The 72,089-nt window shown below is 36.2% G+C and overlaps 1 protein-coding gene across 1 annotated transcript; it reads left to right on the top strand.

Annotated features, from left to right (window-relative positions):
- The first annotated feature begins 37,644 nt into the window (after positions 1-37,644).
- Positions 37,645-48,496, top strand: LOC134529068 (uncharacterized). The gene is made up of 7 exons (XM_063362779.1): positions 37,645-37,761; positions 39,179-39,239; positions 45,877-45,938; positions 46,318-46,353; positions 46,470-46,590; positions 47,762-47,826; positions 47,926-48,496. The coding sequence occupies exons 1-7, from the start codon at positions 37,696-37,698 to the stop codon at positions 47,947-47,949; spliced, it is 435 nt and encodes a 144-aa protein (XP_063218849.1). The 5' UTR covers positions 37,645-37,695; the 3' UTR covers positions 47,950-48,496.
- Positions 48,497-72,089: the final 23,593 nt, after the last annotated feature.

Raw genomic sequence — 72,089 nt, 5'->3', positions numbered from 1 at the left:
CACACTACGTAAAGATATCATGAACCATCGTCCACAAGAACAAAGAGTTTCCTTGTAGTTTTCAGACTCAGGGATATATATATATATATATATATATATATATATATATATATATATATGCCGTGCGCAAAAGGTAAAGCTTCTTGCACCTATTGTAATAGGAAGAGCTTCTTGCACCTATTGTAATAAATAGCTTCTTGCACCTATTGTAATAAAGAGCTTCTTGAACCTATAGTAATAGGAAGAGCTTCTTGCACCTATTGTAATAAAGAGCTTCTTGAACCTATAGTAATAGGAAGAGATTCTTAAACCAGAAAGGGTGGGAGGGGGAGACGGGGCGCTTGATTCACGATCTTCTCACTACTCGCCTGCCTATCTCGGGAGTTAGTCATAGTGTCCTTCAATCAATACACTGACAGGTAATAAATAACAAGAACATTCCTATTTATTTGTCGTCTCTGCGCGATCGGCCTTGTACAAGAAGTGTAGTCGCTGCAGGTCATTGTTCACGAGCAACCGCCGCACTGTGTGACCGCGGTAAGGCTCCGGATTACACCGGCTCTCTCTCTCTCTCTAACACAACCATCTCCCGTCCTCGCGTAACGCACTCTCTGGACTGGACTGAACTCCTCCGCGCCGCCAAGCGACGTGTCTGCGATCTCCACTAGGCGGAGTCTCGGCGCGCGGTCAAAGAACGGAGACTGCTGACTCGACAACCGCACTACGCTGGTGCCTGCACACAGTTGAAACCAAGCAAATAATATAAAAATTACATTTCCTTGCACGGGGATGATATTTATCTTAATAAAGCTGACACCATTGTCATATTAAATTTACAATTCGATCTGGAGAACACTTGGACTAGAGTCAACATGAAGCGATTGTGCAGTGAGTACAGACGTTATTAGTACTTGAAAGTAAAACAAGCAAGTTGGACTCGAGTGCAAACAAATGAAAACCCAGCGTGAAGCATGCGTTGATAAACAAACCTATGGTTGTTGTCCAAACCATAAAATAAATAATTCTCGTTTCACCTTTAATTTAGACACCCATAGTGTACTGAATATAATGCCATCTAGGCCAAATACCTATCTGCTCCTTTTCATCTGACGTTATTAATCACGTCTTCTTAAGTATTAACAGAAATAATTTGTACGTTTCAAGTGGAGACTTTTGTTTTCCTTTCCTCCAGTAAAATCCTCTATAGCGTAAACTACAACATTTTTGATACGATTTATAAAATCCAGTACACTTCTACAAATAAACTGGACTATCCCCGTGGTTAAAATAGATTAAATCTGGATTTCAAACTTCAATTAGAATATATAGTTTACTCGAAGCGTGAGCTAAAACTTTGCTCAGACCATTCAATATTTCAGATACCTGCCCAATCCGCGATATCAAACCACCTCATTTTATTTGTCACTAATATTAAAACTTTATTATAAACTCTCAGATTTTAGTTCTTGCTAGTAACAGAATTTGTATGAAAAAATGTTTTGATAGTGGGAGTATAGAAAAAAATTCGTAGGCATTACGTAGCTGAATTAACTAAGAAAATAACTTCAATAGGGGCACTACAGCTAGGGTCGAATATATTCGAAATGAAACAACCTAAGTTCACAAGAATTTAATTCGTCTCCATTGTTTACAGAACGTAACTGCTCGCTTAGCTCAACTGTTACTTTGCAGGATAGAAGTATAAATTTGCCAGTCCTGTGGCAGGGCCCAGAGAGTGGTGTTGGTGATGTCGGCCGCCATCTTGGATTATGAGGTCACGGGGGCCTATTAGTATCAAATTTCCTCAAAATTCCTAAAAAATTGCTTTTTTCAATGGAAAATATCCAGTTTTTAGGTGAAATATCTCGGTTTATTACCCAAAAATTCAAAAATTCGAAATTAAAAATACCTCAAAACATATTTGCCTTAAAAAAAGAAACTTCCTAAAAGTGGCTTAAATTCCTCATCGACAAGCCTCCCTAGGCCATCGATGTCATAATCGTTTACCTTGACCACAAACTTGAAATTATTTAATTTTTAACCAAAAATTTCGAAAAATTTCCAAAAAATGTGTTTACTTAAATTGTTTAAGTTACTTAATCCATTTCATTCCTCATTTTGATTCCTGGCAACAGTAAACATGTAATTAATTAATAAAAATAAAAAAAAATGCTTTACTACAAATTAAATAAAATTTCAATAAAAAAATCTTGCTAACGTCACATCCTCCGTCTTGGATTCAAAATACTTCGGTCATTTTAAATAGTGACGTCACGTACGCCATTTAAAAATTCCATAGTTTTCATCGAAAAAAATTACGAAAAGTTAAAAAATACATAAAAAATTAATTTAATAAAATTCTAATAAAAACGCACAAGATGTAGTCCTTTGTTCGAACCTGGTGAGGTCATTCGATTAAAAATGGCGATGGCTCCTTCCTCCACGGAAGTCCCCGACAGACTGACCTCCTACCACTAATGTCAAGGCAGATATTAAGTAAGCAATTATAACGTCATGACAACCACCGTGTTTTCATCTGCTAGAGAGCGCTGCTGCAATCTTGGATCCAACATCTTGTTTTCGTCTGCTATAGGGCGCTGTCGCCATATAAGTTTAATTTTTACCCGCTAGATTCCAATATTATTTATAACCTTAACATCTACCATCTTGGCCGCCATCTTAAAAATCTGTAACTATTAGCTATAAATCCGGAAAAAAAATTAAAAAATCATGAAAAAATTACTTAATTATTTTCTGATTGGTTTTATCTATTACTGTCCTTGGTTCGATCTTTGCACGATGAAAACTATATAATCAAAGGTTTAAAGTATTTTAAATCAAATATCACATAAAATCAACCAATAATGGGACAGGTTCAAGAAAAAAATACTATTTTTTACAAATAAAATTTATTACATAAATTCTACTCTACTAGGAAAACTTGCGAAAGTTAGTAATATAATAAAAATTTAGTTTTACATTGGCCTGAACTGACTAATTCTCAGCTATAACATGGTTTACTGAAGACAGAGACCGGCCTGATCCTTTACTGACATGTCTTCCCGTTTTTGACAGTTTTTCTCGATAATATGTTTAACAGACTGCTTCACATCGTCAGAACGGTAAATGTGACTTTTCATAGTCTTGAAAGCGCACTTCTTGACATGGTCCTCGAATGGATATGGTTTACCTTTTACTATATACGCAGACCAGCCACGAGTTATATTTTAAAGATCTATGCGTTGCTACATCATCCGTAAGCTGATTGTTAATGTTCTGCTTGATATCGTCAAGAAAAGTACAGATGTCTTTTGACTCACTAAATGTATTTTGATAATAGTAGTCTTTCAACATTCCACGAAATGCAAATTTCGTCAAGTGGAAACAATTATCATTTACCTGTAAAGCACCGAGCACAGTATTGGATTTAATTACACGTCCAGGCTTCATCGCAATCGATTGCTGAACACCTGATTGTTTGCTTGTACGCATACGAGACTCCAAACTAAACCGAGGAGTTGAAATGTCTGCAGTTAGTTCCACAGTAGGCACACGGACTTCACCTTCACAGTTTATTGCATGAAGTCTCAAACTGTCAATACGTGTGAACCAAACATGACACTTATCGCAGCAAAACTTCATACAAGAAGGATTATTCGTACATTTACTTCTTCCGTGTCTTCAGGCATCGTGGACAAATGCAAATGACGTATTGCAGTAGCCGCAAGGATATCTAGGCAATAAAGACGAACCTTTCAGCACCAAACGAGATACTGATGTTACTGCAGTTGTACCAATTCTCGATGTACTCTTATGCACATCTATGCGACGTTGCTGCAGCAAAACCTTTACCTTCATCTGCCGTGCAGCACGACCTTTGCATGTCTTCAAGTGTGTGTTCCATGTTATATTTTCTAGCAACCTGCTTATGGCATTTCTCGTAGTTAAATTTTGTGCGACGAGGATTATCAGCACATTCTCTCTTCTCGTGTGGACGAGCATTACTGTCGTTCGAGAAAATCTTGTCACAATAACGTCATCGATGCTGGGAAGACGCCGATGCATCTTCAGTGGACATCGTTGTTGCTAGTGGTATTGCAGCCATTGAAGTATCCTTCGCAGTCAGCACTACAGAAATTAAAGTCTCTTCTGCTGGTGGAATCGCGCCTGCTGAAGTCTCATATAGTGTTACTGGTGAGATGGTACACATTCCATCGGGATATGCGTCGTCTTTGAAGAGTTCTCCCCTGTCGATGATACAACTTCCATCAAAGTCTGCGTTGTTTTCGTTGAGGATGAACAGGCTCTGCGTTGCTGCCATGAAGGTCCCTGATGTCGATGGTACAATTTATATCGAGTTCGGCGTTAAAGATGCTATCAATTTCTCAAGAATAGTATCAGACGAGTAAAACTAAATGATCTTTACACCGCCATAGCCAGTAACAAAATTATATTCGTTTCGTCCAGTCGCCACTTATATATATATATATATATATATATATATATATATATATATATATATATATACGGCTGCTGAAATAATATGGGAGTAAAATCAAGAACCATTTAATTAAATCCACAAGTCAAAAAAATATATTAAAAAAATTAAACACTTTGGAAGCGCATTTTAACGAAAAGGATGCAAATTTAGACGAAAATTCAACTTGATAGGATTCAATCCCATCATCAGGGATTCGATGACATTGGTAGAATACGATCCCTTCAGTAGTTTATGATACTACAGACTTGACTACATGCATTTAACGAAAAGGGCGTACATTAACACGAATATTTAACTTAGCAGGATGCAATCCCAGCAGTAGGATATGAAGCCAATATACGGTAGGCTCCGACTGCTCCAACTGTCTTTGGCTCCATAAGTCTTTGGCCCCAACAGCTCCAACGACATTTGGCTACAAGACTACAAGGCTACATGACCACTAACTGCTCCAAGTGCTCAAATGCTCCAACTGCTCAAATTGCTCCAATGGCCCAACTGCCCAAATGCTCCAATGCTGCAACTGCTCCAACAGCTCAAAGTGCTCTAAAGCTCCAATGCTCCAATCATCCAATCAGTCCAATGCTTCAATTAGCTCCAACGCTCTAACTGCTCCAATTCTCCAATTGCTCCAACATATCTAATTGCTCAAACTGCCCAAGTGCTCCAATTGCTCTAACATCTCTCAATGCTCCAAGTGTTCCAACTGATCCAAATGCTCCAATTGCTACAACGACATTTTTCTAAAAATACTACAAGGCTACAAGAGCTACGAGGCTACAATATTACGAGGCTACGAGGCTACGAGGCTATGAGGCTAGGATGCTACAAGTCTACTAGGCTCCAACTGGCTACAAGAGCTCCATTCAGTAGAGAAAGTTAATTTATTTCATACAAGAATATTGTTGCAAATAGTTCCTATTCTTGCCAACAGATGTTGTTACGTGTTGTGTACAGGTAAATATTATTTATTTTTTTATGTGGATGCAGGATGCTCACTCACGATCGCAAGAGACGGACGGCTTTGCTAGACTTCAAGGAGAAGAAAGTTCATCTTGTATGATAGTGTTTCTCAGATGCTTTAAGACATAGTATTCGACTATGTAATTAATATTTTGTTTGAATTCCACCTCATAAAAATATTGTAACTTCTGATTTAGTAACAGGAATTTAAGCAATCTAAACGAAACTCTGAATACAATTACATATTTCATTACGAAAAAAATACATGAAGAGATTTTTCTCTCTAAAATAACCTGGAGCAGCACATGGATAAATCCAACAAAATATTACCACGAATAATCAGGAGCATACTTAGAAAACCAATAGGATTGTTTGTATGGTTTTCCATCATTTGTTTGGACATTTTTCCGTTTGATGCGCTCATTTACGAATATAAATAGTTACATATTATCCAGAGATCTTCGTTAATTTACGGATTACTTCATGAATTTACAAACCATTAGCTAACTTTCTTTCAACGTGAAATCATAAGAATCATCTTGAATAATTAAAACAAATTTAATAAACGTTTTAGGCTTCAGTATAAACAACTCCTCTTTCTTCCAAGTAAGTACCTGCTTGCTATATTAACAACAGGACGCATAACTCGCAAATCGTGATCCAGTGAATTTTCTACGAAGATCCAAATGTCTGGAACCACGAAGAACCTTTTCGTTCAATTGAGTTGCATTATTCATTAAAACGGATGTAAATTTAATGTAATTTGTAACACAGGGATTAAGGGAGTTCAGGAACAGTTCCTATTAAAACCTAACGTAGCCTTAACTCCGAGACGTAGTGGATGCCGGCTGGCAGCCCGTGCGAGTCCCGAGTATGGCGAGGGTGAACATTGTATTTGTATCAATAGTCACAAATTTGTCAAAAATTAAATAAATTATCAATGGAGATATTATATGTCAACCTGCCAATAATAAGTCAATTATATCGAGCCGAAACAAAAATACTTCCCTACAGAGATGTGTAACATCTAACCTCAGTAACGAGCAAATTCATGTGTTCTCATGTTGCAAATATACTTATAATACGCAACTCGGACACGTAATTTAAAGTATAATTCTTTTAAATAATGGCGAGCGTGATAAATACATACGCAAATTGTGTTTTAAAAGACCTTTCTGAACGCGAATCACGCGTAGTTTCCGCAACCGCCGCTAGAATTCGCTGCCTAAGCAGCCACGTAGACAATTGAATCATTTGATTTGCAAAGCGAAATTTTAAACTATATATGAAACGGCTCCTATAAGAGCCTACAAAAGAAAAAAAAAGTCTTGACAGAGCATTAAACCCCGACTTTGCACCTGATATTCGACAAGGAATTTCATTATAACACTCCTCGTGTTGTTAAAATTCATTAAACAGTTAATACTATAAAGTTTCCCTTTGGCTTTGCGAACTTTGGTTCGCGCCATCCGCCGCAGTTGGCAGCACCGTGGTTGTTAAACATTTCCGTTCCTTGACTTCCGTCGCATTCGCGAAATTACTCCCACCAAATGCCGTATACCTAGTGTTAAAAAATTCAACATAAAAAAAAAATTTCGACGGACTGCTACAACGAAGATGACGACGACAATGTCGACGGAAGGGTGGGTGATCGTCTCGCCTTCGACGCTGCTCCCTCAAGCCAGGCAACCTCAGACTCTTCAACTCGCGCGGCAAGTAGACATGTACATTAGGTTCACACCTCAAATTTGCATCAATACTCCCCCAGGCAGGTAATCCCGTTAGGGCATAGTCCTGGTTATGAGAAATATGGGTCTTTTACATGCCAGACACTGTTACCAGAGCCTGACATGGGTTCCTTGAACCGGGAAATAGATTCGCCATTTCCAATCGCGGCATGTTACTGGAGAGCGCCCGGCTAGGTCGAGAGGTTGAGGAGTCACGGCAAGTAGACAGCCGACCTCGCAACCGGAAGGGGTTAGCTCGCGGTGTGTCGCTTGTAGTCGAAGGCGACGGGAGTCCTCAGACCGTGCGACAGCCGCCGCTGAAGAGCGCTGACGACCGACGGGGGGGAAGCGTGCCGCTTGCTAAGTGTAAAGGGCGCCCATCCATTACGACCCGGCGGCACGACGAGGCCTCGCGCTCCACCGCCAGCCGCTTGCTTGCTTTCTTCCGTTTTCACGGGCGCTTTCTCCGTCGGTGGTCCGGACCGCCGGGGGAAGAGGGCATTCATTGCTCAAACACTCGTCGCACCCGTTATGTCACCGCGCGCGACGGTTTCGAGATTACACCCGCCTCCGTTGCGCAACGCCGGAACCGAGGAAGATGCGCTGCGCTGTACCGTCCGCCGAAAGGCGTAATTAGCGTGTTTGCGTCACGCGGTCTCGCGCTGAAGACGAGGGAACATCTAAAGGTTAAGGGCTCCGCCTACCTGGGCAAGCATACGGTGTGCAGAGCTTCAGTAAAAAAAAAAGTGGGAAAAAATGGGTAACGTGTAACCTCGGTAACGAGCAAATTCATGTGATATCATGTTGAAAATACTCTTATAATACGACACTCGGACACGAAATAATGTAGAAATCTTTAATATAATGCCAAGCATGCTAAATATGACAATTGTGTTTTCAACTACATATATTTATTGACGCAAATCACACGTAGTTTCCGCACCCGCCGCTAGATTCGTTGCCGGAGCAGTTACGCCACCTATTGAATCATTCGATTTGCCTAGTAAAAAAGGTATATATTGAAACTGATCTGATAAAAGCGAAAAACACTTGAAAAAATATTAATCCCCCACTTTAGTCCTGATTTTTGACAAGATTTTTTTTTAAATATCATCATGTTCAATTATTCAAACAGCTAATAATATAACATTTCCCTTTGTCTTTGTGTACTTTAGTTCATGACATCCGCCACAGATGACAGCACCATGATAACACAATTCCGTTCCATGCGACTTCCGTTCCATTCACTAAATTACCCGTACCAAATGCCGTACACTGAGAGCTGAGATGTAACACATCAAAACTGCTCAAAACTTTCAAGTGGGGCCTGTTTACGAAAAGCATATACGAATACCCTGAGGGCCAATGAGTAGTTTAGCTTTTGTATTTGGTTTTTGAACTGTATTTTTTAGAAAAGTGAAAATGGGTAAAATGTTTTTTCGGAATAATATTTAGACGTAAAACCCCCGGTACGTATATTGAAAGCACTCAAGAGACTTGTATCACACCTTTATCTTTTATTCGCCATCTAATGTTATGAATACCACTTTAGTTCCCCTATGTACGACGAGTAGCCTAGTCGGATCAGAATTTAACGCTGCAACAATTCTAGGCCAAAATTTTATTCCACCACACTTTAAAAGGGGGTCAGTGTTAATCTAAATTCAAAATGGCGACAAAATTCGGCGGGTGCGTTAGCCGCCGTTTTTAATTTAAGAAGGAATTGTTTTTGCTTAATATCTTGGCAATTTTCAATTTTTCAACGAAAATGGCAAGGAGTTAAATCGTCGTTAATTCGTTTCTCTACATTTCATTCTTTGACATTTTTATGATGCGATCAATATTTTTCGAACTAAGCGATAAAAAAGTGGCAATGTGTAGTTATCGAATTATCTCGTTTATTATTAACTTTAGGGCTAAATGTACATAAACAAAGTTGTATGGGATTAGAATTCCTACAATTTTTATCTCTACGATTTTTTTTCCTAGTACCGATGTTTAAGTTCCTACGCTTGCGGTAAAGACACAGAGCGACGTAAAAATTGTATTTTGCGAACTCCTTTCCGCATCACAGGGGTAGAGTTCCAGGCGCGAATCCTCAGTAGGCCTAATCCACGTTTCATAGCGCAATAGCATACATTATTATAACAGCTGTGATGATACTGCACTTCAACAGCCTTCAGATCAAAGCTCTTGATGCGTGCTATTATTGCTTGTGTCAATTCGTCGTTGTGCTGTTTCAAATAGTTCATAAATCATCCTGTAACTCACGGTTTAGAACCACAGAAATGCAACGCCACACTTTTATGGAACGCCTTTTTTTTTCATCACTGGATCGCAACTCTCTTTACATTCGAAGCAAAAGTTTTTAAAATCGAACGTTGGCAGTGCCTGCAATTTAACTGATGGTGGCGTTATTGATGATGATGGCGATGATAATCGTGATGCGTCGGTGTTTCGTCTACGTATTTCCGCTAGCTTTTTGTTCGCGTAACTCTTTTAGCACGCTGGGTGCATGACAAAATGTCAACAGCTCCAAGCAAAAGCTCGTGTTCTTCATGACCGCGAATAATACTTGTTGATAAAAGTGACTGAACACTATGTCATTTCACCGTTACAACATTATTTTCACTTTTAGCTTCTTCACACACAAAACAAATCTCCGTTTTGCTTGCAATACGTCTACTCCGTAGAGCATCGGTCGACAAACTGAACTTTTTTGGGTCGAAGGGTTTCTGCAGGATATTCTTGTTCGTTGTACACTTGCAGGTTATGTCAACATCTAGGGTACGAGGGTCGTTTAAGTCCTGTAAGGGCTGCCATAAGTGTAGGAGCTTACCTACTGATTTTAAGGAAAAAATCGTAGAGACCAAAATTGTAGGAATTCTAATCCCATTCAACTTTGTTTATGTAAAATTAAGGCCGTAAAGTTAATAATAAACTAGATAATTCGATAACTACACTTTGACACTTTTCCCCCGCTAAATTCCATAATAATTGCAAGGAATAAAACGAATCGAATCGAATAAACAGCAATTTAAGTTCTTACAGTTTTTATTGAAAAGTTGAAATTAGCCGAGATATTAAGCAAAAACAATTACCCCATATATTCAAAATGGCGGCTAACGCAACTACCGAATTTAATCGCCATTTTGAATTTAGACTACCACTGACTCCCCTAAAGAATGGTGCAAAAAAAATTTGGCCTAGAATTTTTGCAAGGTAAAGCCCTTTTTTTTTTGGAATAACGCGACTGGGCTAGAGAAGACTGCGCGTCAGTTCAGAGATATAAACATAGAGGAGACACCCCTCTAGAAGCACCAGAGAGCGTCGCACCTTTCATTACGCCTCACCAACACAAATACTCTTCGACCAGACGGATCCCTTAAAATAAACGCCGACTCACTGCTCGAACATTTAATTCATTTCGGAATGCTGGGATAAATCCCGCGACTTCGCCACATCAGCGTCCGCAACCCTATGCCATCGCGTGAAAGACACTGTGATACGATGGTACTATGGTCGTTTAACAACCCGTTTTCGGGGAATTAATTTCTAAAATATTCAAGATATCTCTTTAAAAAACTATAGGGAGTTAATTCAAAGGCTCCCATTAAATATTAACTGAATAGCCTAGTGTGGAGTCCAAACTATGGGTTAATACCCACTTAAATACTTCTAGGCGGGTTTCAGTCACCTAACACAAATTCACTTTAAAATAAAAACTATAATATGCAATAATAGTAAAAAAACAATTATATATGAGAAAGAATTATAGAAATGATAGAGCGCTTTTGGGTATTAGAATGCTTACAATTCTGAAGAAAAAAAAACCCTGAAACAGTAAGGTAATTTTCGCTATGCATGTGAGAAGTTAGCTGGATCGCCCATCGGGCTCTGGTAGGATCATTTTGGCTTGGCTCGGCTCGGCTTTGAAAAGAAGGAAACGTACGCGCTTCTCTTCTCCAGTTCTAGGTGCTGACTGGCAGAGGAGTGAGTGGCCAGTGCAGCCACTCACCACCAGGGGCGCGAACACTCCTGGTCAAAAATCCAGCAATGGGAACAAAATTTGAAAGCGGACTACGCGTCAAAGTGCTCCAAACCCCGCATGGTAGACTCTTTTCTGCTCTACCCAACTCTTCAAACATACCACCCTCTGCATACTGTATAATCCTACGCTATTAATACATGCCCTTGCATTCCGCATGTCTGTGCCCAGGTTTTATCCTGTTTCTTTTCAGGTATTACCTTGGCCCAACTTAGGATTGTTTTAAGCTAATTTAAATATAGGAGAGTAAGTAATGGCGCAAATTGTTGCCAAGTACACAACGTACCAGAACCCTATCCAGATACGACTTTTGTCGATTAACGCTACACCCAAAACCCTTGGGTAATAGATTCCGCGGGTCCCCACTGCGAATCCTACAGATTTTCACCCCTGCTGAACAAGACTGCGAAAAATCATTTTCCGCACTTTTCAATAATAAAAAAACAATGGGGTGTATATGTGTCATGGACACGACCGTGTGCTGATCGTGAATACGTGTACGTAACTGGTAATATTTTCTATACAAAATATAAAATACGCTATTTTATGTATGTTATAATCATGTTTGAACACTAAGAAGTCCTTCTTGTTTCCTTGTTTTGTTTATGATTTCAACTATTTCCGTTCGTCGGGTTCAGGAAATAAATCAAGTAAACAAATAATTACCGTGTTATAACTTTTTTTTATTTTACATCATATATAGTCACTGTAACTACACTAATGTTTTATATATAAAATCAATAGATTTTGACGAGAGCTGACGATTGAAACACAAACGAACTTCGTAGCTTGTCCTAGTCACAATTTATACTAATGGAAATACCTAAACGCAGCAAAATTACCACAAAATGGCGGCGCTTCCCCCTCCACCGCACGCGATGCGTCACAGTTCTCACTTAGCGTAACGAATTTTTTGATCCTAAGCTATCCAGTGGTGTAATTAAATTTTGGATGGAGATGATAAATATATGTAGCTGCAACACCAAACTGTATCCCCATAGTTTGTTATCATTCGTTTTTTGTATTGGTTCCCCATATAGAAGCAATTATAAAGACGTATTCACTTAAAAATTCACGTGAGTTCTGTGAACACAGAGGCTATGTTGTGAAAATGTCTGTGTTTCCCTTGAAGACGGGTGCAAAAACGCGCACTAAAACGTCCGGCACAACATTTACGGATGTGTTCACACCCCAGAAGCCAAGAGTTAGTTATTGCATCTGGCCACGAAAGCATATTACCTAAAATTATTCACTACAACCTAGGCAAAACACTGTAACTTTACAGATTTAGGCAAGTGTAATGGCTCTCATGCACTGTTAGTAATCAGGTGCGGCTAAAATAAAACTTGAACGTTTTTTTTGACTTGCCGCGTGAACAACTGGAAAGGAACGAGGTGTCGCAGTGGCAATACGCTGGACTCCCACACTAGGACTCCGTTGGTTCGACTCCCGGCACGGTATTTCTGATAAGATAACGGCATCCAAGAGTTTCTCGAAACAACTCCAGGTAAATGCTGGCTCATGCTTCCTTTCAATCGGCCGTGGCCTATGACTCCCACACCATCACTCACTGTCTCGTATCGTCGTGTGTTTCCGTCTCTAATCGTTGTCAATGATGCGTTCATCTCAAATTATATACATGTACTAGCAGACCCGACATACGTTGTCCTGTACACACGTCGTTAATTCGAAAATTTCAAACATTCTTCAATAAGCTGTAACAATCTGGACTGTTTTGATGAAAATTATTATTCAAGAGTTATTTTAATATCTAACGTCATTACATGTACACTTATACAAATTAGACCGATCGGTAGCATGTGAGTATATACTGTGTGTGTAAGTATGCATATACTGTATGAGTGAAGTGAAATGTAGAAGCTGTGTTAACTAAAAAGATGCATCTATTACCACACTCCACGGATGAAATTTGTAGACTGGATAATAGCAGCCACTGTCTATGATTATTGACACGGATATTTCTAGGCGTCACCGAAAATTTTAAGTGAATGATATGACTGATTACAGGTTGGGATATTATCCGTGGAGTGTGGCAATAACAGCATCGTAAATACAAACTTTAACTTGTTTTAAGTAAAGGTAAAAAATCTTATACTGAAACTATTTTATAACATTTATTTATTAATTTACAAAAACTTAATTTATCTTAATGCTATTGGATGTACAATATTTTTAGTTAATCCTTGAGGCGTACAAACAAACAAATTCGATGGTTTTCCAACTCTGGAACACGCAACATAAAATTGACCGTGAGAAAAACACGGATTTTCTAAATCTAAGCCACAAATTGTCATTGTTGGCCTTGTGACTTATTTATAATCATAGCATATGCCAAGCGGATTGGAAATTGTAAACGTTTGAATGGTATAGGCGAATCTGAAGGAATCATTGGGATCCGTGGTAGAAGTACAACCTCACCTTGAAATTTTCCACTCAAAATAGTAGCTTCAAGAATGTTGCCCATGATTTTTTTATAGCTAATCGCGTCCCATTACATAATTTCGGAGCATTCAAATTTCGAAGCAAAAATATAGTTGAACCAACCTTCAGTCGCAAATTATGTGGTGGCATTCCAGGTAAATCTAATGAATTTAAAAATTCTACAGGATAGTTAACAACTTCATCAGGATCAACAACAGTATCGATCGATTTAAATGTAGTTTCATTACCAGGCAGTAATTGCTGTATTTTGAAATTGATGGCATCAACATCTAAATTTTTCGCAGATAAAATTGCTCGCTCTCGTAGCCATCCATGATTAGTACAATTATGTCTCAAATCTGGAAAGATACTGTTTATTAACTCATCTTTGGTAGCCACCATGTTGAAAAAATTCTCTGGAAGTCGAATATATTGTGTATCTTCATACAATTCAATTTTACCATTGCCAATATCCAACAATTGTTCAGAGAATCTTGACGCTAATGGATCATTTTGAAGTTGAACGCGCATATTAATAGTAAGGCATAATTTGCTGACACTTCGCCATAGATATGATTCTTTTAAACATGCGTTTATTTCGTCTGCATATGTCGCGCGTGGAATGACTGGTAATGTTTGTCTGAAATCACCAGACAGCAACAATAGAGCACCACAGAAAAGCCTAGTATTATCCTTGATATCTTTCAGGGACCTGTCGAGAGCTTCATACGAATGCTTGTGGGCCATGGTACATTCATCCCAGATAATAATTTTGCATTTTCTCAAAACTTGAGCCATGCCTGAATGCTTCTTTATGTTACACATTGCTTCGGGATTTGTGTGAACATTCAAAGGTAATTTAAGCGCTGAATGCGCCGTCCGTCCACCATCAAGTAACGTTGCTGCGATTCCTGATGAAGCAATAGCCAATGCAATATTATTTTGTGATCGGATGCGCGCAAGTATCAATGAAATGAGGAATGTTTTACCAGTACCACCTGGTGCATCCAAAAAAAAGAATCCACCTTGTTGCGCTGCAATTGATACATTAATTTGATCATATACATTTCGTTGCTCAGCAGTGAGCAATTGTTCATTATTGGCAACAAAAGTAGCCAAAGAAGTTCTATCGAAGTGGTGTTCCCATTGAACATCGCTGTTGATGGTATCTACTGCTGGGCGGTTCGGCGCTGGCATGCCGAAATGGATGAGCGGCATATTCGAAATAAGAATACAAATATCCTCAATAATTATTAATGACTCATTATATATTTCTGCGGAGAATTCAATATTTTGATTTTGATTAGTAATTCTAATCCGATGTAAAATATCCTCACTCATTGAGTCTTTATATTTGTCCCACAAAGCAGATGCTTCAGACGGAAAACACATTGTCAATATTATTGAAAATAATTGACGAATTCGTTGTGGAGATGAGCTCAGTGCTGCATCTGCAAGTGTGAGATCCCAATGGTTATCATCCTCCAATAAATGTAACTCACGACACGCATCAAAGAAAGTATCGTATAAAGTACCATTGACTTTTCGCAAATATCGGAAAGATGTTGGTCCAGGAACGTTAACCAATAACAAACGCAAAAAAATCATTCGCGTTGCTTAGGATGAACTGTATATATTCGACCTAAAGTATTTGTCATATATATGTCGGTGAATCCTGGGACTGGAATGCCTCGTTTCCGTGGTTCCCAATTTTTTGATTGTTTATTCCACGTAAAAATTTAGGAACATCAGTATACATTAATGTCCTTGCGAATTGACCAACAACATCTTGTCGGCAGCAAAGGTTGAAAAATTCAGTAAGAGTTGTTTTTGGAGCCGTTAAAGCTTGTTGTAGTGCAGTCTGTTCTGTAAAGTAAACACGCTGTCCGTTTTCAATATGCACAGCCAAATGTATAACAGCAGGATCCCTTTCATGTATAGGAAACGTAAAAATGCGCCAAATAGCTTCGTTACTGCTTATGTATCGACCCATTTGATAACGTGTAATTTCGTCATTGTCATTTACATTTTGAACAGCGAATACAGCTTTATCACTGCCCTTGTGAACATACTTACAAATGTATTTTATAGATTTCACTGAACTGCATAGTTCAACGTTTATGTGCGCTTTATAGGTTTTGCACAGCAATGGTGAATATGAAACTACCCAGTGATTATCAATATCTACTGTCACACCGTTTGACAGACGCAATTCATATGATTGACCGCCATTGTCTACGTCTCTACGCCGGTAAGATGGATAACCGTCAATATTGGTGATAGTATCAGATTGGCATGGTTTTGGAAAACGTTTCGTACATTTTCCATTGTCCATACATGGTGACATCATGTTTAGAGTATCACATGGACCATGGATCATATTAGTAGTTACAATGTCAAACAATTCTTGATCAACATTCGGATCTGGAATTTCGGCTGAAATAATTCTGTCGATTTCTTCTGGGCGTACTTTATCCACCAACCAAATAAAAATATGCGCATGAGGTAAACCTCGTTTTTGCCATTCAAAAGAGTAAAGCCAACAACATGTTTTACCAAATACCGAGTGATGTGTAATAAAATTCATCAAAGATTTTAATTTTTTTTTAAAAACACGTGCAGTGATATCATGGCGATGCATCGATGTTTGACCTGGCAACAACAAACTTTGAATTTCATCCCAGTTTGGATTACACGTAAATGTGATAAAAAGATCTGGTCGGCCATATGCACGTACGTAAGTCATGGCGTCTTGAATATACTCTTGCATATGACGCGGACTACCAATGTATGATGATGGGAGAATATATGCGCTACCGATGTTGTTGATGTCATTAGATGCATCTACGTTACCAATAACGGCGTCACGCAAATGAATGTACTCCTCAGCACGAAGTTTTGTTTGATTAAATTTTATATATCGTAATCTCGATTTTTACGTACATATCGACAATATACTGATGAAATAGCTGTCTGCATCGGAGAATGGTATTGTCTTCATTAGCACGAATCATCAATCGATATGCGTAGAAGTTCATAGCACTAACTTTCTTGATCAGTTCTTCACCTGCAAATAAATATATATGAGAGATACAGAAATTATTTGAAAAAAAAAAATCTGTAAGATAGTCTATAAGTTGTACCTGTAGTTGGATTACTTTGTTTAATATTTAAATGGTATCCATCTTCTCCTTCCCAAAATATCAACGGATACTGCAATGCATCGTAAGAACGATGACTGTCTTGAATTATTTGCATCGTATTATCTCTGCGTTGAATGCAAATGTCCCGACGTTCACATGGGTCACCAGCCATGACAACTGCAACTTCATTAATAGTTGGAACATTATATGTGCCTGCGTGCTCTCCGTAGGGCACTTTGTCTGCTTTAATAATAATGGCGTAGTTGTCGTTTTGCAGTCTGCTAGAAAAAGTCTTGAACAATTGCAACAACTGGTTATGGTTTTGCAAAAAACGTTTCCAAAATGTCCACAATTTCTCGTTCCTCCATCTGCTCTATATAGTTGTAAGCGCAGCGTGTGTGTGATTGTTGCTCCTCATTGCCCATAAAATAAATTTGTAAAAATTTTGGATCGGCATCAGGCATTGGGAGCAATGAACCAATTTGGTGGTACACTTGACCTTGAATTTTGAATGTAGATTAGAAATTACGACCATCTTCATTATGAACAATTTTTGTTGCTCCAAATGATGTCATTTGGAAGCATGAATCGAATTTACGAATTTTTCGCAAAAACAATTTCGATTGAGATGTGGTGCCAGCTAGAAGTGTTTTTAAAGGTTCCGGCGGTGGATTTAGCGATGGCAGTGAAATTTTTCCAGATGCGCAACATAAACCAGCTGATTCACCTTTGTACTTGAAAGCATGACAATGTTGACACTTTTTGTCCATACTACCAATCGAGATTAATGCATGTGACGAATAGTTGATTTCAGGATCATATTCAAACGCAAGGCGATTGAGTGATGCTCTTGTCAATGCTCGAACATTTTGCATCCGGCGTTGGTTACGTTCTCTATGTGCATCCGTCGCATGTTGACGTGCCTCTCGTTGTCTTACTGCATTAGCACGAAGACGTCGAGTGCGCTGTACTGAATTTTCATTCGCACGTGTAGATGCAACTTGATATCTCAGATTTGCATTATCCGCCGAGTGTTCTTCATCTGTTCTATTTATTCGACGATCATGGACCAATTGCGCGTTCGGAGTACGTCGACCAATATTTCTGGCTCTTCCTCGAAGACGTGGCATTTTTCTGCAAAAAAAAATTTCTGTAATATAATACGCAACGAATGTAAGTTTTTTTAATGAGAATGAAATTTTAATTAATTAACAAAAAATATTTATTGTAACAAATTTTAGATAAAAAACGTGTAATTTTATTTAAAACATGAATGATAAAAACAATTTAAAAAATTTATTATGAAATTAATGAGCTACACAAATAAATTTTTAGGTTAGGTTGGTTGTTATAAAACTCACGTGTAAATTTGATAAATTAGATAAAAAACGTGTAATTTTATTTAAAACATGAATAATAAAAACAATTTAAATATTTATTATGAAATTAATGAGCTACACAAATAAATTTTTAGGTTAGGTTGGTTGTTATAAAAATCACGTGTAAATTTGATAAAAAATTATACAAAATATACTTACTTCGATTCCACCCTAAATTCGCAAAAAGCTTTTAAAATGAATATTAATTTTTTGATAGTTTTCTTTTAAATAATTATTTTTATTTACAAAATAACAATTGAAAAAAATGTTATGAAGTCAATAAGCTACCAAATAAGTTTGAGATTAGGATGGTTGTTAACAAACACACGTGTAAATTTGATGAAAAATTTATACGAAATATACTTAAATAATCCACAACGAATATGAGTTATTTATTGAAAATAAAATTTTAAATTATCACCGAAAACGATTTATTGTAACAAATTTTAGATGAAAAACGTGTACTTTTATTTTCTTGCTTCTTAATTTTGAAAATGAATAATTTTTTTAAAGTATGTAATTTTTAATAGAATTTTTTTCTAATTTATTAATATTTTTTTAAAATTTAAAACATTAATAATAATAACAATTTAAAAAAATTATTATGAAATTAATGAGCTACACAAATAAATTTTTAGGTTAGGTTGGTTGTTATAAAACTCGCGTGTAAATTTGATAAAAAATTTATACAAAATATACTTACTTCGATTCCACCCTAAATTCGCAAAAAGTATCGTTTTTTAAGAACACTTCAAAACTCTTCAAACATCAATTTCTATTCATAGTTGATATTTTAATTAGCACACGACTTATACGAACACAATAATAACACAAAATTTCAAATATTTTTCTCAATTTGATCGCAGCACCAACTGTCGGGTCAAACTGAAATTAAAATAGAATTATATTTAATATTTGATGCTGCGATGGTAGCGCAGTCTACCGGATCGAATGTAAAACATTCCAAAATTAACAACTACTTATAAATGAAAAATTAGTTAAATAAACATTTTCCAGTGGACTAAATTGAAATAAACTCAAGTAATCCACAACGAATATGAGTTATTTATTGAAAATAAAATTTTTAATTATCACCGAAAACGATTTATTGTAACATATTTTAGATGAAAAACGTGTACTTTTATTTTCTTGCTTCTTAATTTTGAAAAAGCCCGTTGCCATGGAGGCTAATTATCAACAATGCTTAGTTTTTTTTCTTTTAAAGCGTGTTTTTTTAGTTTTTTCTTAACTCAGAATCGAGATAAAATACATAATTGATAAATATTTCTGGTCTTCGGTCTCAGCAGCCCTAAGACTCTTGACGCTCAGCAGATAAATTATAAACACTAAACCAAACTCCTTGCAAATAAGTAGGTAATGTAAAAAAAAAATAACAATATTGACAAAATATTAGTAGGCCCTACCTACCTATGAATAAATTTCGAAGAAATTTATAAGTTTAAGAATTTATGTACCTACATAATATTAAACTTGAAACTATCCACACAATAAAAACCTAAGAATGTTAGTGAAACTAATTTTTTTTATTTGTCATAATACCTAAAATTCGTATGTTTCCAAAATGAAACAAAGTATAAATAATGACCAATTCGACAAAAAAAAAATTGTACAACTCGAATGACATTGAAAACATACACGTGAAATTTAAAAGAATTATGAGTGCCCTAGGTAGGGAGGAAAAAAATATATAGAAGAAATTAAATTAAAAAAATGGGTGCGTGTACTTAGGTACGCGCATGTGAAGTGATACTTCTTTGGCATCATTAAAAAATAGTTTTTAATTGCATTCAAAAATATTGCGTGGAGTCCCTCCGCGTGGAAGAAGTGAAACTTCGTAATGTGGAAATGAAAATAGGAAGGGGTAGAAATTGATTTTTAGTGAAATCATATTGTATCAAATCAAACTAAAAAAATAAAGGAAATAAATTTGTAACGATTCATAGATTGATCTTCAGAGAGAGAGAGAGAGAGAGAGAGAGAGAGACCTATTGAATGTCTATAAAACTAACTTTTTTATGAGAGCAGATTTTCATGAAATATATCATGAAATCATTCAACGATAAAACCTGTTTATTTAATTAAGCGGACGGGTTCGCCCCAAGGAGAAAATAACGCGGCGAGACCTCGTGGACATAGAGAAATGACACACTCACTATTTATGTGTCTATGAAACATGATTTTTTTCTGCAATTTAAATTGTAATATACAAAAACGGTATTGAAAATTGAAACAAATATGGCGACACTACAAACTGTCAAGAGCTTTTTCTTTCTTACTCTCTACTTAGTTCCTTACAATAGCAAAACGTAACGTAATGGCTTGAAAGCTATTGCTCGGCAGACATAGAGGAATGACACTAACAGTTTGTATATCTATGACACACATTACATTTTTTAGTTTTTTCTTAACTCAGAATCAAGATAAAATATCCAATTGTGAATCTAAACCATCCTCGAATCCCCGTGAACTCACACAAAAAATTTCATCAAAATCGGTTCAGCCATCTAGGAGGAGTTCAGTGACATACACACGCACACAAGAAATATATATCTATAAAGATACTAGATAATGCCCGGCATGCGTTGCAATGCCTCAATCAATTTTTTTTGTAATTTTTTAAACGTATACTAAGCATCTCTCTTTATCTCTCTAATTCTCTATCTCTCTATGTATATCTTTATAACTCTCTCTATCTTTTTATTTATATCTCTATCTCTCTATATATCTTTCTAGCGGACCCGACAGACATTGTCCTGCCCAAATGTACTTTTTGTGAGATATGGATATGGCGGTAAGTATTTCTACGCTGGACATTTTGTATCTTCTCATTATACATACCCCTCCTCTTGGGCACGCCACTGCCGTTACCAAAAACCTTTCAAATGGTTACGCAGAAGGCAACAACAATGCAAAAGCCCGTTGCCATGGAGGCTAATTATCAACAATGCTTAGTTTTTTTTGCTTTTAAAGCGTGTATTTTTAGTTTTTCTTAACTCAGAATCGAGATAAAATATCCAATTGTGAATCTAAACCATCCTCGAATCCCCGTGAACTCACACACAAAATTTCATCAAAATCGCGTACAAACAGACAGAAAAAGTACTGTTTTATTATAGTAAGATAGATAGATTATTCTTACATGTTCGCATCCATGCAGTATATGAAATATCAGCATGCATAGCCCCACACCTATAACTATACGTATCTGCTGCCCACGACTTTTTCCGCATGGAATTTTGTATTATCTTGCACCATTTAGAAATTTAAACATTATAACATAACAGTTGATACAGTTTTAGTAGTTTTCTTATGTTCACAAATGATAATTTTTCTCACCTCTATTTCAGTCTTTGCAATAAAAATATGTTACTACCTAAATTTTGAGTAAATATGTTTCTACTTTCAAATGTAATGACGGGAAGACACTTCATAAAATGTCTTTGTAAACCACATTTACTGTTTTTTCCGTATTGAGCTAGAATGTAAAGATTGTCTGCATTACTGACCCGCGAGCAAGCTACATACATTTCAGAGAGAGAGAGAGAGAGAGAGTGAGAGAAAGACACCTATTGAATGTCTATCTAACTAATTTTTTTGAGAGCATATTTTCATTAAATAAATCATGAAATCATTCAACGATAAAAGCTGTTTATTTAATTAAGCGGACGGGTTCGCTCCAAGGAGAAAATTGACGCGGCGAGAACTCGTGGACATAGAGAAATGACTCACACTCACTATTTGTGTGGCTATGAAACATGATTTTTTTCTGCAATTTAAATTGTAATATACAAAAAGGGTATTGAAAATTGAAACAAATATGGCGACACTATAAACTGTTAGGATCTTTATTTTTTTCTTACTCTCTACTTAGTTCCTTACAATAGCAAAACTTAATGGATTCTAATAATGCGTTGCAATTTTTGCTTTTAAAGCGTGTTTTTTTAGTTTTTATTAACTCAGAATCGAGATAAAATATCCAATTGTGAATCTAAACCATCCTCACCTTTTGTGTGGCTATGAAACATGATTTTTTTTCTGCAATTTAAATTGTAATATACAAAAAGGTTATTGAAAGTTGAAACAAATATGGCGACGCTATAAACTGTCAGGATCTTTATTTTTTTCCTACTCTCTACTTAGTTCCTTACAATAGCAAAACCTAATGGCTTCTAATAATGCGTTGCAATTTTTGCTTTTAAAGCGTGTTTTTTTTAGTTTTTCTTAACTCAGAATCGAGATAAAATATCCAATTGTGAATCTAAACCATCCTCGAATCCCCGTGAACTCACACACAAAATTTCATCAAAATCGGTCCAGCCGTCTAGGAGGAGTTCAGTGACATACACACGCACACAAGAAATATATATATAAAGATATACTAGCTGAAGTAACCGTCGTTGCCCGGGCTCAACACATCATGATATTAGGAACATCTCTACCGAGTTTCAAGTCTGTAGGATATAGACTTGAAAAACGGGAAAATTTTATTTTAAAGTCACATTGATTGCATAATCTCGGTGCATCAAGGCTATGCGAATGAAAAACTGGGATGCCGATATCCAGCTTCATTTTGTGGGAAGGCAGGTAGACCCTAGGCAAGACGTGACGGACGCACCAAAATACAGCACGTTACAAGATCAAGGCAACGTCATATATTGACGAAATTTTAAACTATTCTGTTAGTAACACCTTAAGTTCACTAGCAGCCGCGAGCTTCACCAAGTGGATTGGTTTCGCGAAGGAGAAGGATAGGAAGTTGCCAGACCTTACTGTATGACCGTGTTGCGGACATAGATAACTGACTCAAACCCACTGTTTTGGTAAGACCTACCGCCTATGATTTTCAATTATAAAAGCTGAATTTGTCCATTTCACTCCTTTAGGGATAGAATTTCATAATTATATGTAGTCTATGTCTCTCTACGGCCCATAAGCTGGCTATATGCAAAAAAAAAAAATAATGTCGATCCGTTGCTTCGGTGCTGCATGAAAGGACAAATAGAGAAAAACAATTTTCCAATTATAATATGATTATTTTATACTTATTATATAATATATAGTACAGATAAGTAAAGGGTTATTTGTGTAAAGTCTCAATTTTTCTCCACAACCACTCACCACCTTTTACTCGCAGTTGTGGTGGTAGACCGTCCTTGGTCTACCATCAATCCTAAGAGGACTTGGTGGAAGTTGTTGTGCGTATTTGCTTTAATTTATGTTTTTTTAAATTTAATTTTGTTCACGTTTTTCCCGATAAACTTCATGGCAACGGCTGTTTTATTGTTGATGTTTTCTTCGTCTCCATGACGACTTATGCAATGTTGACGCATTAGTCGTCTCCATGGCAACGTCTTTTGCATTGTTTGATGCCTCCTAGCGAATTTTTGAATTCGTTAAATGTGCCAGTTATGCAGGTACACTGACGGAATTCTCGTAACGCTGCTTGTGTTTGTCTTCTCCTCAGTTTTCGTAAAGGCTAACGATTGACGCTACCATGTTTCTTTTATTTAATTTAAAGTACCTACAATTTATTTATTGGCGTGGAAAATATTTATTGATTTGTAAAATATACTTCATAAGTAAAATTCATTTTTATGTGAATGGTGTGATTGAAAATTTAAAAAAGACATACAGACTTAACATGTTAGCTTTATAAGTGTAATATTTTTTTGGTATGTGAACACTGTGATTTTAAAATTCACAGAATTTATAGATGTAATTTATGTTCCATTAGAGTGTTCTTTTGTTCTTTGATTTTACTCAGCTAGAGATCGTGATTCAACATCATACCTAATAATAATAATAAAAAGGCAGAAACAGATAAGAGGTTTTATCAAATGCAACGTGGAAATAAAACGCCAAATGTGGCGCCGCCGAAAAGTGCCAGTGAACGGATGCGAGAGTACAGGTCGCAGAAAAAAGAATTTTCTCATTTGAAATCATACCCGCATCCTTACTATTCTCAATTATTATCTCTTTTTAATAAAAAGATACTAATAATTTATCTTTACCTATACCTAATAAGCAAGGAGTCTCAACTTCTGTCGCACGTGGACTCCACGCATACATTATTTTGTTTTTGGCCGAGGTGAGGCAGTGGCGTACCCACGAGGAGGGGCTTGTATATCGAGCAGTGCTAGAGTGTTCTGCCTGCGGACTCCCGTAGCGAACCACGGGTGCATCAGGCTGTACCTAATAAATATTTAACACAAGGAATGCTAACTGTTTCACAAAGGTGCAAGTCTTGTTATAAACAATTGCAAAACGGGCTCTTGTATTCTCGAGTAGGCGTTTCATACACACACAACAGTTGTCATCATCAAGAAAAAGTTTCAGTTGTGTGCGAATAATGTAGTTGGTACTACTTGTAAATAGCAAGATTTGGCAACATTACCACAATTGCAACTAACAAAATATTGCAAAATAAACTCATTTAATTGCCGTATCGGTGGAAGTCATTGTTGTTTATTTGCAGCAAGATAATAATCCCACTGTTGTATGTTGTTTAAAATTTACCTTATAATAGGAAGAACTTGATCACAAATCTTTTTTTTGTCTAGAATAAGTATCATTATCATGTAAATTTAACGTACCATTAGTTGTGAACTAGGAAGAAAATAAGTAGTAAACAGGAAAGTGTCAGCTACAAGTTTCTAAGCTAAAATAATAATATTTTTAAAAGTTGTCTACGGAAAATAACTTGTGTCATTACATTTTTTTCGTGATATAACTGAATAAATTTCACAAACTTGTAAAAAAACTATTTTTTATTTTACAAACTTGTGGAATGGGCCCCAGGAGTTCTGAAATCCGAGGCAGTCAGCAAACCGAAAGTCATTTAAATGAAATATCAAAGAAAGGACTGTCAGTCAAATGACTTTCCAAAAAAAAAAAAATCCCTTCGGTCTAGTCGGTGCTTGTCCGTCGATTTCCAGAGTTGAGATATTTTTCCCTGCGCGAAAAAATTTCGGGTTTTCGGTTCCAATTTTTTTTATATTTTTTTTTTAGTTATATGAGTGTCAGCAAAATTACTTTTGAGATGCTGCGTGTCGATGAAAATCGATTTTCGGTGTCGAGGAATCGACGTCGTGCGACCTGGTCGGGCGCCGAGGTGACACTTGGCATATTGCGCCACGCCCTGCAGGTGAGTCGCTGTGTTGGGAAGGGGTTTAGGGTGAGGGGGGGGGGAGCATATATATTAATGGCTTTCTTCTAGGCGAGGCGATGCTTTCTTTCGGCGCGCAACGCAGGAGGAAAGAGATGTGGCGGACGGGACGCGGCGAGACGTGGGACGAAAGAAAGGCGCGGCCCAACACTTTCCCCCAGCCGGCTCATTACGCAAAGCCGTCCCGGCCCGCGATATGTCCGGGCAAACACCCGCGGGCCCTCGCCCTGTCCCTACGGGCTTAAGGCGAGCTCTCGCGCGCCATCTCAGTTTCCTGACGTGCAACTCTGAGCTCTCGGCGTGCGCCAATTGGGTGGGAATGATTTCGTGTATGCGATGGAAGTCAAGGAACGGAAATTGTGTAACAACCACGGTTCTGCCGTCTGTGGCGGATGGCTTGAGTCGAAGTTCACAAAGCCAAAGGGAAAATTTATGGTATTAACTGCTCAATGAATTTCAACAAAATGGGCAGTATTTTAATTAATCGGGTGCAAAACCGGGGTTTGGTTTTTTTTTCCAATCTTTTTATCCTCGATTTTATTGGCGCCGTTTTATTATGTAGTATAAAATTTTGTTTTGCAAATTAAATGATTCCATTGTCTACGTACCTACTCCGGCAGCGATTTCTAGCGGCAGGTGCGAAAACTTCGTATGATTTGCGTCCAGAAATGTAGTTGAAAACACACTGTGCGTATAATGATCACGCTCGGCATTATTTAAAAAAAAAAAAGTCTACTTTAAATTTAGATTCCGAGTTTCGTACAAGTGTATTTGCAACATGAGGACACATGCATTTGCTTGTTACCGAGGTTAGATGCTAACATCATTGGCGAGTACTAAAAGACTAGCTCAATTTTTTTTCACACGTTATTGTCATTATTTATATTAGGTACGGGCTCTTTTTTGTAAATTCAACACATCATATCTCTTGCATTTTCGTTATGTAGAAAATGTTTAAAATTTATATTTACTAAGCGTTACATGATGGGTGTAAATTTCACGTAAGTTTTTGTCGGATTGTTATCAGTTGCGAGAAATTTTTACATCAATTATATCACACTTACTAAATATCTCTTTAAAATATTTGCAACATAACAAAAATACAAGAGAGGTAAAGTGTTCAATTTATAGGAATTGCACTTAACTAACAGTAATGACTAGAAAACAAAGGAAAAAATCGACATGGCGTTTGAAACCCCTCCTTACAGGGTGGTTTACACTGTGCTGTGCTGTTTTTGTTCCCGCGGGCCAGATTTTGGGCCTAAAGACGCGGCTTTTTATTTTTATTATATTCTCAGAGGTAGAGTTGAACACGTCTAACTTTACCGCCATTGTCAAACGATTAGTTGGCCGATACCATCAGTGGTTACAGTAGAAGTGCTGTGTCAGAATGGTAGCTGATTAAGCAGAAGGTTAGTTATTACGCTTGCCCCAACACCAAAGGAAAGCCCCGTAAGCAATAGCGGAAACGAAAAAAAAAAAAAAAAAAAAACATTTTTTCGAGGTCGTCGCCGATTTCCGCAAGAAAGAAAAAATCGCGGACTTTTGACGCGGACCTTCGAAGAATGCAAGGTTTTTGTCGCCGCAATTTCCTGTCCGCAGCGACCCAATGACAGCGTCGAAGCTCTGTGTGTCCCCGGCCATTATTTTAACGATGCCGACTGCCGACCCTGATGTCGGTTGGGGGGGGGGGGGGGGGGGGAGGGGTGCAGCAAGGCCGTCCGGAGGTGAACGGCTCGCGCGTAAACTGGGGCGCCAGATCACCGCCGTCGTTGTCACCCTTGCGTGCATGCGTGCGCGTGACATTTCAGGCGACGCACCCCGCCACTCCCTCCTTGCACCACGTTGGCCCTCACCTCACTCTCTCCCCTCTCCCACTGCGTGATTCGTGGGCTAGGTCACTACCACTGACCAAGGAGGGAGATACAGAAATGCGACACTTACACTGGGAATTGAAACCATGTTTTGCGCGATGATGTAGGTCGAACCCTAAGTGTTAGGTTTATAAAATATATTTATTTAACTAATTGATGACTAATTGCTTGATAACAGAGATTTAAATAGTGCGAGAAATAGTAACTGTTTTCTAATTAAAAAAAGTATGTGCGTTGAGACCACGAGCGACAGACGTGAAACTTCTTGCTAACTAGTTCTCTTTGGCTGAGGTCGCAGATAAAAAAATTTATATATAAATAGGCGAGCGCTAAATTAATTCTAGTAAACAAGTGTGCAATTATACAAAAATCTCATGTATTCAAATGTGCAATTGTGCAAGTATTCAAGTATGCGAGTATGTGATTGTGAAAGTATGCGTAATGCTAAACAATTGTAGCTCCCTTAGCTAAGAATTTTCACTTCAAAAATGTTCGATATAAATTAGTAGGAGCTGCAAAATTTCTGGTATGAGACACCAAATGGACAAACCCACTGTTTTTATGTGACCTGCCTCCTATGATTTGCTATTATAAAATTGAATCCACCAATTTTTTCACTTCATTATAGATGGAATTGCATAATTATTTGTAGTCTGTGTCACACTCCGGCCCAAAAACTATCTACAAAATATCATTTCTATCAGTTGTTCCGTTGCTGCGTGAAACAAGGACAAACAGACAAAATCACTTTTACATTCATATGGGGTGTGATGTTTTAGAGTTCATCAACACGGACATTTTTTATTTTTTTATTTTAAGGAAACGTCATATTGATGTCAACATTTAAATCGACGCATTTAATTTAATTCAAAGACAAGTTCAAGGGTTTGTCAAGAACAGCCCATATTTTAGTTATGAGAGCTCATGGAACATATATTAGATCAAAGTCAAGCTGTACATTCATGATAAATACCGGTTTAGAAAGATACTGTACGTTTCCAATCACTTGGCTTAAACGGATTTAGTGGTCATATGTTAAGATTTACCAGTAAATTTGATGCAGTTATCATTCAACGCTTCGCTACATAAGCGTGAACCATAGTGTCATCAAAAAAAACAAATAAAGCATCATAGAAAGGTATCCGATGTGACAGGTAACTTGTGTTGGCAAAACTGTGTTTGCTTTTATTCAGTGGCGGTCCTAAAGGACTAAAGAAATAAAGAAAAAAAAAGAAAAACGTAACTGTAGGGTTAAAATAAATTATTACAGACTGCAACTGATCGTTGAAGATTTTTGTAAAAAAGTGTTATTTTATATTTTTAGTACTATTACACTTTTTTAATTTAATTACCTACCCTAAAACTTAGACAAAGCCATAGATTTTATAAACAAATTTCAAGACATCAAAAATGTGTTAAAATAGCATTAACATGTCCAGTTTTTAAATTCTGACTTCTAATTAACTGGAATGCATTATATATACCACCCAAAACTTACCCGTTTTCGGCTTTTCTTTACCTTCTTTCTTGCGCTAAATTTGAAGCTAGGTCCGCTGGTGCTTTTATCACACTTTAGAAGTGAGGAGTCCTTAATAACTATTATATTATACATTTATCCACTGTTGCGGTCGAAGTAGTGATAAAAAATACATATAATGTTAGTGTTATGGTAGAGGTAATTTCGTGTAACATTGTTTGGAAGGTGGATGGGTTTAATAAAAAACAGACGAAAATGTAGGTTATACCCTAATCGTGATCCAACCAGTTTCAAGGAAGCGATGAAGCAACGACGAAGGCGGGAGGGTCTATTTCCATACCATCGAAACCGTGGGCGGGAAAAAGTCTTCTGAAAAACAGGGTTGGCGCTCGAAATATGTTTTCGTGAACACCACCTTCCCACGACCCTGACAGCGCCTTTCTTGTCTTCAGACGGTCGCTGTGACGAAACAAGGGCATCTTCGCTCTGGAAATGTGTGTTATTACTCGGACATCTGCTCGTGATTGGCGGCTTCTCGTTTCAAGCGCTAACATCGTGGAACAACAACGCAAGGGCCATAATAATAACCTTTGTTGTTTAGTTGTTGGTCCCCCCTCCTTTTTCTAAAAGGAACCAGAAGGTAGTAGGCGAAAGTCTCACACGCCACGTTGAGTTTTAAGATTTTTCGTCGTTAATTTTATTTAAAGACGATTGCTAATTTTTAACAGGATACCTCTCTTGCATTTGTTGTTCTGAAACAAATATTTTCAACAGATATTGGTTTAGCGTAATATCATGGGTGTAAAAAGGCGCGCAAGTCTTCGTAGTTATAATCACTTGAATGACGTTTTTACACCCATTATATTTCACCAAGTGAATTTCTGTTGAAGATATTTGTGGCAGAACACAAAATATAAGAGAAGCATCAAATCAAAATTTTATAAATGCCCTTTAAATAAAAGTAATGAAAAAAAATCAGACTCAAAGGAGACGTATAGGAATCGAAAGATGTCATCTTTGATTCAACAGTGTTCAATCAATCACTACGAGGGAAAGTCATTCAAAGAGTTGCAAAGTTTTATCATATGTCTCAAAGATGTAGCAAGTAACTGCCAAAATGTAAATAGATGTCAGCATTATCCAGCTTCAAAGTATTAATTTCATATCGAACGGTATCATTTGAAAACATGCGTCATTCAGTTTCAAAATGCCGATAATGCTCCATGATTGTAGCCTACGATAGAGAATCGACTTGAATTCCTAATGTGTGTTTAGACAAAAACCCAAATAATTTCATGCAAATGGTATTAGAGCACTGATAAAACGATGGGATAGGTGCGTAAATATTGTAAATATTGTTGGAGACAGTGTTTGAGGAATAAGAATAGTTTTATAGTGATCTGTAAATTACTTTCGAAACTTATTTTTTTAGAATTTTAAATAATTTTTCTGATATGTATTTTTGACAAATTTTAATTCGTTAAAGCATAGAATATGATTTTATGAGACATTTAAAGTCAATAGTCACTGGCTGCCACAAAAAGTCTCCGTTGTGAAGTCATTTGAGTTTGGCATTTAATAAATTATTTTCGAAATGAATGAAGCTGTAATAATACTGTCGATGGACACCTTGTGTTGTTTTTGAAAATACATTGATGGGTGATCTCTGCCTTTACAAATGAAACATTTCAATACTAAACAGTAAATATAATTGGTACGGGTTAAAAATTGTTGAAATCCAATATGGCCTATTTCTGTTCCTATCCCACCCCAAGAAGGCCCGTTCTACAATGAAACGGAAACGTAAAAATGGAAACGGATTCGGTCCCTCAAGATATTTACGTTTCACTATCCGTCTGTTGCGTATAAAATCTACGGAACCGTAACAAAGTGGCAACCAATGAGATTGAACTTCACGTTTAAGAAAAATGAGTTTTTTTAATGTCTAAAAACAAAACATGGTCAGGATTTACATATTTAATAAAAATTAAAAACAAAGTAGTTATAGAACATTAAGTATTCTTGTGGTAGAAACAATTTTTCGGTATTTAAATTGTAAACAAACATGGCTAACGCCGCGGTCAAATACTCGGCTTTCTTGATCGCACGGAGTAACGTGAACGAAGGAGCATAGCACTGCCGAGGTAATCCGTACCGATCCGTGTCCCCATGCAAGCCATTGCAGGTGCTTCGTTCCGTAAGATCTGTCTTCGTTTACGTGATCCATCTCAGTTTCCGAGTCATTGTACAGTATGTCCATAGAAGAATGTCCCCGTTATAAATGTTAATAGTGTCAACTGTAAGCGTTGTAGAGCGTTGGTTCAAGGTCACAATTAATGAGTTACTCAAAAAATTGGTTGTCTGTAAAGTCGGTTTACGGACGATAGTTTAACGTGACATAGTCATAACAAAACATTGATGACATAATTGCATACTTTTATGAATAAAATTGAACCATTTTTATTGAATTATCACTATTTTGTATGGATACAAAGAAGGAGTGAAATGAAATCTACAATTTAATTGATAAATTTACTTTTATTTGCACTCATTAGTTCAAATATGTTTATTTCTTTAACGAAGAGATTATTTTAACTATAAATTTTATACATGTTTGCTATTTAACTTCTTCCAATCTGTGTTATTCTGTTATGGATAGGACGATGATAGGAAAAGTAGGAAACGAATGGGAGTGTTTCAAGGATGATGTGAAGGAAAATCGCTTACCCAACACCAAAATGCAGTCAAAAATAATATATTTCCGCCACGGACTCTGCAGCAATGCTAGGAGGAACGGGTTAGCAAAGAGCAATGAAAATGTTACATTGAAATGCATGAAAACAGAATTACACCACGGACTCGGTCGCAATGCTAGGAGGTTCAGGTTAGCAAAGAGCAATATAAAATTAGCGTAACGGGACACAGCGAAACGGGAAAATGTGCGTAACGGGACACTTTTTCGTGCGTGCAGCCGGCGTTCATCGATTTATTAGACGTTGTCACGTCAAAAATGTTAGATAAGCGCATGCACGAGTACTGTAGTGTTGTTTTCTCTCTTGCAGCGCGAAATAATGGTTCCTTCCCCAATTAGTAAAGGTGAACCTGTAAAATGTACATGGCAACAGGGTGGAATTACCCATTGGAATCTCTTTGTACGCGAGTGGTTGAACGTCGAAGTCCCTGACCGTTGGATTGGTAATAATGGTCGAGTCGACATAGCTCTATTTTCTCTGGCCTCCACGTTCACCTGAAGTAACGCCATGAGACATTTTTTTCCCCCCTTTGGGGCTTTATAAAAGATCGCCTCTACGTTCCGCCGCTACGCTAACGATTCGCCAGAGTTGAGACCACACAGAACTGAAGGCTATTTGCTTTCATTACTGCGGGCTCGTTAACCAAAGTGTGGGAAGAATTGGACTTTTGGTCGGATGTGTGCCGTATAACTGAACATTATGTAAGGAAAACTAGGTTGGTTTACCTTAAATTTGATTTATGATTTGTGGTGAACAGTCTAGATCAAACTGTTGTGATATCTAAACTGGGACATCCTTGTATGGACACCCTGTAGAACGCCAGGGCACGGACAGGGTGGTCACCGCGGCGCGACAGCCACGCGACCCCGCGTCGCGCGGCTGATCCCGGCGGTCCGGAGCGACACCTGGGGCTCGCGCGACCACTCGGCGGGAGTCCGGCTTGGGCCCTCGCGTCGACTGCTGCTCCGGTGTGTCGACCACGCGAGAAGGGGACTGGGAAACATTCATCGCAGACGGGAGCCCGCATGGATTCCAAGGAGTGGCTTCAGAAAACACACCCAAGGAAATAAATTTCAGTCGAAGTGCTTCCGGTAACATCATCAATATAGTTGTCCCCCCCCCCCCTTCTTCAGAGGAATTTGATACCATGTAAACAGTCTGGAAGTTTTAATTTAGATTTTAATTCTTCCAATAAATCTTATGAACCACAGTTAGCTAGTCGAAAAGATAAATAATAAATATACATATATATACACACACGCGCTAGCTAATAACCCGTAGCTTTTCTCGCGCAATTTCAGGGCATTGCTGAATTGTAACTTTATTAGCATTGAAAGAGAAATATGAAATTAACTCAAAATTTGTTCCGGTTGCCGGATAAAATAGACACAATAAATTATTACGTCTATAAACTATTTATTTCATTATATAAACGTTTAAAAATGCAATTTTATAAAGTAGCTATACGTAAGCATTTTTTAAAAATTTCCATATAGATGATGAGATTTTGATATTCTCTTTTTAGTGTGTTCGAGGATATATCTCGCTTACCTGCTTTCCATTTGATTAAGTAGCCAATTAAAAAAATTAAGAATCAACCACCTATATCATTTTATTTAAGAATATGTTATCGCTTACACTTACACTTTCATTTTTTTAGGTAATAGCTATGCTTAGAATACTGAAATAATTTCATTTTAACACATAAATATTATTTTAAGATTTTTGAAACAATTTCATATTGAATTTAAATGTCGAGAAGACTTATTAAATTTCGTATCTAGAATATTAGTTGATTGTTATTTATGTAAGTATTATTTAAATATTTCTAAATATTCCAACCCTATCCTCTGTCCTCACAGAGATAACTACCTACGTGAAAAGACAGAACTAAAGATTTAGTACATATGGTAATATTCGTCAACAAAACAAAAATAAACTCATCCCGTTATTAATCCGCAGACGTAAAAATTAAAATATTATACCTAAATTATTCGCAATGTATCCCTAAAATAACATAGCATGCATGGAAGATTAAAAAATTAATATATATCTAAACAATATTAAGTTTATTGTCGTGTGTATGTCATTTATTGGCACAAGAAATAGAATAATTATTATACGTCCAACATTTACTGAAAGAATTAAAAAAAATAACAAGGGTTAAATGTCAACACATTATTCTAACATACATCTGGGAGAAGACAACCTCAGCATAGACATAATGAAGCTCACATAACACTGTGTTTCTTCCACTTTCTTCTCGTTCAAGGGGGAAGATCTAAAAGCAACAGGAAGCCACCACAATGGGCTCACTTCTCTCTCCATTCTTAGCCAAAATTTTCATGGTAGAATTCGAAGAGAAGGCAATAAATACCAGTCAGCTCAAACCCAAGTGCTGGTACAGGTACATCGATGACACCTTTGTGATATGGAGTCATGGCAAAGATAAGCTGCAAGACTTTCTTAAACACGTAAAACGCATCCATCCGAGCATACAATTCAGCATGGAGGTGGAAGTAGAAGAAAAGTGGTATTTTCTGGATGTCTTTGTCACAAGAGGAGCAGTTGATAGATGTTTCCACCTTGGTCAACAGAGCTAGAGCTATTTGCGCAGAAAATATTAAGGAAGAGCTGAAACATCTATCAACTGCTCTTCAAGCAAATTGCTACTCAAAATTAGAAATTAAGAAGCCATGAAGCCACCTCAAGAGCTTCCTAACAAAGCTTTCATTACTTACATAAAAGGAATTTCAGATCAAGTGGCTAGAATTCTCAGGAAGCACGAAATACACGCAATGCTCTAACCTATAAACAAGATGGAGGGGTCCCTGACATCAGTGAAAAATAAAACTACAGCCGAAACTCTAGTTCGTGTGTACGATGTTCCATGTTCACGTGGAAAAGGATAGGCTATAGCACAAACTGGCAGGTGAATAATCACAAGAGTTAAAGAACACATAAACACGAAAACCTACGATAAGCTATATAAGAATAATCTTTGTAAACCAGGTACAGCATTGAACTCGACCAATTCCACACCATAGTCAACATTCCACAATACAAGAAAAGATAAATGCGAGAATCGGTTGAAATATTAAAATATCCATTGAACATAAATAGACAGGATGGATTCAAACTAAGCAAAATATGGGACCCAGACTTCAGAAATCCTCAAAACCTAACTCTGCATCCAACAGACAAATCGCATCTTGTTGGCCAAACAGCCCAGCCAACCAGAAGAGAAGAGGCCACTGATTGGACGGCACTCCCAGCCAGTCACAGAAGCCCAGCTCTGATTGGCTAAATCATCAGGCCAACCAGAAGAAAGGAAGACTCTGATTGGCCCACAGCTTCAGAAAAAAAAAACACTTCCCTCTCAGACGAGAGTATTAAAAGGCAGAAGAACTTGTAATAATATCAGTAGGTAACTGCTCCCTGATGATGGCAACTGTAACGTCGACCGAAACGTCTGTGATATCTTCACCTTCGACCCGGTTACAACCCAGAAGCCAAGCCACTCTAGAAAATGGCCGCGAAAGCCTGCGATCTTTTTTAAGTTACCAGATTTTTGCTCATTATTTGTTAAATAATTTTTAAAAGTTGTTTTCTGTGAGTCATTCTTAGAAGGTAGACTACGCTATAGCTAACTTTTCGGTAGGACATTTTAAGACCTACAATTCCATAATTTGATGTATCAGTCATGTTTGTGCCAGCGTAAGCCACGTAAGCGCCCTAAAAGCGTCTTTATATGACTTGATTACAAAAATCGGGATTTCTCTACTATCTTTAAATATATGATTTTATTATTCACACAAACCTTTCAGAAGAAGAAATTATTCTCTAAATGATGTTGGAACCCACATCACAATCCACTTTGCAGTTCAAAAGAAATAAGCGAACAGACAGACAGACGCGGTTAGGAATAAAGTACAGAGTGAAAGTTCACAATTGTAACAAGCAAGGATGCGAAAATTTTGCAGAGTTTTTAAATTTGGCTTATTCTCCACTGCATTTCTTCCACTCCGTTACCTCAGTTATTACCACAGTTAACCTATGCTCACTTTCGTTAGCCTTAAATAACTTAGGAAGCTGAACTTATCATAGTACTGACACTTCGTAGATATAGTATGATTATTTCTTTATATCTCAATTTAATGATGAGGTAATTATTTACTTAATGTATAAGTATATTCAATTCACAATTTTAAAAAGTCTGAAATAAATCAGAGTAAATAATAAATTCAGCAATCACAGTAGTAATAATAGCATTTTTAATTACAAATATAATAATATAATTACAAACATAATATTATAATAATATAGTTACAAAAATAATTATATTATAATAATATAATATAATCACTTCCCAAAGGCGGGCGGGTCCAAGAACCATTCTTCAAATCTGACGATCCGCAAGCGAGTAGAATGACGGCGGTGCCGGCGGAGCAGATCACGCACGTCCCGAGCTGAACTCCAGTTTAGCGGAACGTGGTTTGGCGACGTGCATGCCTGCCGTTCGGCGCGGTGCTAACCGAGCGCAGCCCACGGCGCATTAGCACACAAAGCGTTGGTTCACACCTCACACTTTTCCCATTGTCTCGTCGGCAGAACCTGTCACCCCGACGCTCGTAGCGACACGTGGAAAATACACCTTCCGGCCCACAATCATGCCGTTATAAACATTTCGGATACCACGTCGGGTGGCGATGTTGCGAAATATGTGTAGGTGTGAAGTTTGGTCTACGTTTGAAGCGAAACCTCTGTACAGCCCATGGGGTAAGTTAAAAAATTACGAAAAAAAAACAAAAAAAAAACGCACAATTACCGCTCAGAGAATATACCGTATACTCTTTGCAGGCACACGTTACAATGTTTGTTACAATACTGTGAATCTCCAGTGTGAACGTCCATTGTGTCCATTTATTAGCTAGGGCAGCAGCAGTGCTCGATGACATGTTTGTATTTGAGCTCACTTGAATAATTAAGCACAAGCTTACTCGCTCAATCGCATACTTCCACAACCGGATACTTGCATGCTATATTTTACAATCGCATAGGTACCTGTATTTTGTCATAACTTATTCTCTATGCTGGTAACTATACCAGCGCCTACTAACATTTTAGCAACCTTTAAATAAAATCCGTTTCAGCGCAGCCTACAGGGATAGATTGATCTCGAAGTACCTATTTATTCTGGAACATTCTGGAAACTTGTAGAATGTTCTGGATCTATTAGTTCTCCAAAATTTCAAAAATATATCTTTTTATTCCATGCATTGAAAATTATTAGAATGTTTTTAATTCAATGCATTCAACATTGAAAACTTAGAATTTCATACTATTCCTACTAAGGTAAATATGAATTTTTTTACCTTTAAATTCTTTATTTCATCCCTTACTCTAAATTGCAGTCGTTTAAAAATTTGTTTTAGACAGAGGTTTAAAATAACATTTAAAAGTCTTAAAAGAAGTTTGAAAGAATTTGATAGTGCATGTATTAAGGATTTTTTTTATTTATGCATGGCTAACACCCTGCATGATTTGGGCGTATATGCTTTGGCTGAGTCTCATTTAGTCTCCCTCCCTAACCCGGACCCCTCCCAAAAACACTTAGTGTTAGCTGTGTTAGGAAAAATTAATCAATGTTTCACGAAAACTGTGCAATAAAATTCGGCCTTGAAATTTTACACCCATAGCACCCATAGAGGTTTCACTTCAAACAGCACCTGGGCGAGAGCCTTGGTAAGCGGTGAGATGATAGGAAGAGAGCGCAGGTTGAGGACATGCGTGGTGATTGTGCTAATTGGTTAAATTGGTATTTTCTTTTTGTTTCGTGGCAGCACAGTGAGCTGTAGAGCCGTGAAATCCTATGGAAAGAGGCGCATGCGGCTCGCGAGCCGCGGTTTGCCGACCCTGACCTGGGCGAAGGACATGGCTGCAAGCCCTCTCAGGTTGACGGCAGGAAGCACTCACTTATTCCTTCACACTTAACGTGTCGCACTGACGAGTCCTGCTTTATGCTCCCGTCGCACCACAACAGCATTCGTCCCTGCACGCATCGCTGGCGATTAATCGTCGAAGACCTTGCGTATGACGGCGGAAATTGTTTTTCACGAGCGCCTATATAGGTTCCACGAGTCCACGCGACTTTCACAGTCGTATGTGGGAACCATCATTGCCATAACGAATTTTTCATTTCGCAATGTCAGCTATACACAGCCTCATAGTCTGCTGTGCCTTGGTAGTGGCATTCGTATCAGCGGCTCCGGTAAGCAAGCTATTATTCAAAATGTAATAAATTTATTGACCATTTTTGTGATGGCTTAGTGGTTACATGCGAATGATGATTGGATTCCAGGTACCAATTAGCAGTCAGTAGACCAGAAGAAATTTTACCGAAATGTTGGAGATACCACTGACGGTCAAATGACTTCTCGGTTAAGGGGGATTAGAGCCCGCCATCTTGGATTTTTCCATATTTTTGCTATAATTCTAATTAAGAACTATTTATCCCAATTTTTGTTTTAGTATCAGTTCATAAACCATATCTCCCAAACTTCTATACCTTGTCTCAACCACATATTAGTGTCAGGATCTAGTCTGTAAGTGCCGCTAAGTAATAACTTATTATTTAACGCGGCTTTTACAACTGCCATGATAATTACACTAGTTCACAAGTGTTAACTTCGAAAATTACTAGCCAAAGCTAAGTCCTTAGCCATGTAAAACCGAAAAAAATTGACACAGAAGCTTTATTCAAAGCGGTACCAAAATATGTATTTGGAATTGCAAGATGGCGAGGCCTTATCCCTCTTAAATGACTTCCGGCGTTATGACTTTCGTCTGGTGCCTGTCGGTCAACTGACTGTTGCCAGAGTTATGAGTTCTTTATTCCAGAAAGATAAATTTTTCGGTTTTCGGTCAATTGACTGCCCTTCAAACGTTTGTCGGCCAAATTACTTTTCAGATAAATTAATGTCGGCAAAATTACTGTAGGTCTACCTCCATTACCCCTCATGTGCTATGTCACATGTGCTGGGTGTGAAAAGTGATGAAATCCTACCTGTTCTATCAGCCATTCGCATATAAAAGTCTGAATTTTTTCTAATACTTCACTGGTTCATTCATGGCACGTCTGTTCTATCACATCATTTACGTTAACAATGGTGGACGTATCTCTCTACAAATTTCTTCTAGTTGAGGGGTATTTTGGCATCGCTTGTTTTGAATTTTTCGATAGGAAAAAAATTGCCATCTTCAATTTCTAATTATTTTTATGAGAAAAATAATTATCTGCTTTAAAACTAAAACAAAATAAGCTTTATAAATGTTAAACAAAAACTTCCGTATATCTATTATAAAAATTAGAACACTTTCCCAAAAAAAATTACTGAAGGTCTTGTGAATGCTATATTTAATTTTGTGTATAAATTAGATCACAGTGAAGTGTTCGTAAGTTACCGACGAAAACAGGGTGTCAACAAAACTGTTAAATAAAAAAACTGTTGACCATATATATTGAAACTAGTAAAATATTAATGGGTTTGTGTACAAATTTAATTGTATTACAACATTACCACAGAAACCATACAAAAATTATTGCTAACATATTTACTTAGCTTGTGAACTGACTCGTCGCACTATTCTTGTAATCGGTTTTATAACTTCAAGTGTTTTGTTTCCAGGAGAGAGTATTTGATGGGTCTGTCCTGACGAAGTGCGCCGAAACCTTCCAGATGCCTGTCCGTAAGTTGCTTTGGCGTTCAGTACACGCGCTGTTTCAAAATTTTCACCTTAAATTTACGAAGAATGCTGGTTAAAAATTATACAGGATTCTTAGTAAATTTACGGTTTTTCTCAGAAAATTCACGGTACTGAGTTAACTTATATTTAATATAAATCAATAATAATAAACTTATTATAATAACAAATAATTGAAAATCTTGTTGAATGCATAACAAAAACCTTCTTTATATTCTTCCACACATTGTGTTTACCTTGTTTACAACAAATATTGAACTTGATAGACAGGAACAGGCGTGGTTTAAACGAAAATTCGGTTATTTGAGATTATGAAAAACTCTTCGTTTACTTCAGGTTAATTCTTCGTTGAAAAATCTGTAAATTTACTGTTTTTTCTAACAGCGTGAAATCAGGAGCTGCAGATTTCTGAGAGAAAATGTTTTTGAACGAACCTAAGGTCCAGTCTCGTGGGTCTTTTTTGTTATTTCTTTTTATTGTCATTGGCATAATTTAAGTACGATATCGTACTTTGTATTTTTCCATAAAATTCGTCACCAAATATTCACCAAACTCTATTTCCAAGTAGCAAAATTTTGCGCAATTTATTATGATTATGAACACATGCACGACGTTTAAGCAATTTGCAAATAATTTTTAGTAACTACATGGTGAAAATAAATTTCTGTCAAACCTCAAAATGCAAAAGAAATTTAGTGAAACGTGTTCAAGAACAGCCTTTCAACAAACCACAGGAATATCATAAAAAATTAAATAAACAATTTGCGTGTAAACCCTAATCTTAAGACACGATTTATAACGCAGAAATATTATTGAAACAGAAAACGGGATAATTTAGCAAGAAATTTCCGAAATATTTCAATTTAATACATAATAAAATGCTTTGTACTAAACGACAAATATCTACAGGAGTGATTACTTAAGCAAAATCTCATATGTGATAAAATTATTTATTTTTATTTCAGCTGGGTTACCGAGTGGGTTTAGACTATATGCTAGTCGCGTTGGTCGGGAGGGCAGAGTTCGATTCCCTGCAGCAGAAGGGCATTTTTTATAGCGTGCTTCAGAACTGGTTGGATTACGTTCCGTTAGTTGGTTTGCAAGCAGTCTATGAGTAACCCTTCCACGGCCATTTAAAGGAGGCGAAATATATAAGACCCTCTTGAAAAAAAAATCATTTCCTTTTTATTTGAAATACATGGAGAGTAATCATGTTATTGCTTCTATATTTGTAACTGCGAGGTTAACCATTTAATTCCAAACAAGAAAAATAATTAAATTTCCAGTAAATATAGGTTACCCTTGTGTAACCGTGCAACAATCTGACCAAGGTATTTAAATGAAAATCCATTGTGTGTGTGTGCGTGTCTGTTTGTGTAGTGTGCTAGTTGCAGTATCCGCCGTTGCCCGGGCTAAAGAACCCTTGGGAGCTGTTTTTCGTAGAAACCTTTTTAGTTGCTGCCTATGTAGCAAATTAAATATACGTCCCAAATTTCAAGACTCTAGTTCTTATAATTCTGGAGAATTCGTAATGAGTGAGTCAGTGAGTCAGTGAGTTTTATTTCGCTTACATGTATATATATATATGTTGTCTTTGTTCATTATGACTATACAGATGTGTTGCAGAAAGGCCATACCTACTCCCGAAATACTTCCAACTGTTACCAAAGTGGAAAGTATCAACAATATTAAAGTTAATTCCATAATTTTTTTACAAACATTTTAAAATGTTACAATAAAATACACTAAAATAAATACATAATTTCACGATGTAAATATGGGTTGCGACGGTAGTGTTTTAAGTCTTGACAACATTTTCCATCAGCCTCTCTTAGGTCCTTTCACCGGAACTTCCCAGGCGTTAGGCATACAGCACAGTTGGGGCGAGTGACATCGATATTCTCCACGACGTCTGTCACTATACTGGCAGGACGCTTCGGAGTGTGCGATTAAAGTGACGGCACAATGCAATATCGTTGCAAGGTAGCTTCCTTCAGGCGCGGAAACGGCTGGAGAAATGCTGTTAGAAGATACAAAAGTGATATAGTTTATTCGGCCTTTGGCCGCTGTGTGAGCACGTGCGATGAACTGGTACTTTCGGAGGGGTCGATAATGTGCTGAAAGCATGTCCAGAGATAGGCAAGTGGCGTGAAACTAGGTCAATGGAGGGTGATCTACGCGCTGTTGCTATTGATCGCCTTGGGGGGGGGGGGGGGGGGGCTTTTTAATTCGCCAGCGAACTTCAAAAGTCACGTCTTTCCGATGTGTAACATCTCAGCTCCCGGTATGCGATACTTGGGGATTTCGTGAAAGTAATTTCGTGAATGCGACGGAAGTCAGTCAATGCACGGAAATGTGTAAAAACCACTGCACTGCAATATCCGTTTGATGGCGCGAACCAAAGTTCACAAAAACAAAAGGAAACTTTATAGTGTTAACTTTTTAGTGCATTTTAACAAGATGCGCATTATTTTAATAAAATTCCTTGTCGAAAATCAGGTCCAAAGACGGGGTTTAGTATTTTTTTCAATGTATTTTTTTTTTTTTGCTTTTATCGAAACGGTTTCATTATATAGTTTTAACTTTTCAGTCTGTTAATAAAGTGATTCAATAATTAACGTAACTGCATTTTCCTTTGTAAATGGAACTGAAATAAAAATGTAAAATTAAATTTATTTGTAAATTTGTTAATTTAAATAAAAGCAACTGTATAGCTACAAAATATTATTGCAGTAAAACTGGATTCATATTCTTGCCAGGGTATTTATGCTTTGTGTTGTCGTAGTACCTACATAGGTTAAGTTATAAACCGTTCCCTGAATAACTTTCCAGTGTTAACGGCACACATTAATAAGCATAGTAAAACCAAATAATATATATTTTTCAAATATTAGATTATCATTTTGTGGTTTGAAAAAAATTAAGATTGAATAAAAGAAAATTTAAAATTCAAAATTATGTTCCCATTTCGTTAGCTGACAAAAAACAGTATTTTTTCCAAAAAAAAAAAAGTAGGGGGCCTAATTCATAAACGTAAAATAACCAAAGCAATGCATTGCAAAAATTTGCAATATATTTTTGGTAGTATCGCAATTTTATTGGTAACTATTTTCCAAAGGAATCTTAAGTTATAGTAAAAAAAATTGAAAAAAAAAAAAGATCCTAGGTAATTAAACTGAGATTACCTGCCTAATCCATAGTTAGTTAGATTATTTTTCCTCGTGTCTGGATTCGAAAAGCCACCAACACTTCCACTTCCGTACTACACACTCTCCTTTCCTTGTTTTTGCGGCTTTACCTTGGCAGTAATTCGCTCTAGGAGAGCAATAAAAGAAGCCATCCCCACTAGCGTTGAAAGCATCACAGTGAAAATTACTAGTAATTTTTAAAATTGATTTGATAAATGTTTCACGTCGTATTGTTATGCACAGGTGAACCTCGCTGTTAAAGACGTCTCATAAATCACTTGGGATCCCAACACAGTGCTCATGAATTAGAAACTTTTCGGGATGTAGGGATTGAACCCATGACCCTTGCCACATATGAGTGACCCCGATTAGTGATCACGGCCACCGTAAAACCTTTCTGTGTCACTTAGGGTATAAAGATATGGTATACAACTATGCCAGAATAATATTAAAAAAATATGCATGTACCGTTGCAGTAATGAAGCAAATAAGTAATTATATGATAATAATTGTGATTGAGCCACAAGTGTATCTAGGGAAACTGCCTCAGTAGTATATAAAAGGGTCTCCGGGGACAGGGTTCAGGGTGTGTTCAGGGTGTGCACAAGTCAGAATTTTCTGTAATTTTTCTTTAATTTTTTATTATTATTTTTATTATTTTTTAAATTTTTTCTGTGATTTTTCTGAAATAAAAGAAAATGTGTGGCGGTTTTCTCCATGTGCTCCCGATTATTCTTGTCAATATTTTCATGGTTTTCTCCGTGTGCTCCTGATTATTCAGGTGGTTTCTCCAAGTGCTTCTGGTTGCTTCTGAAAAACCGAAATTTGCATGAAAGATTTTTTTACTTAATTAGTCATGTAATTTTATTCAGAGTTAAATTTAATTAATTGAATTTCTGCTACAAAATCACCACTTGTAATATTTTTATCAGGTGGAATTCAAACGAAAATACCATTACCCAGTCATATATAATAATAAGCTCTGATACACCTGAGAATCACTAATAAGCAAGACAAACTTACTTCTCCTTGGTGCTTAGCGAAGCCATCCTTCTTTTGCGATCGTTTGTGAGCTTCCTGTATCCCACATAAAATAATTAAATAATATTTACCTGTAAGCAGCATGTGGTGTCATCTATTGACAAGAATCGACACTTCTTTAAACAGGTTATTTTGCATGAGATAAATTAACTCTCACCAATGGTGCTATTGTAGTCAGTTAGAACCAAGTAGTCTCGTAGTCACGTAGCCTCGTGTCCTGGAAGCTTCGTAGTCCTGTAGCCTCGCAGTCTCGTAACCTTGTAGACTCGTAACCTCATAGTCATCCAAAATGGCGGGCATAACGAAATATGAATTTTTTTTTTAGAATTAAGATGGTGGGTGTAACGATATGTGCAACGGTGTTTTTTAAAGATTTTTTATTAAACATTAATTAATTTTTTTAAAAATTTTAGATTTTTTCATTATAATCGGATAATAAATAAATATTTACAAGATGGCGGACATGACGTCATACTAACTGATGATATATATACCTTGAAATAAGGGGTGGGAGGTCAGTCTGCCGATAGCTTCCGTGGAGGAAGGACCTGTCGCCATCTTTTTTTTTGGCCTCGTCGGGTTCGAACCAAGGACTCCGAGCTCCATGGCGTAAGTGTACATTTTTATATATATTTTAAAATATTTTTTAATATTAAATTTGATCGACTATTTTTTTATGATTTTTAAAAATTCTTCCCTATTTTATAACTTAAAACTTACGGATTTTTAAGATGATGGCGTAACGAAAAAAGCAACAGTATTTTTTTAATATTTTTTATAATAAATAAATTAATTTTTTATAAATTTTATAATTTTTTCCATTAAAATCGGATAATAAATAAAGATTTTCAAGATGGCGACCGTAACATAAATTGCAATGGTGACATCATAATTCAAAATGGCTGAAAACAAAATGGCGAAATGTTCTAGAAAACAAAATGGCGGCGATGATGTCATCCAAGATCGCCACCAAGGTCAAGGTTCAAGGTCAAAGGTAAATGTCATCCAAGATGGCCGCCGTGACATCACAATCCAAGATGGCGGAATAGCACCAAGCACCATACCCTGAACCCTGTCCCCGGAGCTCATTGTATATACTACTTGCTTCCACCCTTTACTAACGAAGTTAAAATAATTAATATATTTAGGAGCAAGGCCTTGCAGCTAGAGTAACTTTATAACCAATCATCACAATGTATTTCCCAATTACTTTTTTATAATTATATTCTCACTTTTGTTATTGTTTGTGTATAGTCCCAAGCCTCTCTCTTCCACGTAAGAGGTTGAATTCCCCTTAAATCCCCCCCTTTTTTTCCTCTTTAAGTAGGATTCAGAAAAAAATTGGTTGCCTGTAAAGTCGGTTTACGGACGATAGTTTAGCGTGACAACGTCATAACAAAACATTGATGAAATGATTGCATACTTTTATGAATACAATTGAATCATTTTTATTGAATTATCACTATTTTGTATGGATACAAAGAAGGAGTGAAATGATCTCTACAATTTAATTGATAAATTTACTTTTATTTGCATTCATTAATTCAAATATGTTTATTACTTTAACGAAGAGAATATTTTAACTATAACTTTTACACATGTTTGCTATTTAACTTCTTCCAATCTGTGTTATTCTGTTAAGGATAGGAAAAGTAGGAAACGAATGGGAGTGTTTCAAGGATGATGTGAAGGAAAATGGCTTACCCAACACCAAGATGCAGTCAAGAATAATATATTTGCGCCACGGACTCTGCAGCAATGCTAGGAGGAACGGGTTAGGAAAGAGCAATGAAAATGTTACATTGAAATGCATGAAAACAGAATTACGCCATGGACTCGGTCGCAATGTTAGGAGGTTCAGGTTAGCAAAGAGCAATATAAAATGAGCGTAACGGGACACAGTGAAACAGGAAAATGTGCGTAACGAGACACTTTTTCGTGCGTGCAGCCGGCGTTCATCGATTTATTAGACGTTGTCACGTCAAAATGCTCCCTTTTATCCCTGTTTTTAGCTGGAAACGCCCTTGAATTGAACATTGAAAAATTATGGGTTTTAGTGGCATGGTCCCCGCGTGAAACGAAACTTCATCCTCTTAGCATTGCAAATCAAACGACCAGTTCCCAAAATTAAACCCCCTTCACATCGGCTGATTTTAACTTGTTTTCTCTGTGTTTGCATATTTATGTTTTGTCCGTTATTGTTTCTGACGGCACACAATTTAACCAGCACTAGCGTATACCAAAACGAAAATATTAAGCCCTTGTTAAAAGCTTTAATTTTAGAGAATATCAACTGCAAGCAAAAATTTTGGAACTGATTTAAAACATCACCAGTTTTGTAGATACATATACTCCAAAAGTTTTAATAAAGAATGTATTTTACTTGCTTGCAGAAACTTATGATTATCTTCACTCAATCGAGTCTTTGCCTGAGAATCCTGATGAGCGTACAATGGTGAGTGACAAATTATATTTGCATCTGTTTCAGAGGGTAAAGACAATTATAAAACATTTTTAAAAGCATATAGAACTAAAATTTATTAAATGTAATTAAAATTCACAATTTTTAAACATAATATTTGCATAAACGTAAACTTTATAAATTTTTACTGAAAAAAGGTTCATTTAGGAACCTTAAACTCATTTATCTGAATTTAAAATAGGCCCAGTTATAGGTCAAAACTATCTGGTAACCAAAAGATTATATATATATATATATATACATATTTAATATTGCAGCCAATGCATAGCACATTGCCTTTTATCGTTGGGAAGCAAGTTACTCCCAACATTAGTTTATTGCCTGTTATAACTGGGTGCTATTGTTGTTGCAGTGTTTCTACGACTGTCTTCTGTCGAGCAAAGGAACGGTAAGGAAAATACCTTTAAGGAAAATATATATTTGTACGTCAGTAGCCACATTCGTCAATTTCATAATACCTAATCTGTAAAGTTGCTAATCTGATGTTATTATCCCACATTTAAGATGAAGGATGGAGTCTTTCAAGAAGATTTTGCAAAAGAGAATTTTGCAAGGACGATAAATGAAAAGCTGGGATCAGTGGACCAAGGTGTTTTAGATAAAGTCCTCTCTTGTGGAAAGAAAAGTAAGTTTTTACAAAGTTATTATTTCTTTGTTTTTAAATGAAGGAAACAATTTTGTTGGTTTTAAGATGGCGTGAAGAATAGTATTTATGCACGTTATAATAACTCGGTTATGAAATTTGTTTGTCCCTACTATTACACGTGTCACTAGTTTATTGATTTAAACTGCATTCATCTCTAATATGTTTAGTAGATTTATGATCATATGTGTAAACATATTTGCTTCTATGTGCACGAGTAACTGTGAAGTAAGCAGGTGAACCTTTCGCCTTAGGCTGAATATTTGAGGCACAGTTTTCTTTTGAAACTTAAATTACAATTTAGTTTTTTCACTGAGTTGTGGTTATAAATCTAATTTCTCAGAGATGAAACAAATACATTTTATATTGAAAGCTAAAAGCTTTGTATATAGTCCAATATATTCCTATCTAGTTTAAACGTTCATGTTTCTCTTAATTATTTTCTTTGAAGTCACATTTCGCTGAAAAAACGTATGCATTAATCATTTCATGTATAACTTTAAACTCGCAGTTGGTTTACATTTTTATTCCCGTTCGGGTAATTTCTAGGTGGTATGTAGACTTGCAATCAAAAATTATTTACTAAGGTAACAATGCTCCTTATTTGTTTATTATTTTCATTATAGTATTGTTATTATAAGATTTCAATGCAAAAATTACTATTTTAATTTAAGTTCAGTTGTCATACCAGAATTATGTAGGTCTCAATTTAGATAATAACATTTCTATAATTCTAAATGTTTATTTATTGGTGCAAACATTGACTTACATTTTATCTCTCCAAATTAAATTATTTGCTCTTTTAGTTTTCATTTAATTGAAACTATATATTATTAGACATTTTAAAGTTTTGTAAATTTATGAATTTACATAGGATTTTTAACACTAAATCATAAGCAAATTTATGAATAACTTAAACGGCAAATCGTTAGTTAAACTCGTGGGTTATTTGTAATAAAATAATTTAGTTAAAATTTCAACGAACTCTGAACATCGAGACTGCAAGTTTTAAGAAACTTAACTTCTCTTTTATTAGTACTTTTTTTTAGGGTGGAATTCGTTCCTATTTTATTTTGTTCTGAGAAAGGTAATTTATTGTGATCTTTTAGCTTATGTATTTTGAAGATAATTCACATGACATATTTTTTTGCAGCTGCTGAAGGAAAATGCGCAACATCTTACGCTGTATTCAAGTGCATGCATGGAGTTTTACAGCCTGTGAGTTTTTTTTTATCATTAGAAAAATTACCTTGTTGCTTGAAGTTTCGTCACGTCGTTTAGTTTACTAATAAAGTATTCATTTTTTTTTCTGGACAGGTCTTCAAAGGCTTAGCTCACTGAAAGCAATCTCGGGCACGTGACGAAGAAGCTATCTGGATCAGCCTTTTATCTATTTCCCTGCATATTTGTAAGAATCTTAATAAAATAATATTAAATCAAGATTTGTTGTTCATATAAATACTCAACTATAATATTCACGAGAGTTAACAAGGGTAATCATGCCTTATGGGTAAATTTGACTTGTTATAACAAGTTAAAACAACAAAACTTCTTGATAACTTATTTTTTAAAAGAAAAAAAAATGTTGGTCAGGGAACTCATACCTATAACAAGAAATTAATGGTCCATGATGTTTTTTATGATTAATACAAATTTGAAATTTTTTAACACCATTGTTGTTTATTTTTTTTTTAATTTATCAAAATATCATGAATTGCATTACATATAAAAAAACTGACTCTGACCATATTAATACTCATATACAAGATAAGCCTCAATTTTGTTCTGTGTTCGAGTCTTCTCAATGTGCTGGATGCCACCTGTGTAAAATAAATGTATTCAACAATATTTATTTCCTGAAATAATTTACAGATCTCTGATTCATAAACGAACTACTCTCAGTATATTTGTTCATTACCCATTAAAAAAAGGTTTTTCTAAGTCTTAAGCACTTTTTTAGTATGCATTTCGGCGTTATTTTCATTGAATTAAATTTAATTTTTTTACTTAAATAGTTTTATATTTAAAAGAATATAACACAGTAAATGGTTTTAAATTTAAAATAATATAACACAGTATATTTAGAAAAAATAAAAAAATCATTCATTTAACCTAGTGTATTTAGCAATATTAATATTTAATAATATTGTTAATTAAACCTATTGTGTTTAGAAAAAAATCAGGTCATTTCATTTATTAATTCACTTGTCCTAAAACCAACTCAAATACTGATTCATTTCAAGTGAGCAAACTATAATAATATACAATGCATAAAGCTTCACTTGATAGGCGTACAAATTAATCTATAGGTGCTACAAATGGGACGTCAAAACTATGACTACCGATTGTTAAATCCCCACTTTGGAAGTCAAACCTTTCATTCTGTAAGACAGAATAAATTTTATGCATTTAAGAAAGTACACTTTTTTTGGGCTAGTAAGATTTAGGATACTATAGAAAATATTTATTTTGCAACTTCTATGTCACCATAAAGTCGTCCTCAAAAAATGTTCACATGGATGGCATTTTAGTGTAAATATTCGTTAACCATTTGTATCAGATCTTAATCGAAAACAGCAAGCCGTTGTCCACCTGTAAAATACTGTCACACAATATAAGTAAATATTTTTGTTTTAATTTTGAATAGGCTATAGTCTAAATGTTACAAACATCGCTTAGAAATTAGCTAATAAAGAGCTTTCATTTCACTCCTAGGTTGAGATGTTTAGGCATAGGTTTTCAAAAGAATATTTTCACGTTTTCTTTTGTAAATTTTAATATCAAATACTTCCTGGAAATTATTAGTTCTTCCACCATAGAATCATTATATCATACCAATAGTCAGTATTTTATGTGCATTTTTTTTTTGCCGTTTTATGGTCACTATTTTACAATATTACTTGCACCTTTTATTCTACATGAAAAGTACGCCAGAAATGATTACTCGCATTTGCAAAAAAACTAGTCGATTAACCCTGATATCTAAAATATTACAAAGAAAATAATAACTAACGATACACGTGGTTTTAGTTATACCAAAAGGTAATGAGTCAACATTTAATGAACCCCTTGTTTTAAACTGTAGCAACAAGAAATTAATTTTTATGTACAAATAATTCATAATAATAATTTTTTTTTAGCCTTCTAGAATATAATTTAAAAAAAATATGGATGTATTAATCTTGAAGTGACAGAAAATTTGGTTTACACTTATATAATAACCAGCTTTTACCCGCGGCTTCGCTCGTGTTATGTCCTTAAGTATCAAAGATCATTGCAAAGAAAATAAAATAATATGGTAAAAAATTCTAACATCCGATTTAGCTTAAAAAACTGAAAACATGCTATATTGAAAAATTTTTCACTATTAAAAAAATAATTTTTAATCCTAACATTATAAAAAGTTCAAAGTATTAACGTAGAATAAAAAAATAAACAAATTAATATTATGCCACAATTGTGTGATCCGAAGTCCCGTTCCATTACATAGTCGAGGAGCATCTAGATTTCGTATAAGCGTAACTTGTAGGCCTACATTTAGTTTCATTTGAAGTTTATGTGAGGGTACACCCGAAAGTTCAAGTGAATTTAAAAACTCCGAAGGATATGAAGTGCTTTGTTCTGTATCCATGATTGTATCTATTGACATATACTCCATTTCCCCTTGCACCTCTTTTAAAATATAAGTGTAGATTTTATTAACGATATAAATTTTTTGGCGCCATTATTGCTCCTGCTTTCAACCACCAATCACTATTCAAATGTTGCTGCAAATCCGGGCAAACATGAGTAATTAGATCCACATCATTTTCACTAACTTACAAAATTCTCTTGAAAGTAAAATATAACCTTCAGCATCAATGTACAAACAACAATCACCGAAGAAATTAGACACCTAACCTCAAAAATTTATAAAGTTTATGTATTTCTTGGCGGTGACAAGAAAAATAAAATTGAATAGTAAATTGACCACCAGTATTATATTATTAAATTAACTAATTATATAATTTACTTATTGAAACACCAGATGGCGTTAAATGCCATTCAAATTACTCAAACTCGCAGTCAGACGATCATACATACAAATATCAATTTTTTGCCCTTCGGAAAAAAATATTGTTTTTTTTTTTTCAATAAAAAGTATCCTATGTTACTTCTAATACCTCCAAGAAAATGTGTACAAAGTTTCATGATGATCGGTTAAGTAGTTTTAGCGTGAAAGCGTAACAAACAAACTTACTTTCACATTTAATATATTAGAAGGGATATTATTACGTACGGTTAAAAGCCACATAAACTTATAAATTGTTCACAACAAAAATATTGTAAACAATTTAGCCAAGAGAGCGCAGATAAATTAAATGTGTACTCACCTCACTGAAAATTATTAAATTCTAATTGGGCCGAAAATATGGAATATTCTCTTCGAGCGCATTTTCTTGGACGATAAGCTTTAATTAAATCATAAACCACGTTTTTTGTTTAATAAACAAATAAAATAATAGATTTTAGTATTTCAGTGCTACCAAAATAATTCAAAATTGTCAAAAATTATTTCAGGGTATAGCCTAGATAATAAAACAATTTACCATTATACTCAATACGCTACTCTGTTAATATAACACTAAATAAATTCTGAACTAAGCATTTTTTTTGTAAAATTACTTTTTTATTGAAGTTATATTGTTTAAGAAATTTCAATATTTTATTTATATTAAAACTTAATTTTTGATGTTGTCATTTCTCAACGGCACAGATATTTTAGTGGCTATATTCCGAATATTTAGTTGTGCCTTCAACCCATTCTGTTTTTTCTTAACAAACCTTTGAGGAAATATGCCAAAAAATATTTTGACCAAAATTATCTCAGGAAATTCCTTACAAAATACTCACGGATTTAAAGTTGACTTTTATCTTTGCAAAACAAGATATTTTCATGTAAATAAAATACATTACACTAACTCCGGTACTAATATAGTACTTCTGTGAGAAATATGACATCTAAACACTGTTAAATTAACTGTAAATATCAAATTATGAACTAATTATTACACAGGTGACTTATTATTGGTCACCAAGGAATATTAAAATCTCAAAGCTTCAAAGAATAAATATTATGTTAATTTAAGGTATAAAAATAACTATAACCAAATAATAGAAATAGAATTTGAAATTACAAGAAAGAAAATTTGAATAAAATGTGGAAACTTTAAATGGATTACTAAGCTGCTACTATGACTTGACTAGAGTACGAATTTTTTCTTACAAAACTTTAGGTTTAAACGCATTAGGTCTTGAAATAAACCATTTTCCCGAACACTCTCATGATCTGTCGTGACAATTTCCTATTACAGTTTTTTCTTTGTCACTAAGCTTGCGTAGCACCCCTAACTACTCCAGGGATTTGCTGAGATAATTCTTTACAATAGGATTTTTACTACATTAATCATTTCAATTATTCGTTCTCAAATTTTCCTCACATGTTAATGTATGTCTCTCATGACCTCGTTGTGAAATAGACATGAAATTAAAAAAAAACTAAACTTTAGATTCATTATCGAAATATTATTTTAGTCACCCACCTCATTTTATAATTATCACAGCTTCATACAAACTTGAAGTAATCAAGTTGATGCGAGTACTTTTATTTAGGATATGATTACGTGGAAACAAGGGTCTCCAAAACTCTTCAGCAGTATAATTTATTCATTAATAAATTAATTTTCTCATTTCATGTAGTGTTTATTTACAACGTAAAAAATTGTAAATATTATTAACATTGGGTATTAAATGTTATAAAATAAAATGAGCTCTTAAATGTTAGAAAATAAATTCAAGGCTTCTATCGTTTATATTAGTTTTGTAATTAACTTAAAATACTGAATAAGATTTTATATTTCAAATACATGTGCATGCTATATTACTTCCTGTTAGTTGCCAGTTTGTAAAACTTATATTAATTACATACTAAAATAGTTGCGTAGTTTTCCGAAACTCTTGACAATTCAAGTTCTTCATTTGAGTATCGATAAAATGATTGACTCGTTAAAACGCAACTCATCTTACACCGAGGTAATGCGGGCTGGGTTACTGGCAGGGTCTATACTTTGAAATCGTATGAAATTTCCATACTTTTAGTATATAATATTTATAAAACACCAGAAAAAAATCAAGAGAGCATTTAACGATGTAAATTCTCCGCAGAAAAAATGTAAACTCCTCGTGTCTCTTAACTTGAGGACTAAGAGGTTTAATGTTTAGTATATTTTGAGAAGTACTTGAGTTAGAGTGGCGGAATTAATAAAAACATTAAAAATGATACAACAAAGATAATTCTTCATAAATTAAATATTGCAAATAAACATATTTGAGGTTTTAATTTCTTTAATATTTAAAAACATTTATGTCAGACAAACTATTGACATCAAAAATGAATGGGGGTATTTCAGGAATTCGATCACTTTAATTGTGGAGGAAGATATTATGACTTATCACAGATGATGCAGCGTCTCTATTTCGAAATTATTTTCATTCAGAATGTTTAATACTATAACCTAATCTGTTATAATTTAAAAAAAAAATATGTATGTATATAGTTTCAGATTTATTTTTTCCCACTTATGAAGAGGGAACAGTTTACCCCTCCCAACTATATACAACATTAATGGACATCAATAAAAGCTCTATTGGTGAAGTTCTCCAACTGTCGTTGCTTTAGAGGCAAATCCACATGATATGCGATTAAGTTGAGACAGTAGCAAAAAAAAAATATTAGCCGCAACGATGAACAAGAACTTCAATTCAAACACCAATTGCTGTACTAGAGTTAAGCTGTAAAAAACGACCATTGCGGTTTGGCAAAGCGGTCCTTCCATCTCCGGTATCACTGTCAATGCTACCCCTTATTTAATCAGTCGCTAAAAAAAATATTTTGATTGTGTTACGAGGTGTAACAGTAGAAATATACTGGACTCGCATTTCAGGGGCTCTGGATATGATTGGCTTTCATCAGTTTTCCCTGGTATGCATTTGATTAACTAACCAAATAAGCGCATGAATCCCTACATTCTACATGTTTTGATGTGTACCACGTTCAAAATCTTCATTTTATTCGATATGTTGGATTCAATATATTGATAGGACTTGGTAATTCACTTTGTTCTCAAAATGAAAGATTTTTTTAAAAACTTTTCATATACAGTTCTTATAAATCCCACCCCTGCTGTGAGCCTCTTTATGTGGCTCACATACATAATTCGTTGTAGACTACTAGAAATTCTGTAACATTGCTACACTTGAGCTGGTATGAAAATAACGTAAGCACACACGCGAGGCCACGTAGTCAGCAGTAGCAGTTATTTTATCAGCGAGCTAAGTGTGGATAAGTGGGCTTAGGAAGTGATTGTTAATTTATTGCAGGATTCGACGGCCATAAACCAAAGGACCATCCGTTAGACATTTGAATAGTTAGGCATGGAAATAGAAAATGGGAGATAAAAAGTAATGAAATATTTTTGTGTTAGATTATGTTTGATTAGGTATGCTAACCATTCTAAAATTTTATATTCGTTTTTGTGAAAATAATAAAAACATCGAGAAAATGATTTTCGGCAGCGCATCGACGGTAAAAAAATAATTTCAAATAAAAAAAGCAAATTTCCATACCTTCGTTTTGTTAGCAGCACATGTTAACAGTTAAGACAATTATGAGGTACATATTCAACTATGAAGGTGTTATGTTTTATGTCTCGTTGACAGCGACCTGATTAGAGACAGGCACATCAATCAAAAGTCAAGGAAACATAAGAAGGAATCAGCATATGACTAGCAGTATGGGACCATCTCAGAATCTGCGTGGAGCGGCTTGGAGAAACTATGGCGAACGGAAACCAGGCGGGATGTCCCGGGTTTAGAAACTAGGTCTTCAGGAACTACGTTTACTTCACCTTGCTCATTATAGTGATTTATTGTGCCTAAAACAAAAAAAAAATGTTTTTAGTATTTTTGGCATGTAAAAAGATTTTGTTGGTAGCATAAAACAAAGTCGCTATCCCCTATGTCTGTGTGTTCGCTTACTTCTTCTTGACTACACAATGGATTTTGATACAGTTTTTACAACAAAATTCTTCCAGAAGGTTTATGTCTAAAAAAAAAATTATATTAATATTACAGATAGTAGAGAAATCTCGATGTTTTGTATTCAAATCGTCAAAAGATACATTTAAGGCTCTGACATAGCTCACACTGACTTAAACATGACTGATGCATCAAATTCATGTACTACAGAATTGTAGGTCTCAAAAAAGCCTACATACATGCCTAACATCTAGGGATGACCCACAGTAACCAGGAATAGATTCCCGTGTTTAGTGTTTTTCACTTGGTCAGCTATACGTAGCCCTTTAACGTGACTTCTAAACGGGTCTCATGATAAAAAAAAAGTGGTCTACGTTATTTACAAAGAAATTATTTAGTTTTCGGGAGTACGTGTTAGTAGGTATATACTTTTTGAAAACACCGGGTACTTACGAGAGCTTGATACTTATAAGTACTTACTTATTCAATCTAAACGACGCCACATTAGTCGATTGCATCCGTGCGAAATCGGAGAATGTCGCAGTGAATAATAAGTAAAGAGTACAAACCCTATAAAGATTAAAGTAAATTAACCAACTTTTCAAAGAAGAATGTACTTTAAATACCCAAATGAAGAGTTCTTCGTAGTTCCATATAACTAGATGTTAGTCAAAATCCAAGCCGCATATTGATTCGAATTCAGCTGGTGCTTCATTGTGGACAAGGGGATGAAGCACGTAAAAGGGAGAGGTGGGTGTTTGCGCTGGACTTTACAAGTTTTTAAAGGTTTTGCACACGAAGAATATTCTTGTTTGTTAATGTCCAAAGAAAACCCAGCGTTTGTAAGTTAACAAAGATCTCTGGATAACTTATTGCCGATTCGTTTTTTTTTTTTAATTTACGTTAAAGAACAAAGAAGGTGTAATCCACTAACCCACACATATCATAGAAAGTCACACATCAAAACAGCCATAAAATCAAATTCTTTTAAAACCGTAACTTAGAACGTCCATAAGTCATAACGATCAGAACTTTGAAACACACAAGATAGAACGGCCGAAACTTAGAAAATCAATACCCTTGAAACTGTTGAAACTTACAAACACTAATACCAAAATCACATTGCCAAAACTTGGGAACACGTAATACCAAAGGTTTGGAAACCTCCCGGCCGGGAACAGAACCCGCGCCCCTCGGCCCATCAGCCAGACACACGCCAGCCACTGGACCAAGTGATGGGTGGACATTAGTTGCGAAGTATTTGCGTAAGTACCATTTTATAAATGAATACACAAACTTGCGTATGTGCTGATACGTGGCTCACGCGAAGTCAAATATAATAAATATAAATTTTAAAAACTTAAACATTGTGAACAGTCGCCTCCCGTGCGCGTGTCTGCCGGGAACTATGCTCCACTGTTTCATTGTTACGTTTTGAGAGCATTCTAAAGACGCAGTACTCCATGGACCCAGATTCAAATAACAGGCAGTGGGGTTACACACCTGTAATCAGGAAGCCGCAAGAAGTATTTTCATATTAATTATCAAGTGTAATTTTTATTAAACCTTTTATGATATTACTTCATGTGTTGTGGTGTCTTAAATAAGCCCACATAAACGTACGCGATAGCATATGCCTATCTTCTAAGGATGACCCACAGTAACCAGGAACAGATTCGAGTGTTGAGTGCTACGTAACTTTGATTTTGGATTGTTTTTTTATTCAGATTGTTACGTTTTGCTTTTCACTTGGTCAGCCGTATATAGTAGACCTTTCACGTGTGACTTCTAAAAAAAACCTCTTAGTGCTGTTTCTTTAAAAAAATATATATTGAAATAAACATGACAATACTAAATTTGGTGAGTTTTATTTGTACCATTCGCTACCCTAACATCTTCGTATTCCAGTTTCGCCTTTTGTTGAGCCATCCTTCAACCTCTAGCATACACGTACAAGCAAATTCCCATTGTATTGCCAGCGCCATATAGTTTTTTTTCCTCTTCTAAAATTAAAACATCATTACATTACTATCTTTCAGTGTGTATTGTAATGCACTCTCATACAGTCAGAATTAGTTACTTAAAAAAAAGTGAAATTCACTGCGCAATCATCATTATGGACCGTCATTTGAAAAACAAATTGGGTTATTTTAAGTGAGTTTTGGCTACGAGGTCCGTGGTGGCAGAAGTACTTATCGCTTCGGTGTACAGCCGGAGTGTACCTAGCGAATACCGGGATGCTGAAGTCTGCGCACTGTCTGCTGTGTGTACCTTCAAGGACATAGATTTCCTGATTACACTTTGTCGCTTTTTTGCTTTGTTCGCGTGTTTCATAACAATTCACAATTTAACAGGACACTAAAACCTACACTGACACTTTCACTTAAACTTACACGGACACACTAACATTTACTCTTAACATTTTCACAAACAATCAAACTAAACCTCTCACTAATGCAGAAAAGAAAATAAGCACACAATAATTATTTGGTGAAATATACTATTTGTTAAGCGAAAATCAATATCACATGGAAACATATTGAACCGTGATATATAAAAATTATATATTTCTTATCAAAATCGTATTCTATTATTCTGACAGATTGGAAGTACTAGTCCTTATAAAAATATATTAATACACTAAATATAACTATAACTGGATTTTTTGTTGTAATATCAGAATTTTTTAAAATAAAATTTATTGATGGATTAAAAAAAATACTGTATTATTAAAAAAAGTATCAAAAATATTTTTTTAAGAAAGAAAATAAAATTTGAAATAATAGAAATAATTTGGTTATAAAATGTCACGTCTTAGAAGAACAAACGGAGTTGAATTTCCCTTACAGTTAGAAGAGCAAAGAGAGTAATGATTTTAAAATTTTAAAAAATATATTTATAAAATTGTTAATTTTCTGATACGAGATATTTTTTGTTTGATAAATAAATGCTGAAAAATACCACACATTGTGTCTTCGTGGTCGAGAAATTCCTCACCAGGATTTCATTACTACTACGAACGCAGTCAATTACTCCTGCGTAGATCGTGTTGGTACATCTCACGATGAAAACAGAGCGAACACTATATATATTACTATGTGTTTCAAACAGTTCTTCTGTTTTCTGGGTTTCTGGAAAATTCGTTCCAATAACCATCTTTTTCTATGTTGTTGGGTCACAAATTAATTTTTACCAGATTTTTTCTAAACGTTATTTTAGAGATATGAGATTTAAGAGTTGTTTTGACTATAAACACTCGCACAGATTTTTACAGTTATGAAATAATATTTAGTATCCATTTATAAATTTTGAAATGAAACATAAAATACAAAACCAGTTTTCGTGATGAATCCACGGGATAAATATTGTTACGATTTACCGCGGGTTCATAAAGGATAGCCCAATTAAAGATTTCATTACACTACACAGTTTTATTTATTGCCACTACTTATGTCACTTATAAAAATCTTCTAAAATGGCAAATAATTAATCACACTTAAAGAAAGGTCTATTCCCCAGTCACTCGTTCCGCACACCTCACTGGACCGCACCTCTGGCGCAACTCTCGCCGCAGCACCCCTCGTGGGTCTCCGCCGTGGGACTTCGTCGCCACACTCTGCCGCTGCCGACGCACTTCCCCTTCGCCGAGGATCCGCTCGACTCCTCGCTCGTAACTTCACTCGGGACTCCACCGCGCCCGCGACTCTATCACCCGGAAACTCCACCGCGGGAAAACTCCCGACTCCACTGAACTCCCTCACTCCCTGCCCTGTAACCTTCGTCCAAGGACTTCGCCACTCTGCCGCACCCGCGGCACTATCGCCCGGAAACTCCACCGCGGGAGAACTCCCAACTGAACACTCTGAACTGACTCCCTACTGACGTCCTCGGGCATGTATATAGGCCCCGGCGCAATTCCAGAACACACGAGAGCGGCCGGGGCCTGTCGCGTCATCGCGAGCCGTCCAGACGGCAGAACTCTCTCGAAAACACGTGTCGGCGGCTCGCGTAACTGCGCAGCTGGCAGGTTTCGGATGTCAAACTAACAGTGCCACGCGGGGAGAGCGGAGGGCTGGAGGGAGATAAAGCGGCGACCCAGGTGCGCACAGCACATCTCATGTTACGGCGGCATGTGATGCAGCCCAGCTAGCTCTGCACCTGTGGGTGTCGTGGTCTTCCTAACGTTCGTAACATTATTAATCACGACAAGAAAAGGAAATAACCTGCATGGTTGCACTGTTAGGAAATACAAATAAAGTAAGTTTACTGACATTCTAACAAAGACATTACCTCAAATAAACGAAGAGTCCTTTACAATTTCAGATAGCTGAATCTTTGTAAAAAACTACGGCGTATTCCGACTTCGTTGTTTCGTGCTCCGCTGTGATCAAGGTAAACAGGCAAGTGCAAGGGAGAAGGGAGTTAGTTATTTCTGTTGACTTAACAAGTTTTTGAATGTTTTTGTTAGAATACTAAGATTATTCTTGTGGAGTCATGTTCAGGGAAATTTCCGTAAACTTACGAAGATAAGCGTAAATATACGAAGATCCCTGGATAAAATTGTAACAAACATTCTTCGTAAATATAAGGTGAACTTTTTTTTAATAGTGTGGTAAGACAGAGCTTTAAGGTATTAACGTGCTATTTACAAACCGTTAAATAATTCTTAAAGTTACTGGATTACTAATAGCGTTTTGGAGCCCCTAAACTTGACCATACAAGTTTAATTTGTATCATGTTTTTTACAGCGGAAAAGGCTTTAAAAATTTGATTGACGGGACGTTTTTAGATATGATAAATTTGAGTACACAATAATGCAGTCTGCGTTCATCGATAATATTCCACCGTGTACGAAGGGTTGCCATTTTAATTCCCATAGAGGCGAGTTACCGACGCGAATACTACACGCCAGTTCTGTGCGTAGCGGCAGCGAGGCGTGTGATGCGCGAGCCAATGTCGCCCTTAGCGACCCCGCGCTTTCAGAGCTCGCGCGCCGCTAGAAGACCTTGCCACGTGCGGGAGGCAACTGAAGGATTTATTAGTTCAATTACGTGCCGTGTCGTCACAGGACCTGAAAGGATGTGTTTAAGCGTTGTGTGGCACCGGTCTTTAAACGGGTCACGACTTCTTAAGAAGCTATGATATTTTCCCAGAACCTTCCACTGAGTATAATTTTTTAAATCTCTACGATAAAGAACACAAATCTTGTGTTCTGTAACATTTTTTTTGTAACTGAGTACGTGTATTTTTCCCCCTTAAGTAACCTTGGAGGCAAATGCCGGAATATGTTACACTCAAGCTCGAATGACCACCGTAATAAGTGACTCGATGTCATTATAGAAAGTGACGGCAATTCAAGGTCACGCGTGGATTCTCATTCAACAACAGCAATGTAATTAACGGCACTCAGAGAGTTTATTGAATTTTAGATTAGAAAAATTTAGGTAATAGGCTGACATCAGTGTTTTATGATCAGTAGCTATAAGAACGACTATGGATCACCACAGCAAAGTAAATTACATTAATGGTGAAAAGCAATTGTTGTACATACCAATAAAATACAATAAAAACCTTGTAAAAAATTATGTAGTACAACCATCAGGTTCATTTTTACCATGCAACTCAAAGTTCTTAGTTTTAGTTTAATGCACAAAAAATAATAATGGTTTCAAATCCTGCTCGTGCAGAAAACGGATGCACATTATAAAATTGCTGATAAAATAAAATGTTGTAATTTTATCAGTAACCTTTACTTGGTCTTAATAGTCTCGTAAAGTTGTTGCAAAACTCAGAGATTTGTATTTTATTATAATTAATTTATTAACTGTTATGTTTGGTTTTTCTAAGATAGTTCACATCTTTTTAAACCGAAAATGTATATTGTGTGCACAGTTTAAATTTTTGTGTGGGTTACTTCATTTCAGTGAACAACGTTTGGGAATTTTCGTAAAATACTGTAAATAACTAAATTCTGGGCATCGATAAAGTGATAGCGTTTGTCTCCAAATGCAGAAAGAAATTACAAATTTTAACAGTATTTTGAAGGTTCTTAAGCGAAAGGATACATTAATACATCTAAATGCAAAATATTATTTTCATATACTGGGAAAGGCATTCAAACTACTATACTATAAAATACAATTACGGAAGTAAAATTTTGTATACTATTTCTAAGTGATAAGTATTTTCTAAGAAATGGCGAACAGAACTCTTTTACATTTGTTACTAAGTGATGGGCATTTTTTAGACAAAGGGTACAAAAAACTTTAAAATTTAACCGAAGACAGATTTGTATATTGGTAAATTTTTTATGAAAAATTTTAATTCATGTGGTGCAAGTTGTTGAGATATTTTTAGTTCAGTCTTCCCGAGCATTTTGCACTAATGATTGTGAGACAAAATATATATATATATATTTATCAACTACTTTTGATAAACGTAAGTTAAGCAACGGAATATTGTAGGTTTCTCGAAAAGATTATCTGACATTTGTAAAAGAGGTTTCTTAAGTAAAATGATTGGCCAAATTGATATAAAATATTTCCAGGCAAAGTTAATCAAATAAAATTTTAATATTATTTATGAACTGAAACTGTATGCTGTATAGAAGAACGATTTTAAGTGTCTCGCTTAGTAAGGGGTGTATTTTTGTTAGTGAGGTGGTTTAATAAGGGTAACGCTCGCTGGTACTTCTAGCACGGTGTCGCCTTTAAGATATAACGCGGAGTCATCTCGTCATGCATAAGACAACTATGAGATTTGAGCGGTAAATATAACATTACATGGCTGTGAAATAAAGATAAAGGTGTAGTGCAAGTCCCTAGGGTGCTTTCAGGAATGTTTACCTGGCGTTTCAGTTACAGTTAAAAACTTAATACGGTAACTACCCATTCGCCCTAAAACATCTTGAAAAGATTTCATATCGTGTGGGGTTTCTTCTGATGCTCTGCACACCGTATGTGTTCCCAAGTATGCGGGCCTCTTCAAACAACATGTTTAAATAAAAATTGTGTAATTAATTTTAAAAATATTTATTTAATTACGTCAACTGGATGCAGCCATGTACGGAATACATATATGAAGACCGAAGATAATGATAATATTCTTTAGAAACTACAAAATTAATTTTAAAAAGTATTTTTTTAATTTCTAAATAATCTCAAAGGACTGTAAAATATACGGGCCAAAATCAAACAAATAATAAATTTGTCTCCTACACAAGCCTTCGGCAATGACCTGACACCAATGACCTTGTGCGTTATGAGGGCGATGTGCTATACGTAGCCGTGAATAATGTCAATATTATAATGATAACATGAAACTACATACACGTTTAAGGAATGTTGTTTGGACGAGGCAGCCTGCCTAATATGATGCCAAGGACCTGTAACCATTTTTGAAATAACTTTTCGAACGATAAACGTCTGAACCTGAGAGAAAGAGGAGTTGATAAACAGTGACAAATTATACTTACGCGGGGAGGAGGAGGGTAGACAGCTAAAACAAATTATTTAACTTTCTCTTTTATTTTATTGGCGTATTCACAATGTTAATACAAAATATTGATTTACGCTTAGACACATTACATGACGTAACGAAATAATGCTAGAGATGAGTCATATATTTTGGAAATGAACTATCCGTGACACTCTATAAATCTAGAGTCTCGAAACCGTACGTGAATTAAAAATGGGCGAGTGGCCGCTACGCTCTTTAAAAGTGAATCTTCACACTTCAATAATCCACTTGAACGATAAAACCAAATATTTAATAACTCTCTTAAACGATAAAAAAACACGTTGTAACAAACATGGCGTCGAAAAATAAACCCGGCTAAGAGTGTTACAGTTGCCGAACTTAATACTTTTTTCTTAATTAACTGGAGTAGGCCTAACCATGTTTCGCTACTCCAGTCTCCTAGCAGAAAAACTCGCACAGCTCATTATTATACTTGCCTCTTCTCGTGACACGCCTCGAAAGTAAAAAAAAATTCAAAATCAAACAATACAATAGTAAGTTGACATGGCGACGAAGACAGCACCAATGCATCAGCGAAATGTCAATAAATATCAAAATTCTGCTTCGTGTTTCGAATTTACAGTATGCAAAATTTAATCGAGACTGAAGTAAACGTGTAGATTTATTTGAGCCACAAGTAAACAAACATAAACATTTCTCTAACATTCTTTATTTTCCCGCCCTAATAGTATCCACCAAAAAAGCCCCACTCCTGAGGGTTACGCTTTTATTCACGCTCTTTAGTCCAGTGATTTGGTACTCAAAAAAGGGGTTTACTCTACCGCATTGTGGTGTGGAAAGAAGTTTTTACGCCAATACGCGTGCTGGAGTAGACTTTGGGGCAAACTTACGCTGAAACAATTGATTTTACAATGTAAGTACATACATAGTAGCGAATTTCCTCTAGTTTAATTTATTACAAGTATTTTTATCGTAAAATGAGTTCGAAAGGAGATATTGTCAAAAAACACCTGTTTTTGGGCTCCATTTTTCCAAAATAGCGGTTCGAGCTGCAAAGTAAAAATTCGAAAAGAGTTCGTCGAAATCTATAAGCAAACCAATTTTCAAAACTCCCGGAAAACTTTCCAGGTAAAACTCCCAAATGACTGGACTACTTCTTACCCTTCCGGCTGGATAGAAGTTTCACTGCAAAAAAAAAGTTTAATTTTCTCGTTGAAACCGCGGTCATTAGAGACAGACGAGAGGCTAACACGACGAGATGGGACGGACTGGCGAGGGAAGACAGCAGTACCCCGAGAAAACCCACAGGCTCATGCCGGAGGGAGCTCATGGCGCTCGCAAGTGACTCGCTCGCCCGACAAGCGGGCAGTTTCCAGTTTTCCAGTCTCTCGAGCCTTGCCATTCTCTCCCAGGAAGTCTACAATCCACAGAGATGACAGCCACACCCGAACAGTTCTGAAGTTCTCACAAGTTGGCCGATCGCTCGTTTGAAAAAATATACACCTATATTTTACGGTCACAGAGTATTTTAAATAAGGGTAACCTAACCTAACCAACCTTTCATTTTAGTTACAATAACCTAACATACACCCCCCCCCCCCTGAATATACATATAAAATATTTATTACCCCACCGAAACTAACTTAATATAACCCCATTTCATTCTTTAAACAAAGATTTTTGATGTGTAACCATCTTAGCTCTCGGTATACAGCATTTAGTAAACGTAATTTCGTGAAAATGAAACGTAAGTCGAGGAACGGAAATGTGACACAAAGATGGTGGACGCACGTGGAGTAACATGAAGCTGTATGAAGTCACTTTCATAAGCATTAGAGTACGTACCAAACGTATTTGCGAGAAGTGTTTGTCAGAAGTCGGCGTAGTTTCTACGACCATTCTGTTATTTTAAATGGGATTCCTATGCAGCGTCTGACGCAGCACTGCTGACGTAATAGCGATTCCTATAAAGCGCCATTCGCCGTCCGGCATTGGTACTGAAAGGATGACTGTGCAAGGTTTGTTGCTTTACTTAATGATAGAAAATGTTGAAGATATAGAAATTCTACTGAAACTATGCAAGTTGAATTCTGAAACAACATTTTTTTTTCAATTAAGAGTTATAGAAGTTTGTTTTAAACATTTCATCAATCGATTACTGTTAAAAGATGACAAGGCGACGTGGCATTTCGATTACATCCAAACACGATGAAACCATTCTCTCGTAGAATTGCAAGAACTGACGGCTTATCATGTTGCCCAACTGTGACTGGTGCCTTTCCTTCGGCCATGTTGGAGTGCGGCTGCGTCTACACTGCTCTCTAGCGCTGCCGCGTGTGGCTGACGCATCATGGGAAACAGTTTCATAACATACCATCTTTGAATATATATACTGTATAGAAGTCGCGAGTAGATAGGATTTACTCTACGTTTTTCAGGAGCGTATGATGAGCAGCTTGGGAACTTCACCGCTGCAGTGCGCTGCTGTAACGCCCTGTATCGTCTTAGGTTGTTATTTACACGTTAGAGCGCAGCACTGTCGCCCGCTGTCATTCCCTGCACCCCCCATCTATCATTCACTGCAGCTCAAGGTCGTTCAACAGGAGGGGGAAGGGGTGTTTGAAGAGTTCGACACTTGTCCGCTAGGGACCACCACCATTCGATGCCCTAGAGATGGTGGCGATTGCGGCGGTGAATTAACCAACTAACTCAAACCGTATTAGAAATTTTAACCTGGGCTGGCGACTTCTATACAGTATATATATTGAAAGATACCATTGAAGCCGTGCTCTGCGTCAGACCCACTGCGTCTGACGCTGCATAGGTGTCGCACCTTAACGAGGTCGTGAATGCAAAACTGTGTTGAGTGCAGCGACGCCACTCCAACGCATGTGCTAGCGGTCGAATGGGAAGACTTCAAAGGAGGGAGTCATAGGTACTTAGCGCTGCATGCTTTATGCTAGTTGTAACGGCCGGATGGGTTGACGGCAGGGGAGAGGTAAAAATGACACAGCAGTAATGCTACGGAATTCTCGTAACGCTGCTTGTCTTGGTCTACTCTTAAATTTTCGTAACGGCTAACGATTGAAGCAACAATTTGTTTAATTTTATTTAAAATATCAACAATTTACTTATTTGCGTGGAAAATAGTTATTATGTCTGAATTTAACTTAATAAGTATCATTCATTTTTATGTTAATAGTGTTATTAAAAATAAACAAAAACTTATAGACTTAAAAGGTTAACTTTATAAGTGTTCTTTATGTTTGGTATGTGATTACTGTGATTTGAAATGTCAAAAGGACTTATAGACTTGTGATGTAGACTTTATAAGTGTTATTTATGTTCGTTTTGAAATTTTTTGTTCTTTCATTTTGTTCAGCTGGAGATCGTGATTTAACATAATGCCTAAAGATAATAAAAATTTGGAAGCAGATAAGAGTTATTGTCAAAGGACACGTGGCAATGAACCGCCAAAAGAGGCGCCAAAAAGTGCCAGTGAACGGTTGAGAGAGTACAGAGCGCGGAAACAGGCTTTTTTTTTTTTTAAATCATTTGTGTCCATTAATTTAATAGTTTCTATCTATCCCACTAATATTATAAATGTGAAAGTTTGGATGGATGGATGGATGTTTGTTACTCAATCACGCCAGAACGGCTGAACGGATCTGGGTGAAATTTGGCCTACAGCAAGCTCATAACCTAGATTAACACATAGACCACATATTAATTAGAAATTCCATCCTTAAGGTAGTGAAAAAATTGTAATTTTTATAACAGAAATAAATCATAGGTCATAGACATACATATAGTGAGTGTCATTTCTCTATGTCTGGCACACGATCATACACATAGTAAGGTCTGGCAAATTAATATTTTTCTCCTTGGTGAGACCAGTCCGCTTAGTGGAGCTCGCAGTGGCTAGCAAAATAAAGGCGCTAATAAAAGTTTTGTTCTTAACTTCGTCAATAGATAGAGTTGCCTTGAATTTTAAACGCACCATCGTTTGATGAGTTTTTCATGTCTTTAATTTTCGTTTGTTTGTGCCGTATGCGCTCCTATACCATTCATCCGATTGCGATGAAATTTTGGTGAGTTGTTATGCGCATGCCCGTGAAGGTTTCTGAGACGGTATAACTATTTTGCAGTAGTTGTAGCACGAATCGTTTCAAAAAATGTGTTTATTTCATATTATATAGCGGCACTTAGTCTGTTTTGTGGTATAAGTGCGCACGCATGACACAATTTATTTAAATATAAAAGAGAGACAGAAATAGAGTGATATATATATATAGTGAGATAGAGACGGGGAGATAAGTTGAGATAGAGCGAGGTATAGAGAATGAAATGGGTTAGATAAAGAGATATACCTATAGATGTATAGAGCTATACAGAGTGTATCAAAATTCATGTTACAAAGCTTGAGGGTAGAAAGCTCTTATTATTTGCAACCATTTTTGCCAATAAACATGTTGCCGGAAACGCGTAGTTAAGCCCCTGTAGCTCCAGAAAGAGTCAGCGTAGGCAACCCGTTGGGCTTTGTGCGAGACAGACGATGCTGTGTTGAATTACGTGTTTACGACGCCGCACACTGGTCACAAATCCCGAAAAGTCGAAAAAAAAAGTTCTTTCTAGGAACATTTGACTGTTGGAATAGTAGTAGTGGTACCTCTAGCACCTATTAACACCGTTAGGGATGGGTAAGGGTCTCTACCTGGCTCAGGAATACAGTTTGTTCGAAGCGTCGAGCGTGTCGCTTTGTTAGCGTGTGACGCACCCAAAAATTCCTCAAGTTCAAATACGTATAGAAAAGTGAAAAGTGAACCGATTAGGATTCTGCAAAATGGATTATTCTGCAGAACGTACCTTAATTTCAGATGTGTTTCCCTTAATTAATATTATTAATTATTTTAATAAATAATTAAAAATATATGATGACGTGATTTCTATATCACTTTTGAAGAAAACATTTTTAATAAAAGCCATAAGTTAAAAGTCCCACAAGATCCCACTCTGAAACCAAATGGCATTTGTAGATCATTAATATTTTAAAAACATGTCGAAAAATTAGCTGCAGCTTTGGCTTCTGTTATGATTTTTATTCGATGATATGTATGCGCTATTAAAACCGCATTTTTCACATTCAGTTGTGCATTTTTTTAATGAAATATTATTTACAATAAATTGGTAAAAATATTTTTTTTAGTAACCTTTAATTCTTAATTTTCATAATCTGCAAACGATACCAAAAAAAAATTTCTTGCACGAGAAAGGAAATTTTTCTATTTGTGAGAACTGTTTTAAATGAAAATATTAACATGGTGTATGAAATTATTGAAACACAAGTATCGAAACAGTTTAGACATCTATACATTTTGCCACAAAATTTAAAAGATGTCATTGCGAAATTGGTATCGAAGTTTAGAAAAAAGTGGATACAGGTTAATAGAATTGAAAGAAAATTCTTCGAAAAATTCGATATTTGGCTCAACGTTCCTGTATATTTCACTGTTGAAAATAAAGGTGCGGAGGCATTCGCAAACAAAACAATAGGGCGTCCTTCGTTAAGTTGGGACAATTTGAATGAACGGTCAAAACGGAGAAAGACAGAAAAGGTTCGAGAAGAGCATAGCGTCAAAGCACTGACCTACGCTACACAAATGGGTCTCTGGGCTTCAGGAAATATACATGCTTCGAAATTAATTAAGGGTGTCACAGAAGGCAGTCCATCAAAAGCATCAAAGTACCAGAAATCTACGCAACGAGTTACAGAGAATACACTGTCAGGCAACGAAGCATTATCATTTGTTATAGAAAATAAACTTTCTAAAAGTCTGTATCAAGTAATACGTTCTTTAAGCGTAGAAAAACATTGTAAATTGTACCCGCCTTATAAATATGTATTGGATTCTAAAAATAAGTGTTACCCTGAAAATTCAGAAATTTCTGTAACTGAAAGTGTAGCTACAGTTACACTTCAAGCATTGTTAAATCATACAGTTGAAAGAATTTTAATGCTACATTTAGAGGTAGATAAAATTCTTCCTGAAAACGAACTTGTTAGTTTAGAATTAGTATGCAAGTCGGGATGTGATGGCAATTCTGGTCAAAGCACCTACAAACAAACATTTAGCGATGAAGATGGCCATAAATCGGATGCCAACATTTTCGTTATTTCGCTCGTTCCGTTGCAAATATATGATAAAGTCAGTTCACATGTCATTATTTGGAAAAATTCTCGATCTTCATCGTCAAGATTTTGTCGCACAATTAAACTTCAATTTGTGCAAGAAACTGCCGAAGCTACCAGACACGAAGTTGATAGTATCAAAATGCAAGAAAGAAGCCTTGCGCCCTTTCAAACTGTAATGGATGGAAAACAAATTAACATCAATTTCAAACTTTGTTAACAATGGTAGATAGTAAAGTTTGTAATGCTATAACGAATACATCGTCCAGTATGCGTTGCTACCTTAGTCGGAATTTAATGATATCGACAGTATTTTACAAAAACCCATCAATGAGGATCAGTTCGAATTCGAAATATCGCCACTGCATGCTTGGATACGGTTTTTTCAATGTTGTTTGCACGTGAGTTACAAATTAGAAATTTAAAAGTGGCAAGGGCGCAAGGACGATAAGGAAAGTGTTGAGAGAAGAAAAAAATACATACAACAAGGTTTTCGTGACAAATTAGGGCTTATTGTTGATAAACCAAAACAAGGATATGGAAATTCAAATGACGGAAATACAGCTCGGCGTTTTTTAGAAAATTCTATTATTCAGCTTCAATAACGGGAATTGATGAATTGATAAAGTGATTTCATATAATACTGCTAGCAATTTCTTGTGGTTTTGAAATCAATGTACAAAAGTTTCAGAACTACACTGAATATACTACTCGTAAATTTGTCGAACTCTATCCATGGTATTTTATGCCTACAACAGTCCATAAAATTCTTATTCACGGTCAAAAAATTATAGACTCTTAAATTATTCCTATCGGACAAATGTCTGAAGAAGCTCAAGAGTCGTGTAACAAGTACATTAAAAGATTCAGAGAAGATTTTGCGCGAAAATGTGACCGAATCAAAAACATGGAAGACGTTTTTTGCAGGCTTTTGGTAACGTCAGATACACTGATTTCCAGTTTGCGGAAACTTCCTCAAAAAACTTAAATCATTATCCCCACACGCCATTGAATTTTTGGATCCACCATAATTTGCAGAATCAAGTATTCATAGCTCTTCGATGGATGCAAGCGACGATGGTGGTGGTGGTGATGACAATGAATCTTCAAAACATTCGTCGGATAGCGACTGAGAAAAGGTAAATTTTAATGGAAATGTTAATTATCATTGTAATAATTATTAGTTATTAATTATTTTATTCTAGTAATCCTTTTTCTCGACCTTAATATTTAAAGTATTACAATTTGCATTTACACACAGAACACACATTATCATAGTTATCAAATGCATTTTATTATTTTAAGTTCATTTTCGTTATCAGAAACCTTTGAATCTTACACACTGAATTTCTTGTCCAGAGAGTGACGTTTTCCCAAATATTTAGTCTATATAACGTTCACTATTTTTTTCAATATATGATTCGTGTCAGCACTATGATATAGTCGCCATTTTGATTTTTTCTTAATTATACTTTTGATTTATAATCAGTGACCTTTAAAACCCCCAGATACGAATTTTCATCGAAATTGATAAAGGCATTGACTTTTGGCCAGCTTTTTAGGATTTGGGACCAGTGTGCGCCGGGCAGCGCTCGAGAGGACTGTACGATGTCGAATGCTGACCCCCGCCCCTTTTTACTTCCGTTGGTGGCGCCCTCACCTCTTTTCTTCCGTTCGTGCCGTGCCATAGCACTGCACAGCGTGACATCGCAGTGTCGCAGTGTGTTTTGATATCACTGGTGGTCCGTCGTTGACTGTTCTGTCGTACAAGAAAACTCGTGGTGTCATTTCTTTCGCTGTGGTTCTGAAAAGGGCGACGTTTTAGTGGAGCTCAATGGAGTACACGTTTAGGGAGTACACGGACATGCTGCTTGTTTACGGGGAAGCTAGACAACATGGACGAGCCGCCCGTCGTCTGTATGAAGAACGATATCCGGGTCGTAGGATTCCAGCTCACACCATGTTTGCAAGACTTACTCAGCGAATGCGTGATACTGGTACATGTGCCGTCACAAGACCAAATGCTGGTGCTCCACGCAGGGTTCGTACTCCCAGTTTTGAAGAACATGTACTTCAGAGATTTGAGGAGAGTCCAGATACAAGCACAAGGGCAGAAGGTTTCTATATGGACGCTGACAAAATGGCTGTTTGGCGAGTTCTTCATGAGCAACTTTTGTACCCGTACCACCTTCAAATAGTGCAACACATGGGTCCAGCGGACTATCCTCTTCGCATGACCTTTTCTCGTTGGTACATTCGAAGAGTATTGAGGAACCCCGAGTTAGCGGTTTTATTCAGCGATGAAGCCAAGTTCACACAAGACGCTATTCTCAATTCGAACAACAGTAATGTTTGGAATGATGTCAATCCGCATGCAACGTGTGTTACAGCTCGCCAGGAACGTTTCTCAGTTAATGTGTGGGCCAGTATTGTTGACGGCGTACTCATCGGGCCTTTTTTTCTTCCGCCACGACTTACCGGCGCCAGATACCTCCACTTCCTTCAGAACGAACTACCAGGTCTTATTGAAGAGGTTCCATTGCATGTCCGACGTGTGATGTGGTACCAACATGACGGGGCACCATCTCATTTTTCCCTGCAAGTGCGAGAGTGTTTAAACCAAACATTTCCAAACCAATGGATTGGACGAGCGGGCCCTGTCGCATGGCCGCCAAGGTCACCGGACCTAACCCCGTTAGAATTCTTTCTGTGGGGTTACGTAAAAGGGCTTATCTACGCTACGCCAGTAGAAACGGTAGAAGAGCTTACACAGCGAATCATTGAAGCGTTTGAAATCACAAGGTCGACTCCACACATGCTCCAGTGTATCCGTGAAAACATGATTCGCCGTTGCCACCTCTGTGTCACTCAAGGTGAACGTGTTTTTGAGCCGTTGCTTTAGGCTGTCACGTTGTTAAAACGTATGCAACAATTTCACTTTTGTGATACAAAGCCGAAGCTCTGATTGATTTCAGAGTGAAATTAAAATTTGTGCCACGATTAAAAAGGTTATTTCTCTACTCGAACGTCCGCACATCCACAACATAACACTCCACAACGGGTTGCCTACACTGACTCTTTCTGGGGCTACAGGGGCTTAACTACGCGTTTCTGGCAACATGTTTATTGGAAAAAATGGTTGCAAATAATAAGAGCTTTCTACCCTCAAGCGCTGTAACATGAATTTTGATACCTCCTGTATAGAGACTTATATATAGTAGATATAGCGATAGTGGGAAGTATATATGTAGATATAAAGAGATAAATAGAGATAGAGAGATACATAGATGTATATAGATGTAGTAAAGATAAATATATATTTAGAGAGATGGATAGATGATTTGTATATGTATAACTACTTCAAACATATTACAAAACAAAACTGAATGAGGCATTGCAATGTATGCCGAGCATTAGCTAAATAATGGAATCTTTTCAATATTAGTAATCTCTTATTTTTCAGCTTTTTTCAATAGTGCTTTATAGAGTCTAGATTACATACAGACCACCAATTTTTAGATATATACAGGTAAATAACTATACACTGGCAGAACAACAAAGTGTGTCCTCTGCAAACATCGTAAACGCAAAAATATTTTTACTAAACTTTCAGCGGTAGTACTAGGATACTACTGAAGTCCAGTAATGAAGATCTTCGGTAACTTATAATCATGGTACAGTATAGTACCAAAATAATGGTTATGACCGATCAAGCTCAATATGCTGTTCAATTTAT

This window comes from Bacillus rossius, chromosome 1 (assembly GCF_032445375.1).
Source record: "Bacillus rossius redtenbacheri isolate Brsri chromosome 1, Brsri_v3, whole genome shotgun sequence".
Classification (NCBI taxonomy): domain Eukaryota; kingdom Metazoa; phylum Arthropoda; class Insecta; order Phasmatodea; family Bacillidae; genus Bacillus; species Bacillus rossius.
Note: the sequence above shows the minus strand (reverse complement) of the source record. Positions and strands in the feature narration are given on the sequence as shown.

Bases quoted from the DNA above. Each gene is read 5' to 3' on its own strand.
- LOC134529068 (XM_063362779.1), top strand. From the start codon at position 37,696: ATGTCAGCTATACACAGCCTCATAGTCTGCTGTGCCTTGGTAGTGGCA. The intron at 39,240-45,876 runs GTAAGTTGCTTT...ACTTGCTTGCAG, and splicing joins AACCTTCCAGATGCCTGTCC to AAACTTATGATTATCTTCAC. The intron at 47,827-47,925 runs GTGAGTTTTTTT...TTTTCTGGACAG, and splicing joins TGCATGGAGTTTTACAGCCT to GTCTTCAAAGGCTTAGCTCA.